Source organism: Aquila chrysaetos, chromosome 18 (genome assembly GCF_900496995.4).
Source record: "Aquila chrysaetos chrysaetos chromosome 18, bAquChr1.4, whole genome shotgun sequence".
Classification (NCBI taxonomy): domain Eukaryota; kingdom Metazoa; phylum Chordata; class Aves; order Accipitriformes; family Accipitridae; genus Aquila; species Aquila chrysaetos.
In genome coordinates, this window is record NC_044021.1 from 162,417 (window position 1) to 221,323 (window position 58,907).

General features: G+C 41.5%; 2 protein-coding genes across 2 annotated transcripts; one reads left to right on the forward strand and one right to left on the reverse strand.

The window, feature by feature from the left end:
• Positions 1-12,402: 12,402 nt before the first annotated feature.
• Positions 12,403-33,160, reverse strand: NSUN2 (NOP2/Sun RNA methyltransferase 2). Its single transcript, XM_030042167.2, has 19 exons — positions 32,920-33,160; positions 32,689-32,846; positions 32,454-32,558; positions 32,228-32,333; positions 31,496-31,567; positions 28,860-28,944; positions 28,019-28,211; positions 27,538-27,612; positions 26,280-26,410; positions 23,664-23,737; positions 20,531-20,661; positions 19,822-19,918; positions 18,516-18,691; positions 17,891-17,983; positions 17,369-17,504; positions 16,002-16,082; positions 15,645-15,783; positions 14,827-14,866; positions 12,403-14,158 (listed from the first exon to the last, which is right to left on the reverse strand). The coding sequence occupies exons 1-19, from the start codon at positions 32,992-32,994 to the stop codon at positions 13,753-13,755; spliced, it is 2,373 nt and encodes a 790-aa protein (XP_029898027.1). The 5' UTR covers positions 32,995-33,160; the 3' UTR covers positions 12,403-13,752.
• A 60-nt stretch (positions 33,161-33,220) lies between these two features.
• SRD5A1 (steroid 5 alpha-reductase 1) lies at positions 33,221-50,677 on the forward strand (the record flags this gene model as incomplete). Its single annotated transcript, XM_030041851.1, has 5 exons — positions 33,221-33,702; positions 35,697-35,863; positions 41,601-41,702; positions 43,830-43,980; positions 46,885-50,677. Coding segments are annotated over 5 exons (969 nt in total), but the record flags the coding sequence as incomplete, so codon positions are not given.
• Positions 50,678-58,907: the final 8,230 nt, after the last annotated feature.

Sequence of the window (58,907 nt, forward strand, 5' to 3'; positions counted from 1 at the left end):
CCCCAGCTCTCTCAGCCTTTCCTCATAGGAGAGGCATTCCAGCCCCCTGATCATCTTCGTGTCCCTTCTCTGGACCCGCTCCAACAGGTCCATGTCTCTCCCGTGCTGAGGACCCCAGAGCTGGACGCAGTACTGCAGGTGGGTCTCACCAGAGCGGAGCAGAGGGGCAGAATCCCCTCCCTCGACCTGCTGCCCACGCGGCTTGGGATACGGCCCAGGGTAGGGTTGGCTTTCTGGGCTGCGAGCCACATTGTTGGGTCACGTCCAGCTTTTCATCCACCAAACCTTCCTAGTTTGCAGTAAGCACTGATTTTGTCTGATCCCACTGGAAACTTCAACATGCTCAAAGCTGATCAAAAAGGAATCTTAGTTTTCATATTGTTACATGTGGGGCAGCTTTGGCTAGTGGGTAACTTTATTGCCACAGCATTTGAAGACTCTGAACATGCTATACAAACATACAGGCTTTTCCTAAAGAATGCCTGACAATATTTGTATATTATATCTCCTAATCTTTCAATATTACTTGCAAATTCCATTCTGTGTTCACGACATGCAGTAAAAACAACTAGTTTACCTTGTGCTAGACAGGATTTGAAACAGGCATCTGGTTTGTATTTTTTATATAATATAGAAAAGTTGAGATCAGTACAAATGAGTTGTCCAGCTGGATGGGACAGTTGTCTAATTCTGTATCTTGATGGCTCAGAGGGGAGCATCAGACTCTTGTCCTGGGGATCAGAATGACTCAGGCTGGAATGGAGATGATCTCATTCAACCCCCTTGCTCCAAAAAAGACTAACTTCAAGGTTAGATCAGGTCGCTTAGGGCATTGTCCGCTTGACCCCCAGACAGCTCACAGGGTGGACATCCCACCACCTCCCTGGGTAGCCTGTGCCAGTGCTTGGGAGAGTCACCTTCTCCCCCTGTCTGACTCATCTCGTGACTGCTGGCTCTTGTCTTCTTTCATAAGCATTTGGGAGAAGCGCATAAAACCATTTCAGAAAGAGAAAAGAATTGTTACATTTTCCCAGTTTGTGTCTCAACGTGGCATCTCGGTGTTTTGTTGGCCTGGAATCCCCCATCGAGCAGAGGTCTCCCCTGAGCTGTGTACAGCATCGCCCAGATCAATCTCACCACCATGTTGGTGTCCTCCATCTAAAATTAAAAAAAGTGTTTGAAGACTTATATCTTTTCCCTCCAGTGCTCTTTCCTTTGTATTCACTGTGGAGGGCTGTTTGTCATGGTATCCTCCATTTACTTGTCTTTCATTGGGTTCTTCTTCATTCAACTTGCCTTTTAATATTCTCAGCTTTTAACTAAAATAAATAGCCATGTGGCCTCTGCAGATTTTGCTAATTCACTGTTCACATCCTCTTTCCAAATTTCCAAGTATTTAATATGTTATGCAGATCAACTGTTGAAGCCTAATGTTTTTAAACATTTTGATGTTCCAAATCTTTTGCCATCCTGAAAATTGATTTCTCAGTCCTACTCTGTTTTCTGTATCATGGCCAGATTTGTAGCCATGAGAAGATTCTGCATTTTTATAGCTGCTAAGAAAGGACTTCCTCAGAGGTTTTTGAATAATTAGTTACATTATGTTGTCCTTTATCTGTTAATTTTTTTTAATTTCAAATGATCAATTGAACCTATTTGCAAGCTATAGGCACAAGGTTTCTTGTGATTCTCTGGATCACCCAGAAAGCTTTTTTTTTTTTAACTGAAAAAAACCCAGAACAAAACAGACACTCAGCATTTTGTGTGTCTTTAACCCTCTAGCACAAAATCAGGTTTCGGTGAGAAATTAATTTTTTAAAATATGTAATATATATTATTTTATACATTATGTAATACATACTTATATAGATAGAATGCATACTGCAATATATGTAAATGTGTCTAGGAAAACTGTTTACATTATATTATATAATATATAAAACATAATAATATTAAATGATATTTTGTTATTATGTAATTTAATAGTATATAATCTATGAATAATTATATTAACATAGGCATATATTATATGCTGCGAGTTATGTAAATATATAACAATATACATATAGAGTATATAGTGCATGTAATATAATTTAAAATATATAATATTTATATTATTATTTATAAAACATATGTAAAATTTAAAAATAATAGATTTAAAGTATAAGTGAAACATAAGCATTTAACATAAATTTAACTTGATAAAATTAATTTTAGTATATCTATTTAATAAACATTGAATATAGAATATGCATTAATATTTATGATATGCTACATACTATAACATAATTTCATTTGCAGCTCTTCAGTGTCAGGCTTATGTCCTTTCCAAGTTCTTGAACACACACCAACTGGGCCTGTTGAAACAGGCTACTCTTTATGTGCCATTTTGGTTTGGTACCTACTATTTTGTTCACCAGTTTGTCTGGTACTGCCTGTCCTCATAAGACTTCATCATTACTCCCAAGCCCAGAACTGTCTTCAACACTGCCTGCAGAGGCAGTTGCCAACAAGAAGTGATGTGCCTTGCTAGCGATGCCCTTCGTTGTTCCCTTTAAGCATGCAAGAGATCAGCTCTTGAGTGGACACATTCCCCTCGGGGCTGGAACCAGTTAAGTGCATCAGTGCTTAAATGTGGTGTTCGCTCCTGGAAAGCCGCTGCTTTAGTGCTGTCCATATACAACACACGATGCCGCAGGTCAGCTTTTCCTTTTAACATTGCATATTTGATCTTCAAAGTCCTTCTCGCATTCCTCTCATCCACAGCCAGCTGCAATTTCTTCATTTGCTTATTATTGCAAATGTTGCAGGATTCCTGTTTCTCCAGCAATCTTCCCCAGCTTCCCAGGTTTCTCCCAGTGCTTACCCTTTGCCCTCCCACTTCCCATCCAGTTCATCACTTCTCCATGAAGCTCTCTCTCCCTTGCAGCCTCCCCAGGGGCTCAAGGCTCATTCCACTTTCCTGCTAGGAAGCACAGAGCGGTTTGTGAATGGACACATCCGCGTGAGGAGAAGCAGGCACAGCATTTAAAAGCATATTCATAGTCCGGCCAAACTCACTTTTCCCCTAAGCCAGGAAAGTGCTGCAGGGGCGGAGGCGGCGGCTTTTTTGGGGTGTTTGCAATGGTTCTGCTCGCCCATCTCTGAGGAAGCATTGCTCACACACACTGCTCTGCTTCTTCAGTGTCCTGGGCTCCTGCAGACCCATCCCACATCCTCCAGGGTGTAGGGAGACAGTGTTTTCGAACAGTTTGTTGGACAAGGTCACTCCCCTCCAAAGAACGTTTATACAATTAGAGTTTGCAGAGCTGTTCTCACGGGCTGCATATGCTTCGGCTTCTTTTGACAGGCTGTTCTGTATGTGCCATATGTGAGAGCAATTTGCTGCTGCTAGCACACGTCTTCCACACCTAAGGGGTTGAGCAGCTCTCGAGCTGGAGCCAATCTTTCTATCTGTGACCTTCAAGCTCAGTCAGGGGTCTGGAGGCAAATACAGTGGATTTCTAGTCATCACGATGCATTTGTAAGACTCCTGTCCCCAGACCTTGCTTGGAAACAAGAGCTGACAGCTTTGCTTGGTGCTGCCAGCCATAAATTCAAGTGTTGTCCTTAGCAGCTGTTTGAGACTTTTAACTTCTTTTTATGATCAGCATCTGCTATTCATTTTTGCACAGTAAGGCCCTTCCATTGGCAGTTTTAGCAGTTAGCCTGACAAAAGGTATCATTCGTATAAATCTCTGTACATTCTCTCTGTAAATCAACAGTAATTTGTTGGTAATCACTCATTTCCTACTGAGACTTCTCTGTTTTCCCATACACTGTCCTTTTCTTTTTTTTTTTTGTGTGTGTGTCTTAAACACGTATATTGTATTTCAGGAAAACACACTATTTCAGTACAGCTGTGTGAAGGGCCAGCTGACTTTTGTTTAGCTATGTTTTGCTGAATGCCTTCCCTGCAGCAGTGGGTAAGCGCTGGAGCAGTTGCCCAGAGAGGCGGTGGACCCTCTGCCCCAGGACATTCCCGAGACCCACCTGGACCCTGAGCAGCCAGCTCCAGCCTTGGCGCTGGCCCTTCGCGGTGCGGGGGCTGCACTGTGCAACCTCCCCAACTCCCTTCCAACTTGTTCTACCATTTCCAGGGTCCTGCATTCTCGGTTTAGTGGACAGTCGATTTGAAACACAGCCTCGTTTGCCTCAGAGCATAGCCTGGAAATCAATCTAGAGAGACAGAAAACTACGTCAGCTTTTCATAGACTGCTGGCATGCTACAAAGAACGTATAAGGGAAAATACCCTGTTTTACGATGTTTACCTTTTCAGATTAAACCTGATTTAATGTGCTTTTCTATGAACCTCAGGAAAGAATTGGGCTGAGTTCGGCTCTCCTTTCAATGTAGTTCACAGAGGTCAACAGCATGACCCTGTTATCGCAGCACTGTACCAAGACAGACTGGAGTACAAAATGTTAATGTTCTGCCCTGTGCTCAGGCTCCTCAGAAAAAAAATATTTTTCACCATTAGTATTACATTATCCCTCCTATTTCTTCTCACAGGGAACAGCACAGTCTCTGTAATAGCATAACAGAAATCAGAGATTTCATATTATTTTAACCCTGCAAACCCTTTTGTATGACATCAGTTCTTAACAAAACACGTCGCTTCCATGACCTGTTGCAATTTGTCACAGGAAACATTAAAGACTTAGCTCTTATTTGAGGGGTTTGAGTGAGGTATTATGTGAGTTTTCCTGAACACAGGATGTGGATTCAAATCCTAACTGGATGTGAAAAGCAAAATAACTGGATTCTCCAGAGGAAGTAAATAAATTGTTTGTCAACTGTGATGACTGCTTTTGTTATTTGACACATTTTTTCTAGGTTTTTCTGTAGCTCACCTTTTTTTTCCAGTGCAAGGCATACCAGTGTTGCTTGAAAAGGCTTTGCTAAAAAAAACCCACCAAACAACTTTTTCTTTCAGAAAGAAAACCCAGATTAACTGAATTGCTTCTGATATTAGCCAGATGCTGAAGTCCCACCCACAGGGAAGTAAGATTCAGTTGCCTTAACATCGCCTTCGACTGTCTTTAAGATATTCTAGAGCATTAGAAACATCTCCACGGGACTGGCTGACATCACATGGACTGCTGGAGGTCCATCAGCACACGCATGTACTACTTCTCTCCACAGACCATTTGTTTTTGAGATGGTCTCATGGGCCAGCTAGAACAAAGCGAACAACTTGCTTGCTATCAACACTTTCCACCAGTGTTTCTTCCCTAGAGAGGAACTTCCCGACCTCCCTGAAACACACTGCAGTCCCGCCAGGATTAGTGCCTCACAGGCTGTCACTCCTTCCGTACTGACACTTCCTTTCTGAAATAACTGAGAAACTGAATCTCCTGTGCCCCCCGGTTTTATCACACACCTACGCGCAATGTGGTACATCCCCTCTGGTCAAGGCCCGGGGCTGGGCACGGTACTGGGGTAACGCTTGTTTGGGTGGATGGCCATCTCTTGGCTAAAGCTGAAGGGAACGTGGGCTTCCCTGTGCTGTCTAGTAACCAGATAATCCTGCCCTCATTTCAGGGTTGGGTTTTTTTGCAGGAAATGAAAATGTTCTAAAATTACTCAGATCTGTCCTTTCTATCTGAAATTCATAGTCGTTATGTGCAACTCATCCTCTGCCTCTAGAGACAACGTAATATTTACAGCTGAACATAAGACTTAATGAAAACGGGAACAATTCAGATCTGGAGATGCCTCACATTACTCATGTACTGCAGCTTCCTTCAGCTGGGAATGCAGCATTTTGAAACACAGGACACAATTCGTCAGCCTTGTACCTTCAGTAGTGTTACTGAAGTAATGGTGTGGCATGGTGATACAAGAAGCCACAGCGGAGGCTGGTTTCTACCATAGTAATCTAACATTCACAATTTCATCAAGTTTCGACTCGGTCCTCTTTTATCCTCTGATTTGTGGTATAGCTGAATTAACAATAAAGTTATTCCTACTGCATTTTGGCAGATTCCACTGAATTAACTTGAATTACAGTAAATGAAAAGCACTAGTAATACTAAACTACTGTACATAGTCAGTAGGGGATCCAGTGACTGTTGATAAACCATTGCACTCTGGTTTAACTTGAGTTAAACATGTGCACGTGCTTCCCCGACTGCCAAATACAATACTTCAATGTCTGAATAGGCAGAGGGTGGCTGAAGGTGTATTGGGCAGAAGAGTCTCGCACGGCTGTGAGTGTCTGTGTATCGCTGAAGGCATTCACCTGGAGAGCGAGCCTAGAACCAGAAAAAGTCTAAGGTTTGAATCAGCCCTGGAGGTCAGCTGGTCCAACCCCCTGCTCAAAGCAGGGCTAGCTCCCTGGCGAGATCAGCTTGCTCAGGGCCTCACTCAGCCAAGTTCTGAAGATCTCCAAGGATGGAGATCCACCACCTCTCTGGGCAACCTGCCCCGGTGCTCAACTCCTCTTGCAGGGAATAATTTTTTCCTCATGTCCAACTGGAGTCTCCCTTGCTGCATCTTGTATGCTGTGCTGTGAGTCCTGTCACTTTGCCCTGAGAAGTGGCTTTGTCTTTTCTACAGCCACCTGTTATTTACTGGAAGACAGCAATTAGATTTCACCTACCATTTCTTCTCCAGGCTGAACAAGGCCATTTCTCCCAGCCTCTCCTCACAGGGCATGGGCTCCAGCCTCCTAACCATGTTGGTGGTCCTTCACTGGTGGACTTTTAAGTAGAAAAAGGACTCATAAAGAGTAGAAACTTCTTCTGTTTGCTAAAGTGAATGTAAAGGAATACACGCGTATAAGGAAGAAATATGTGCAAAATGAGATTCAATTTAGCAACAGAATTACAGGATAACAAGAAATCATCCTCTGCGGTTTGTTCTTACCTTGTTGAATGGCCCAAAGAGAACACTGATAAGTATATTCAAGGGAAAGGAATCAGCAGATGATTTCAAGCTGGATTGCTTATTGCTTCTTTTGAACCTCTTCTCTCTAAATAGTAATTAATGTATCTAAAAAGATGAACTAGCCCTTTAAAAAGATGAGGCTGTTCATACACATAATATCGATGAAAAGGTCTCAAGGACTACAGAAAGAACAAGATAGAGTAATGAAATAAGTTAGACCTAATGAAATAAATTAGACATCTTCAAATTAGACAAGCCTGATAAGCATCATCTAAGGATACCTAGAGAAGTGGCTCTCACTGTCTCAGAAGCCTTAGCAGTTATCTGAAAAACTGAGTTATGGGAGATTAGAAAAGAGCAGATGTCTTTGAAAGGCTGAAAGAGGAGCTGGGATATAATGGAACAATCAGCTTAACTTCAAGGCTGTCAATCTGGCACCTTTCACAAGCTCTAAATCATTTTTACCATAACAATAAAAAAATCAAAATCCAGATAACCTAAGATGATTTTGTAGCAACCAATTTAACATCCCCCCCCCCGCCCCGTGTAAAAGAACACATATTTCTAAGATGCAGACCACCTCAGATCAGCTGAGTGCACTTGTCCCTCTATAATTTAAAAAAAACCCTCAGATTCAAAGTAGGAAATGATAGGATACAGAAACATATATAAAAAATAAGTTCGCTGTAAACACCATAAGGTCTGTGCCTATGCAAATGACAGGTTTAAGAATATAGCGACTGAGACTGCAAAACTTGAGGTGGTGTTAAAATGTCTGTAGGAGCAATTAAAGTTGCACAAGAGAAGTAGCAACGTTCAACCATTTTGGAAAGTAGGGGGATGGTTTCTTTTTGTCCTTGTAAACAGCCATTCAGAAAGACAGTGTCGACTCATCGTTTCTGTGGATTCATGCTGAAGATCCTACAGGCACTAAGAAATTACATTACAGAAGACAGAGGGAAGCTTCTTCAGAAAAGGTGGATATCTGATAATGGGCTACTAAGACCCAGCTCCAGCCGTTATCTGTGGGAGAAGGTGAAAGCTCAAAGAACTAAGGTCTCCTCTTTCTCCACAGTTTGGAGAGTTTTTCGTCAGTGTGGTGGGTAACCTGTTGCAGAGACCTGTTGCAGACAGAGACCCGTTAGCATTTGGCCTTACACCAAATGGTGCACATACTGTGGCCATGCTGGCTATCTAGAGGCCTCTTAGCCACAGACCAAACCAAAGAAAACACATTGTCTTCCTTCCTTCCATCCATCCATCCATCCTTCTATCATAGTTATCCTTTCAGTTAATTTTTTTTTTTTTCTAGGAGGGTGGAGAAGTTGGTTGGATTCAACCCTCCTCGGGATCAGGAACTCTGTTACCTAAAATCCTAACCTGCAGGTTTAAGAGTTTTCAAGCCAAGGTGGAGAGCCTCCCTCAGAAATCCAGACAGGACCTCAGACGAGGGGATGAGAAGCAATTTGCATTGCTCTTTCACTAGTACTTTGGGACTGTCCCCAAGAGCAGATCCCGACCCAGACAGCAAGACTGGAAGCCCTCACACACTCTTTGCCTGCAGGACGTGTGTGCGTAGGCCGTGGATGAAGCTGGGAGCTTCTGGCTGTTCCTTTTTTGACCATGATGTAGTCATGCCCTTGGGCTCCATTCTGTACTGCAGGCAGAGCAGAGAAACATGTTTTCTGCCTCCATAGCGCGTGTTTCTAGAACAAGTTATTGGTCCACTGAGAGGAGATCAGGCATTGAGAGGTATGTATTTTGGGTCAGAAAAGAAGGTATGTACCTTTGCATTAAAGATGATCCACACATTAAATATGATATTTTTAAAAAATCACCATTCAAAATAATTTACATTATCATCATGAGTGTCACCACATAAAAAGCCCTTAAGCAATGATTACTGAAAAATCTTTGCATTTAATTTTATTTTCTTTTTATATTCAAGAGAACTTTGCACAAAGCACAAATATCTTCTTGTTGTTCAGTAAATCAGCACATTTTGCACAGCTGCATAGATTTTTCCTGTCGTCAAGAGAAAAACAATTTGAAAAATTAGAATATGAAAATGAAGTTACGAGGCACGGAAATCCACAGTTTTAGTATTTCAGGCTGTTTCCCCAACTCCCTTTTCACTGCCCTACAGCGTCAGCTGAAGATATGGACAGACAGCTGGCCAGTGTACCAGACGGACAGCTGGCCAGGGAGACATTCAGACCTATGGGGGCAAGAAATCCTCGTAACACAATCTTCAGGGCATCACCTTGTTGCACAACAAGTTAGTCGGTGAATTTGAAGCCTGAGAAGCCATAGGAAATGGGAGCGCAGGGGGTGGTTCTCAAGAGCCTCCCAGATAGACTTCTAGGTTGAGGAGCCCCAGAAAAGATTCAGGGGAGGCTGCCAGAAGTCTGATCGCTGTGTTCCTAAGGACCCTTTTTTCTTCCAGTAAGCTGGTATTTTCCAGACGAAAAGCATTCTATGAGTGTATCTTGTGGACAGATATTTAATTTTCTTTAAATATTAGAAAGAAAATACTATATTCTCTTTGGTGCTTAGCCATCCTGCTCATCAGCATTTTGACATGAAATTCCTCTCCTATGAACTTGTCAACTAGCTGAGGATCCCTTCAGAGCTGCCAAGGGCCTGCAGATTTCCAGAAGACTATTCTGGGTGGGATACAATTCAATCAGTAGCTATTGCTTTAGGTGCAGCTACAAAGAATTGCAGAAGACTGAGCAACTGGGTCATAAAACAGCAAATGAAACTTAATACAGATAAAAGTGGTTTATGTGGGGAAAAATAATGCTAACATCACATGTAAAACAACAGGTTCTCAACTGCCACTCAGAACACGATAATGAGGTTGATTTTTAGTAGCATTAAAAAATGCCAACCAGACAACTGGAGGACAGAACAGAGAGCACACACTTGCACAAATGCCACATCCTAAGCATCATGAGCAGTTCTGGCTCCCCCACCTGGAAAAGCACATAAAAACTGAGAAAAGTTCAGAAACATTTGATAAAGATGATGAAAGGTTTGCTGTAGTCTCCACGCTGGGAACAAACAAGTAAGCTAGGACTCTTCAGCTTGGAAAAAAGATGACCAGTAAGGGATATGACAAGAAGACAATAAAATCACAAGTGTCCTGAAGAAACTAGTCAGCAATCAATTGCTCATTGTCTCTTCCAATGCAAGAAGTGGGGATCATCAAACAAAATATTAAGAGCCAAAATAACCAAAAGGAGGTAATACTTCACACAACAGGCAGGATCTTGGGGCTCCTTGCCCCAGGATGTTATGAGCGCTAAAATATCACATGGTCTCAGGGAGCGATTGCAAATTAATGGAGGAGAAACATACAAAGGACCATTAAACCCAAAGACAAGATCCCTGGTCCAAGAAACCCCGGGAGTCTAGGAGAATATTCTGGGCAAGGATCATTGTACATCTGCCCTGTTCTTACACAAATTGTAAGAATTGTTTTGGTGACTGTTCATATCGGTTTTCCCTCTAGGAACAGACAAAAGTCCATTGCTAACACACCTGAAAGCCTTTAAGCCACACAAAAAGAAAACTGGGGTGGAGTCAATAATTTCAAGGGATGACAAATGGAAAACGGGAGTGGAAGATGCAAAGCATCAGAAATACAAAGAGGCATACAGGTGAGGCAGGAGCGTACACCATGTTCCTGAGGGATGGTTTGGTGCCAGAGCGCCCGGAGTTACCCATCCTGCCAAAGCCACGCATGGGTAACTCGTTTACGGAAAAAAGCAGGATTGTAGGCAAATACTTATGTAGCCGACAGCCTGCTTAAAGTTCACTGAATAGGAATATCAAGTGCAGAAGTAAGAAACTGCAGGCCGCGGGTCCCCCCACGAGGATCGCCGACTGACCTTCCCCAGCGCTGGCTGCAAGGCCGAGCGGCAAAAACAGGCGGTGCTGCCAGCGCACCAGCCGACTTCATCGGGACGTTTGTTGGGAATAACAGAACTGCTGTTGTATCCACGCTGCTTTGCCCGGAGTTGTTGACAAGACTTGTCCCGGAGAGTTAGCAGGGCAGGACGGTGTGCCCGGCTCAGCTGTGGCAGCAACACGGCACAAGCACATGAGCTTGTTTTCCAGGGTGGCTTTCCCACTGGAAGAAACACACCGATTTCCCTTTGCTGCAGCCTCGGATAGGGGTTGTTACAGGAGCTAAACTGCTTTCTTTTACAGCTAAGTCTGAATTTGAAGTTTATAGGTGGGAATTTTTCAAGGGGTCTGTATACTTTGAGAAGTTTCATTGACTTTTAATAGGATTCAGACATTTAAGAAAAAATAAATCAGCCTGGTGGCACTAGATTACAGTATACTAATTTTGCAGTGAACTAAAGTATGAAAATCCTAACAAGCTTCCAAAGCAATGACTAACATTAGGTAAATACTGAAGAAAAAGCTACAAAGGAATATCTCATGTGGCGTTTTCCCTCCTCTTCTTTCTAGGTTTCTTAGTCAACAGATTATTTTCTGAAGGCTCTAGCAGTTTCTCCTGAGAGCATCTCTAAGCAGAACATAAACAGACTATTCATTTAGATGCAGGAAATTCCTTCTTGTTTCCCCTCTATCACATATAAAACTCCCTGCCATCAGTGCAAACACCTACAGCCCTGTGTTTCTAAAACACAGCAACGTTAACTAGAGAATTCTCACATTTAACAGGGACTGCTTACAAGGATGGACTTACTAAGTCATGAACTTCAAACCTAGTGATTTTTAAGACTTTCACATTTTCAAACTTAACACAATTGCATACCAGTTCTCTTTCGTCTTCCTTCTAAATTACTTGCAGAAACCCACGTTCAAAACCACCCAAGCAGAGGTTCAGCCACCTGACCATCAGAGTCGCAGCAGCACATAGCTCAGCAGGGACAGACAAACAAAACACACCCCAATTTCATCGGGCCCCCAGCCTGGGAAGCTAGGACACTGTTTTCAGCCACTACCTAGAGTTTTGGGCATCTTCCCTATTGGCAATCAAGGCAAGAGTAACAGCAGGCATAACTCAAACAAATTCTGGTTTCTTCACCTAAGTTTTAACACTTGACCTTCTGATAATTGATGGAGATGATTAGAGCATAAAAAGATTAGATGGATTAAAATCAGTCATCCTCAGGGTTGAGTCCTGCAGACTGCGATGGTGATGGGGACTTAAAAATGACACTGGTCTTCCACCCTTCTTCCATTTCAAATGCCCAATATGTCAGAATAAATGCAAAGATATGAAAACCAATGTTAAGTTTCATGCTTGAAATTTCAAGTTGCTAGAATTTTTTTCCTCATATACTTTAAGAATTAAAAATTTTACTTTGCATACACCTCCATTCAAAAGACAATTCTGCTATGCTGCTTTTCAGCCCAAGGAGCTGCCAAAAAAGCACCTGTCCAATCGCAGCTCCCAATTCAAAGAACAAACTCAAACCTTAGCAAAATACAAGGGCAAGAACTGACTTTTTATTAACCTATTTTATGGACTCTCAAGAGGAAAATGAGTCCTGTCAATGGTTCTTCACCGCATGAGACTAATATCTCAACAGAGGACATGGCATTATTTCACTTTTACGTCTCTCCCTCAAGAATACTCTCTCTGATGAAGTAGTTCAAGGGCAGGCATCAAAAAGTCTGTTGTAGCAACGTACAGCAAATGGATCCAAGCCACATTAGGACGTCATCAGTAAAATACACATGGTAAAATTCAGTCTGACAAGCAACACAAATATTTGCATCACCGTGGTCCTACAATACCTTGTACCACTGGTCACTTCCCTTTCAGGTCAACTTGATACAAGTACAAAGAGTACTGCTGAAACTAAGCCACAAAGGATGGAACTTACAAGTTTCTGAGGTAGCCAACTAATTTTTTTTTTTTATTAAGTCAGATTAAGTAAGTTACCCTTTTGGACCTAAATAACCTCTTTTAAACATCTACTAAACAACAATATATATACCACCACTTTTTTTTAAACTATTATTTCAGCTAGAAACAAGTATTTTGAAAAATTAGAGATGACTCCCACTTGAAGAAATGACAGAGAAACAGATGACTGCAGTAGATCTGAGGGACAGCCACAGACTCTTACACAGGCACATTTCAAGATATGAGTTTGAGGCATGGTCAGCATACCTGAAGATCTAGTTAATGACATTTACTAGATGTGCCTGTCAGGCAATTCATCACTCTGAAGAAGAATCTCAGACATCGGTCTCTGCCAAAATGCATTCTGCATTTTTTTTCCAAGATGCTGTGCACAGCTTCATTTTGAATAAATGTTAACCAGGTTGTTAGTTAGATAACCCACATATGCACCTGTATGCATACTCACACCGATTCCCTCATCCATTAAAGAACCTGCGTTAAGTAGCAATCAGATTGGGTGGTAGGTGGGGTAAACAATCGTAAGAGAAAAAATGTTTTTCTAGAACTTATGTGCTTTGAATGAAACCCGTTTTTTCTTCTGAAGGAATTCTTGACCAGTTACACAGGCAGTTCATCCATACACACCATTATTCCATTTCAAATACAGGCTTTAGATTTTACTGGTGCATGGTCCATTGCCAGCAACAGACACAGAAACCCACCAGTAATACGGAGCTTAAAATGGTAAAAAGAAGACACACTTGAAGAGAAATCTCTTTATCATTTTCATTTAAAAAGTAAAATAGGTGAAACTTTAAAAGAGGAACATCCCATTCCAACCAAAATTTTAAAATACACTTCCATGCTAAAAGCAAAAGTCTGGATGTGAGACTCATGGAAGCTGCCAAGTAATAGAGAAAGAAACCTAATCTTTCACATTACTCGTATCCGTGTCTTTGCTTTCCTGGCTTACATGACTGTTGGCATTTTTACTAGATTGATCTAAATCCTCAATTTTATTTTCTACTTCCATGGCACTGCTTTCCACAGGACTGTGGGTAGATTCTTCACCTATTTCTGCTTCCATTTTTGTGACTAAATCATGTTCTTTATCTTCCACATCCATTCCTTCCTCTGTTTGTGCCAGCCTATGTTGAACTTCTTCCTCCATTTTACTTTCCGATTCCTCCTCTTTCCTCTTTGCTTTAAACACTTCAACTCCCATCATCCTCAGGTAATGAAGTCTCTCATTCTTGGGCACAAAGGCACGGAGTGATGTCTTTCCTTGCCAACCACACAGCACTATAGGACACTGAAGATCATCAGGCTTTCTACAAACAAGCAAGTTACGTTCGGTCAACTATGAGAAAGTTAATCTTCAACACTTAATTTTATAGTCATACCCTGATAAATGAGTGCACAATCTTTAATAGTGAATGCATTTTATAACTATACGTAGAAGACAAGTACATTGGTCTTAACTTCAATATCTAAACATGTACCTGCTTGTCTATACAAGCAAGCAAGCAAATAAAATAAAGCTCAATGCTATTAGATTTCTGCAACAGGTAAACTAATTTTCTGACTCTGGTTTCACAACTAATATAAGCAACAGCACAATAAAAGGTTACATTCAAAAAGTTCTCAAGAGCTTCTAATACTACTTTGTCAGCAAAAATGAACAATGAAAATGTTTAACTTTTTCTATTCCAAATGCTGGACTTCACAGGGAAACAAACAAATAAAACAAATCACATGCAGTGATACTGTGGAGCTCTGGCAAAACTACTAGTTCTCCTTATAAGGCTAAATCCTACAGTTGTTTTAAGAATACACAGGCAAGAAAGCTTCTTTCCCTGTTACAGTCTTTGTATCCTGTCTGGCTATACTGTTGACCTCACTGCATCTCTATGCCTCCACTTCTGTTTTTGCTGAGTGAAAAATCAATTCTTGTCCAAGTTTTAAAACTGCATAAATGAAAAGCAACCCATCTACTTACTCAGGGTCTGGGTCGTACTTCAGAACAATACTTCCCATTGCTACAGGGAAGGGGGGTGGGGGAAACAAAACCAAAACAGATGTGTTACTTCATACAATGTTAAAATGACTATAATTTGAAAATGGTCAAGAAAACAAGTTTTTAGATAGCCACACAGCATGAGCTGGTTAGCAGTTACCTACATCAGTACAGTAAACTATAGGCAATACCAGTTTTTATTCCTTTTTTTTTTCCCGGACCAAAGTATCTACATAGTTACAAAAACAATTGCCAACCCTGCGCCCTCCCAAACCCCAAACAAACAAATTAAAATACATAAGAGCATGCCAGCCCAAACTTCAGAAAAATTGTTCTTCCCATTTTGTCACATCAAACACTGAAGTACAAGGACCAGCGATGACTTCGAAAAAAACCAACATAAACAAAACACTGAAAACCAGTCTTCATTTCGTCAAGCATCCAGCGTAACTAAAAATTTAATATGAGTAGAGATTGTTCCCCATAAAGATCTGTAGCGTATGTAAAATCTTTGTTCACGAGATATTTTAAATGCTGCCTCACAGCACTGCTTCACAGAAGTCACAAGCCTGGCAACTCTTCTGTTCTCTGGAGTTCATAAACTTTAAACGTTGTCATCAGAAAGGACTACAGTTTCTGGTAGCACACTGGGTTTCAGTAATGCTTACTTACCCACTTAACAAGTATACTTAAGATGAATTTAGTCAAAATTTTTAGCAAACAGTTTATGTGACAGGATTTTCAGTCTTCCATGTACTGTATAATAATAATTTTATCATAGCACAAATTAGAAGGCTTACCCATGTCTTTGACTTTCTTCTGCGTTTCACTGCTAAATTTACTTAAGAATGGATTTTCCTGGGTTAGCAGAATTTTAACATCTTCTATGCAGACATTTATAATCCTTGCATGAATGAATGGGTACAGAGTATAAATTCCCTGTTTAATAAATAAATATAGTTATTTTAAAATGTAATCACTACTTTCTGAAGGAAAAATGTTAAAAACAGTATGTCCTTTAGCTAATATCGGAAAACAATTTTCACATTTTTAAACCATACTGAAAATGCAAATTGTCATCATCTGACAAAGTTAATGCCAGCTGTGCTAGAGGAAACCAAAGTATCACCTTTGAAAATACAATGCTATGTAATTACCTCTTGTGCTAATCTGAAAGCGCATCCAAACTGTTCACCATCACTGTTGCGAGACCAGACTTTTATCCCTGTGTTAATAACCTGCAAACAGCAAAGCCAGTAAGCATCATTAAGGAGTATAAATTCTAAATTACAGCTGTGAACTTTGTTTTTCCTCAACTGCTTGACTAAAAGGGGGAAGAAAGGATAGTTCTGCCACAACATTTGTTTATTTGCACTGGACACTGAATTAAATTCATGTGAAAATTCATTCAAGGGAAAAAGGAATTCCCACTATCAAAATGTAGTGCTCTCAACATAAACGCCTTTTACTCCTTTCCATATTGAAAACTGAACACTGGTAGGAAGTGGCAGACTTAAAATGAGGGCAATGAACTATTAAGGTCTAATTTTAATTCTAGTTTGAGTAAGAATTTTCTGGGTGATTCTGCGAAAGTCAATCAAGGACAGGATTTTAAAAATGCACAAGTGCTTAATATTAGGACACTATATCCTTTGTGGTACACAAAGTCTCACTACCTAATGTAATGCACCAGTTTCTTAAAATTTTGCCAATTATGTAGCCATTTCCTGCTTGTGGGATAGAAGGATAATTATTTATCCATCTCAAAGATCCGTTGCAAAGATGCAATGAATATTGCTGGAAATTTTCAGGATTTGACTGGATGAATCCCCAAAGTATATCTGATCCAGCTTTGAAGTTAGGAAGGAAGCTGGACTAGATGACCTCATTCCAACTTAAATTATTCAATGGCTTTTAAGACAAATCTTTAGCATTTGCAAGGCATTTTCCATGGGGAGTCACAAACAAACAAAATCATCTTTTCCCTCTAATTCACAAAAACTACTTCTTATGCCATTATCATTCAGCTTAACAACTTTTCAAAATATTCAGTTGTTGAAATTACTCTGAAACAATGACCCCATGTAACACAGCCTGCTAATAATTCAGCTGAAGCTGTCCGTTATTTTTAGTAGGCTTTCAAAGATCTAAATACTTGTACAATTAAGGGGCTCATAAATACAACAGTGTCAATGTAAACTTGTGAAGGTAACCGAAGACCGCATAAAAATGCTGGTACACACACAGCAGTTATATATTACCCTTCCCCTTCCTCTACTTTTAAGTTCCCTTCCATCTGCCAAAAAATATACCAATTTTAATCTTGGAGACTGTTATTTACCTCTGAGAGACAACTCTTCATCCCTTTAACAGAGAGGGGATAGAGAGGAAAACACTCATTCAGACTGAAAAAAAAAGGCCTATCAGAGGGCTAATCCTCTATATAAACAATAAGCTCGGCAATAAAGTTCAAGGAGACATCCACTGATGCTTATGATCTCCATGGTGAAGAGATGAACCATACCTTCATCTTCTCACTGTTGTTCAGAAGCACATTCCTTAGCTCCTTAGAAACCATGTACAGCTGTCTCTTCTTTCCTTCTTGAGTTCGAGTTAGCAAATTCATCTTGGGAAAGGATGGGTCCAATGCATAAAACTTCCTGTGGCCATAATACTTGTTTTGATTTATTGAACAATGAAATTACAATCTCAAAATGCATGGGTTGGTCCATTTCCTTGAGCTATCTCTGCAAACACTTAACACTTTGGCTCCAGAACACAAAGATTAGACTTCCTAAGATGCATGACATCAGAAAAACAAGCTGTCATAGACACTAAGATACACTCAGAATTTCCACTGCAAACTATAGTTGGCTATTTTCATTTAAGAGTTTAAATGTTGAGGAGAGGGGCATCTTGTGTAAAGTTAGGGAAAAAGTTTTATGTACGACCAACTAGACCCATCTTTTGTGATGAACTGAACTACTAATATTCCTAAACTACTAGGAATCTTACTGCCAAAACAGAAACATTTTTTTTTTCTTACTGGATAGGAAGGAACAATGGATCATCTTCAGGGAGAAACACAAAAGGGTCTTCTTTGAAGCCAAACAACTTCATTTTTTTAGATGGTGGTGGTCTATAAAGAAAATACCACTGTGTTGTCATTTTTAGTAAAAGTTCTTGGTTTACAAACAGTATATTCAGTTTGTTTTGTCAACACTTGGCTTATGGTAACGATAGCATGCCGAACAGAATACTGACATTTTTCTGTGCTTCACTGAGACAACACTACCCACCATTTAACTTCTTAAAATGAGGAAGTGAAAGCAGTACTTGAAAACAGAAACCACAAAAACAAATAAACAAGAGATTTCTGAGGGAGAAATTGTGAATGCAGTAAAGCTCTTCCGAAGGTTAACTTCTGAAAGTAGTTTTTTTTCCTTGACAGAGAAGAAACTACTAACAGACTTTGCAAATGCTAATAAGAAAAGTGGTTGTTTTCCTAACTTGCTGAAATATGAGACATAAAATGTGGAAACATAGGACAACTGAGCAGATTCATTAATTCTTCTTGATCGACTTCTAAATGAGTCCAATAACAAATAACTATAGAATATTCCGCAATTACGAAGCCGTCACAGGACAAATACTTAGACATGGTCTCTTACCCACATACTCCTTCCTTTTTGCTTTGCTCTGTGTCTGAATTCTGCAATTCTTGCATTTTCTTAGACTCTTCGTTTTCAGCAAGTGTTGGTTCTTCAGTAATACATTCAGAACCATTATCTGAATTAGCTGCTGTCACTTCAGTATCTCCTGTTCTTTGTGGTAATTTCTGATGAACCTATTTCAAATTATAGAATTTTCAACAAAGCAAAAGTAGTATTTAACTTGTAACGGAAGGTACCTATGTTCTCTCTCTGCATGTGCTTAATTATTATCAATTTGTAGGTAAGTGCTTAAACAGATCCATTTAGGCAGTTAATCTGATTACTAAGTCAAGATACCATTATAAGTTGCATTTACCTCTACTACTGATCTGGACAATTTCTTACCAACTGTCCAAGAAAGCTATTTTTGTACCATTTACAAAAATCATGTTCAAGCACTCACAGAGAAGGCTGTTTTAAGTCAGGATCTGCTGCTTTCTTCCTAGCGCTCAAGGTGCCACACACATCCTGCTGCTGCACGCTTTCTGTAAGAGTGCTACAACTTTAAACTTAGAACAACATCAACTATCTGGATGACACTTGCTTCTGAATAAATGCTTTTTCCTTACTCCCACATGCATTTTACTCATAAGGTGTTCTAATAAAGCAAATCAAATAAATAGAAACAGCTAAAAGGGATTCACACAAGAAGTTTCTTTCGAAGACATGAACAATCTAAGAGATCAAATAAATCATGTCAACTTAAAATGCTGTTGACAGGATTTTAAAGGCAATTGACAACAAATGGATTAAAGTCAGATGGCTGAAGCTGCTGCTGCTCCTAACAGTTTTACATCCATTCCCCCCGGCGCTGATCTGCTAGACTAATCTGCTAGTGAATCACTCCTGAGCAACCAGCCACAGAGTAAGATAAACTGAAATCAGAATTAGCTTACAACACAGCAGAAAAAAGCGTTCAGCAGAGGGACCACACACAGCTGATGGAAGTGACAGCTTTAGCTACCCAGTCTAATCCACTTCTGTAATTCTTTCAAAGCCTTAATTTCAGGTTCAAGTTTTATCTTTCTCTTTTACTATGATTTCAAAATACCCCCTCCTTTTTTTTCCTATTTTAAAAGGAGATTTTTTTTTTTTTTAAGTTCTTAAGAGATTTAGGAATTTATTTTTAATTGACACACTGAACTATCACTGAAGGGCAGACACAAAACAGTTATAATATGTTTTCTATTATGTAAGCTTTCAAAAAAAAATATCTAGAAATGTTATTAAAAGTTAACGTTGTAGCTCTTTTAAAAGAAGTTACCTTTGGCTGGCGTTTATTCCACGGCATTGGAGATTTTTTTATTAACACAGCCACGAAGAAACCTCCTGTGTTCTGGTGATGTGGCAATATCCTAAGACTGGAGTCAGGGAGAGAAAAAAAATGTTGCAGTGTATTCATCAGCAGCATTCATGCTCTCACAAAGCGCTAGAAGTGTCATTTTTATATTTACTTTCAAGGTAAACTAAGTATTCCTAGTAGGATTGTGCAGATTTAATTTATCAAGCTAGAAACAGGACCTAAAATAGAGCATTCTAGCAAAATAACTTCCATCAGTGCAACGCATTCATTTTACCATTCACATCTGAGCTTTAATGACTCATTTCTAAACACTATTTTTAGAATAGTTATGGAAAGTCTTTCTTAGCACACAAGTCACACTGTTAAAATGTTAAAGTTTTACATACTTTTCCAGTAATTTTGGCTACGTATCTCTACTGCATGGCAAGAATCTGACCTGTTTGTGTGAATACTTAATTCCTTGTAAGCAACTTTCAATAATTTCTCTCAGTTCACTGGAATTTAAACATTGTGTACTGCCATTACAAATGAAGCAATGAAAATACACTCAGACCTATACAAGCACAGGTCTGTACTCCAACACATTCCTAATCCGACCTAATTGTACTTTGCCCACCACCATACAAAGTAACCATCAAAACCTCATAAAATCTACTCTGGGAAAACTTACCAACGCTCTAGATTCATTGCCTTTAGCTTCTCTTCATCTTTTACTGGAAACATAGTGGGACGTATTTGTGTTTGTCTATTTGAAGGCACATCTTTCCACTCTTCAAACCACTGTCCATCTTTCAGCATTACCTTCAAAGGAGTAAATATAAATACTGTGAAGAATATAAGTCACCATTTCACAAGTTTTAATTAAAATACTTTCAAACCAAGGTTCAGATGCCAAAAACAGAAGTTATCTTCTGGTATAGTAAATTAAGTTCTTTAAAGTGCATTGTTCCTTTGTGCATTGTATGTCTGCACTTAAGAGCAGGAGATTCTTGACAGCTGTACCTCTTTGCTTCACTTTGTATGCTTCAAAAAGTGTGCAGTCAAGTAAAGACTGGTGCAGAATCAACTGCAGTGATCTCTGGTAACCTGTTAGAACATACAGAACACCAAAATCCAAAGGAAGGGCAGTGGTGGAATGTATCAAATTAGTAAGCCATCAGATTTAGGACATGCTACTTCTTTTTCTCCATGAGACTGGCTGTGAAACATTCTGCCACTGGCAGCTTCCAAGCAGTATACAAAGGAAAAGGGCTACTGCAGTCCAATAGAGATTTGAAGCGAGGAATCCCGATTTCATTACATAATAAGGATGCAAGAGCGCAACACAACAGCTTGGCAAGCACAGAGCCCCATGACACAGGGATACATAGGTCACAGAAAGAGATGTTTTCAAGGAAAGTTACTGAAGAACCACATCCCCATGAATTTTCTAGTGTCTGTGTCCAGGACTCAGAACATACCTATAAATCCACTCTAAGATACTGTGTGGACATAACATGACCTCATTCTGTCTAAGGGTCAAAGCTTCTGATGGACTCTTAAGAGACAAGCAGAAGGTTAGAGCCACAACTCCTGTAGCAAGGCATTTTGAATGCTCTTTAAGGAAGAACACCAACATGAAAAGAAAAAACCCCAAGGAAAACTTGCCTTCAGAGCTCTAGATGCCTGGTTCTGTACTGGATGCTGGGGCTGTAAGAAAGGTCGCATCTGGGGATGCATGGGGCAAATGCATAAAATTAATAACTGAAACGAAGGCCCGTTTCTGTTGTTAAGGCAACAAAATAGAGAAGTCACAGCGATGGTGACTTCAGGACTGGCAAGTACGATGAAGTGCTTTCATACACCTCGCTGTGATTGACTTGAAGGTTTAATTAAGTGTTCCACTGGAAACTGAAATGTAAAATTTATCTACATTACAATTTCACTAAGAACGTTAGAACACAGATTTCAGCATCATGAAGTCTGGCATTTCTCAGCCACTGATCTGATCACACCTAAAATATTGTGCCTTTGCATGTTCCTGAAATAGAAATGACTGCATTTCCAGAATTAGCATTTCAAGACCAAATATACTACATGTCACGTTGCTAGATGGAGACAAGATACACCGATTCTGAACTGCTCTTCTTTGGAAGTCATGAGTTCAGCTTGAGAGAAACAAACAATGGGACGGATAAATAACTGGAAGTGCAAACAAGTCTAGAACTATTTTGGATGTACTAGAATAACTGCCTAACAGCCCTGCTCTGTTCAGTTTTGGTTTACCAGCCTAACCACACAACGTAACTGGTAGAATGACAAAGCATCAAAAGACATGCCGAACTCTCCCCTATAGCACATTTCAGTAGCCTCTTGGTAGGGTAGGATGAAGACTATAAGTCTGGAGTTAAAAAGGTCTCTTCCTTAAAGACTCTGAAATAATTCACTGGAGTTGGCTAAGTGGCTTAAGGAGAGAGTACTGAACGCTATTTCCAAGCACCTAAATGTCCCTTGAACAAAACCTTATTTTTATTTTGCTGCTTCCAGAGATTTATAGTCAACTGATGCTCTGGAATATTCAATGTAATCACTGGTGCAGAGTTCCCACTTAACAGACCTTTCACCAGGAAACAAAAGACTACACCAAGTAAAAACAGCACCAAAGCAAGCAAATACATCCAGTTATGAGCTAGCCAATGAGGCTTGAAAAAATACAGTAGCAGCAAATAAGGGCTGAAGAAAGTCTTGCAAACTTTCAACAGATTTTATAAACCTACTTTTTAAAATATCCATTAGGGAGATTTATATTTCAGCTGCAAAGGCAGAAATAAATGTTACAGGGAGTACAATGTCCTCTTAATGATCTTTATATTTTGTAGCTTTATACAGTACCAAAAAAAGTAAAATTACAATCATAAAGCCACAGTTATGCATTTTACATTTATCCTTCAGGTACAAGCATACAATTTAAACTTTTGGAACTGTAAGAAGAAAGAAATCAGCTAGTTTCTAAGCTGGATTTTCAACAGCAGAACATAAGCAGATCTTTATTCCATGCATCTTGTTCATTAGCCTACATACAGGCATAAACCTGCAGCCTGCCATACAGGCATAAATGCAGACTGCCATTGCAAGAGACTAGTGAAATGGTGAGACAGAACAACCAATGGCATTGCAAAAGCACATGCTTGTAATTAAAATTTAATCGGAGCTTCTTTCCATACTACCAGGATGGCCTTCTGCTCTTCTTGATTGTACTCTTAACAGGAAGCTGAAGAAGCTTTAGGGTTTTTTGTTCCACCCCCCCGCCCCGTTTCCAGAATTGAAATCACATCAGGCCTGGAGCAAAATACAGATTCTATTCACATTCTAGGATTACTTACATCACTGCAGGTTTTATAGCTTACTTCCAGAAAGGATTTAACAGCTTTTACTTCCAAATGATTTGAAGAGACCAGCTAAAGAACTGTAGAATCTAATGCTCAGACTGTAAAGCAGAGGAGGAGGGGTAACTTAAAGGGTGGCTGAAACCATGTTGCCATCTACAGGCCACATGCACACAATAGAAAAGGGAATTATATTAAGAAAGTATAGGAGACAGGCAAAGAAAGCTAGAGGAAAAAGAAGAGAGCAGATGAGGAGACTAGAACTTACCACCAGAAAGATTTTTAGCCCTCTCCCCTGCAATGCTATATTGTCTAAAGAGCAAATCACTACCATTACTTCAGCACAACCTGATGTTCTGAAATGTTACACTTAAAAATTTTCCTAATTTAACACTCTACCACAGACCAAGAACTTCACAGAAATATCAGGTTAAGTACCTTCCATTTTGTAATTCCTGGCATCCTCTTCAAACCTGGTAACTCAGAAGAGACATCAGCAAGTTCTAAGGCACCTGAAATCCCAAGAACATAAACATTGTTGAAAACAGAATTTGAGAGTTGTGTTCCTAATTAACTTTTATAAAAATAGTTTTCCTTCAAGACCATTTTAAGACCATTGCTTTTTAAAACTTTCAAGGAACAAAATGTTATACAATTACTACCCTGTAAATTAACAGGACAGTAAGAACTGTCCACAGTAACTACAAAAGTTTGCAGCCTATAAATTAACCGAAATATAATGGTTAGATACCTTTCGTAGCAGCTGCATAGAGTAATACTCTACAACCTGTATCATTAAACATCAGCATTCCAGGCAATGCAGTCATAGAAGTTTTTATTCTCACTTACTTAGTATTCGGATTTACTACACTGATTAAGTATTTTTCAGAGAAGTACTCTTTCGGGATGACTAAGCCTTTTAAAATGCTTGATATATTCCCATTTTATGGACTGACAATCTTAATATATTCCAGTGAGAGAGGAAAAAGAATTTATTATTTTTTAAACAGAAAATTCCAAACTGTTTAACAGTAAGGGAAGTACTATCAACCTAACAGGACAAAAGGCTATGTGCCTAAAATATGTCAGATTACTACAAGAAACATCAACAGATTATAATTTAATCTACTGAGTTAAAACTTTAAGCTGCCCCAAGTCCAGAAAGAATGATATAAAAACTTACTGTTTAAATAGGTGATCTCCCTAGAGAAGGACAACCTTAAAATTTCCTTTTTTGTGATTCTGAATACTTAGTTATTTAACAGTTAGGTAGGCTTTTCCTCATGTTGTACACAATTTATCAACCTGTTCTACATGACTAAGCATTTACTCTTACAGTGACAGTTTAAGCAAATCTTTAAAATAAATGAAGAAGTGATACATGAATTCTTAGACAAATTCCAAAATGACATTTCAAATCTGATTAAACTTGATGTTTGCATCCATCCTTTGAATATTCCTGCCTACCCACAGCATGACTTCAACTGATGCCTCAAGACTACACCAGACCGATCAGGCACTAAACAGTCCGTCAGAAGTACTACACAACTCCCAGTAGAGAAACATGGTACAAAAGTGCCTTTTCCTTACGCCTTCAGCCCTAAGGCAACGCAATCTCTGATCTGCTCCACAAGTAGCAGTGTAGCACAGTGCGAGGAACTAAGTTAACGCTGAAGAACCAGTGAACCTTCTGGACTGACCTGAGCAAATCCTCGAGGTCCAGAGCCCCTTGCAGACCGATGCACTACCTCACCCTTCTTTAGCTACACCTGTGTTCAAGCCCCAAGGATAATGCTTGTTCACTGGGACACGTCATAGCCTCCAAGTCAGCCCCAGAATACCCCCACTGCGCAGAGACAAGATCGAATGCCACAGCCAGTCAAGATCCTGACTTCCAAGTACTGAATTTGCCCCAGATGCTGCAATTGTTGGCCTCCACTAACATCCATACTGCTTCATGCTCCTATCCAAACTAGTCCTTTCTGCTTTCCAATCTTGTCATCGTTAAACTTAACAGCCTTCAATAAGCCAAGCATGCTATAATTTACTGGAAACTCCTCTACGTTGTTCTTTCACTCAGTCTGCCAAAGAAACTACCTCCAAATAAAAATGTCCTTTGAGTGGAAATTAAATAGTCAATTCCTAATTATCTGCAGGCATTTTAGCTAAACTGGTGTTTCTGAGACAATGAAATTTCATGTGTAATTTGGGGCCAGAACAGTGACTGGCACAAAGAAAACATTACACAAAATGGGCTATTCTACTTCCAGAACCAGCTCAGCTCCAAGAGCCATACAGCTGCTTCTGCTCTGTACAAGGCTCAACTTAAAGCCTGTGGAACTTTTCATGCAAAATCCAATCAGATATCTCCAACTTCAGGTTACTGACTCAGAAAAAACAGTGTCCACCAGCTCAAGGCCAGAGATTTGGGCTACTAAGCCCTACTATGACAAACTGATGCAGTACAGCTTTCCAGCTCATCACTTAATAGCAACTTAAGCAAGCCTTCATATGCAAGTCAAAGGTGTAAAAAACCCCCATGAGCTTAAAGACATTAAAATTCCAAGCATGTCAAAATGTGGGTCAAAGGATGCTAAAGGTATCAGTGCCTCTCACCTACTGGTTGCACAACAACATTCCTCTAACTGCTTAAGTACATTCTGGGCTTTTTACTCCTACAGCATACAGCAGTAATGTCCCACACCACATTTTCCAAAGGAAATACGAATGTCCGACATGGACTCCAACCAGTGGAATCGGTTAGCAGAAGCCAGATAACACAGACTGAATTCCACTGATCTGCAGAAGTCTTTTGTGCATCATTAACACAACTTCTTCAAGTTTTATATTTATTTGCACCCCATGTAGGCCTATTTAAGGCGACTGCTCGTATCAACACCAATGAAATCCTACCGGTACCAAAAAATTGCTGCAGTTTTGCATACTAGGAGCATGTTACCTACGCTAAGCTTATTACTAGTACTATCATACACACATCCTTTTCTGGGCTGAGAAAAAAAGATTTCCCCACTCTGCCCAAGCTTGCATTCTCACCTTGACTCTTTTCCAGCAGAGATGCGATCACAGCTTCATTTTCGATAGGATTCAACGAACATGTAGAATATACCATTCTCCCACCTTCTGCCAGCTGTTCAACACCACGGGTTGCAATTCTTAACTGCAATCTAACAGAACACTCTTGGTCTAGCCAGGTATCATTCAGGAACCAGAAAGATTTGCCATCAGATTTCTTACAGGTGAAGCTATATTGCAGACACATTACTCTCCATGGACTAAGCCAGCCCTCACCGAGTTCCACAGCTGTCACCAGTACACAAATTAGTCAGTTTTAAACTAAGTCAGCTTAGTGGAGTCTATACTGCAGACACACTCACAATTACACCTATTAAAACAGCAATCAGGTCAAACTTTCATGATAACTTTCAACATAACATTCTGTATTTTGTTCTTTCTAGTGCCCCATCAAGTTTATTATATAAAGTACTCAACACTAGAAAAATAACACCCCAAAACCTGACTCTTCTCAGAAATCTAAAGTTAAAATGAGGAGCAATCTATTACAAAGATTATGGATGACACAGCTTAGCTAGCACAGGCCTTCTGAGAAAAGTATCACTGAGCTGGATCACCAGCTTATACCCTACCTGCATACTTAAAACTAAAATAAAACCTGGAATTATGAATGAGTTACCAAGCAGTAACAAGTCACCACAGGTCAGCTGAGTCACAGTAACTGACAGCATTGCCAGCTTGTTACAAATGCACAGTAAAATGTTCTAAGCTTTTTCATCTGTGTTTAAATTACTGCTTTTTACCCTGTGCCTGCACTAGGCTAAGTACTCATTCACCATGAGTTAACATAAGTCAGTCTCAGGTAACTGAAACTGTTTATGTATGATCTCTAATATTCTGAAGACTTTAAAACATTACTATTAAATTTTACAAGTTTCTGTATTTTCCAACAGTATTTTACCTGCCTAAACGCTAAGAATCCCAACCAAATCATTTGTTCCCTGTTTTATTAGCTACCTTGTCTAAATTAATTCAATGAACATTAATGTCAGATATTCATAAGAATACAAGCAATTTAGATTCACACAGTCCACTCCTCATATCTGAAACACTATACTTTCTCTGAAAAGCACATAAGCTCTTGATTTGAGAGAAAAGTGACTCTTCTTAGTCTCTGCTCTGTCATATATTAACATGTGAATGCATGCAGATGTTAAAGATATGGGAAAAGGCGGAGAGAGAAATCAAAGAAGTGCAGATGTGTAATAAGCATTTTTACCCATGGAGCTGCAAACTGTTTTGTGTTGTCCACTTCTTCCATACATCAATGTTTTTCCTCATGGTTCCATCTCCACTGTAACAGAGGTTGAACAGATTCGTATTGTTTGTGGGTAAAGCTCATTTCATGTCCACGTCATTTATAGCGGCAAAAAATTAACTGTCCCTCTCCCATGTTAACTAGTTCTCCTATGCTCTGCTGTTCGTTTCTACCATATCTTTGTATTTCAGCATCCTGAGTCTAAGTCCAAAATTTGAAGCCCTTCAGCTGACCAAACTTAAGTACCACTTGAAATGAAAAAAGTTCACCTTCATCTGGTATCCCCTTACCTAAGACAGTTTTAAGGCATTTGCCTGTTTTGGAAGTTACTATAAATCATAACTCGCTGAGCAACTCCAAGAGCATAACTCAGTAACACAAAAATCCTAGCACCGCACTTAGTGCAGTAAAATCTCTGTATTGAAGATTACATGCAAGATACCTGCAGGGGACATCACACAATATCCTGTCATAGAAGAGGACCTCTTTTCTTCCATCAACATCTATTTGTAGATTAGGAATGCTGGAGGCATCATGATTTACCACCATGATGCACGGACTGTTTAGTCTCTTAGCCTGATGAACCAGCAAATAGCAGCGCTTATTGTCGACATCATTAGCAATTACAAAACCCTCTGGAAAGATAAAATAGTGGGAAGATGCTTTACCATTCAACAGTAATTTTACATAGTTTATTGCCTTATCTTCAAAGTTGTGTAAACCTTCCACTAGAGATTTTTACTTAAAAGACCGCTTATGAATAGAGGACCCCTTACTGAACATAAAATAGCATAAAGTACATCGAGGTTTAACTGATGCGTCAAATACGGTCTCAAGAGTTCTAGAGCTTCCGTGCAGCGGCAATAAGACACAACCAAGGGCCCTTCAACTTTTCACTCTCAAAGTAAAACCCTTATAACAGAGAAAACCTCGACTGCCACCAAAGACAATCCCCGCACATGAGCAGATTTTCAGTAGAACGCACAAAGAATCCACTCCCCCCAACTTCACAATTTCTGTGGGCAGTATTTTCTGTAAGCATCTAACTGAAAGTAAAGATTCTGAAGCTTAAAAAGAAGACAAGTTCTCTCCTTCAAGCCAAGGAAGCCCACAAAGTTTCAAGGAAAAGGTGGGGTACTTCCCATCTCGTATCATTCAACCACTCTGGGAATTCAACATGCAGTTAAATGCAGTTACTTATCTGTGATATTAAAAATAATCTTCTACAAGAAAAAGCGGAAATTCAAAGACACAGAATTTTTTGGTAGTTTTTCCAGACTTACTGGGAAAAGGAACATTCATGTCTGCGTGCAACATTTCAATGAGTTGTGCAGTCTTAGATCCCGGTGCAGCACACATATCTAGAATCTACAAACACCAGAAAGTTAAAAAAAACCAGTCCTACCTTGTATTTTTTAAGTACTTGAGAAATTTACTATGTCTTCTATTTTAAATTAAATACTTTTGCATACACTTGCAGAATTATGAATGTTCTGAACACCAATTTGCAAAAACATAAAATACAGTTCTGTTCTTTGTATGCTTTATCTCTGAGGGTCTAAAATATAAAAAGGACTTTAGTTCGTAGGGAACAAATACATCAGCTGAAAAACAATTTGAAAGAGAAATCTGCATATGGATATGAGGATACGGTCCTTTTATCAGCTCACAAGCAATTTTGACTGAAGTTAACTGGAACTTTATATATATACACACATACAAAGGGCAAAGTTACACTCAAGAGCAAGTAGTACTTTAACTGTCAGTAAATTAATCAGAGACTATCTGACACAGTTGAATATATAGATTTTGTAAAAATGAGCTGCTGCCCCTCCCCATACATTTGCATTTTAACGCAAAAAATCAGGGCAGCATAAACTGCTTGTTTCTGTATGCTGGAAGAAGCACTTGGGAAGTATTCGAACCACCCTCAGGCAGCAGAACAGAACACCACACCAACACCTGATTTCTAGCATATTTCTCCCTCCCGGTTCATTACAAACTTGGCTTGTGATCGTGTCATTCATAGAGACACTCTCACAGCAAACCATTTGACAGCTAACACTCTTTTCTTAAGCAAGGAAGCTCATAGTCTTTCCTCTTGCCTAGTTAACAGATTTTCAGAAACATGTGACTATCTCCTGGACCTTTAGGTCCAGTAAAAGTTAGCCGAAATCGTGCAATAGGATAAAAGGATAAAAGATGGGGACGGATCTGCTCAGATCCTCGTGCAAGCCCCTGGCATGAACAAGACTGAACCGGAAGACAGACCCCAGAGAAATACAAAGAGCATTTACTGAGAGCATGTGATAAGAGCTGCCATGCAGCAGTGTTAATGCATCATGAAACACACTCAGTAAGACAGTGTCGTATCTGCCATTTAAAGTAATGCTACTGGTTTCTGCTTACTGAACACAACTTACAGAGAGGTTGGGCAGTCATCAAGCTGATCTTTGTGTGAGACGGGAATCAGCATGTAAGACACGACGTACAGAACATGCTGGTTAAGCATGAAAAGCAACCTGCAATTCTGGTCATAACAAACAGCTCAGAAAATAAGGCACTAAGGACCATAGAAGGTCCTAAACGGCAACAGCCAAGGCATCATTACAGCAGCTATTTGCTGTCTTGTCAAAAGAGAGGATAAAGAACCTATTCTGAGTCTGTTTTACGAGCAAATTTGTGAAATCTTACACGCATTTCTGTAAAGTGCTCGCTGAAATACAGTGACCAAAGTTAAACATTCAACGCAAAAAACATATTGCATATACTAAGCTAGCAGTATACAAGTAAGGTGTGTGCAAAAATATTCTCACAATTTGTGTTTTATATAAAGTTGAACATATTCACTACCTGTTCCAACTCCAAAAAACCCTCAAAATGCACCTGTGACACATTAGGACTGAACATAACACTGAATTTGTTATTCATTTAAGAGAGATGAGAAGACCTTGCCTCACGTAAAATAGCCATCAGCCTTCTGTCATACATTGGGTTGAGGTGAGAGCAGGAGAGAACAAACTGAATAGTTATGGATGCTAAGTAATGTTAACATACAAAACCAAGTAAGTACAAACTAGTCTTTAAAATATGTAGGCCAGAAGTTTGAAAAACTTAAAATTTTAAGATACAGCATGAAAATTTTAAGAAAGAAGTGCACAACATGCCTGCTTGAGGTAGCAAGGCACTTCTAACTAGCTCATTAACTTAACAGGTTAAGAGAGTAAGGCCACCTGACAGATTAATTCTGCAAACAAACATAGAGTATGAAAACATCACTAAGGTTAGAACAGGAAGTCTGCTACCAAGGTAGCCCCATTCCTACAATCTGCCATTAGAAAATATCATGGGCATTCCTCAGATGCCTCAGTTAAAAAAGTTAGCAACCTATACTCTTCAGCCACCACCAACAGCATGCTTCAGCTCACCCAAATTATTTTGCCTAACAGGTTTATAGAGCAGAAGTTTGCAACTCCTTCAAAAGGCATAGAGGGGTGAAAACTGCCTGGTAGAGAACATTATCATTTGTTGTGGATGTGGAAAACTACATCTGTTCACAGTGTGATGGGTAGCAGGAAGTTAAAAACAGTCATCTTACTTTAAAAAGGGGTTGAAACACAAACACATAACTGAGATGCAACTCAATACATTTACACTTTGAAAGTAAGATTATGCAACTACTTAAAACCTAAGTGTTTTTTACAGGGTATTACATATAGCTGGAAAAGCAGATGTTCCTCTGACAGGGTATTTGTGATCTGAACACCAGTTGACTGTTGCTGTTTACATGCAGAAAGCACAAAACATAGCAACACAAACCAGAACTGTGTATCAGCAGTGATACTACTGTTGTAATTTGTAGTTTAATCAAACTATCTTCTAGGAAAAAACTCTAGTACACTGTATTTTCCTGAGTTACCTTATGATGAGGGTCAACATTAAGCAGCAAAGGTGGGATCATGCTAACAGCCTCCTGACGACTGATATTGCCCTTGAAAGAAAAAAAAAACCAACAACAACAAAACCAAACTCCTTTATATTCCAAAAAAGAATGCGTTTCTCTTGCAATAAACTGTTTAAATCTCTCTATATTAAATTAATAAAGCAATCGAAACCACAGTTATAAACTTAGGATTATATTTTATTAGCATTTAACAAAAAAAACCCCAAAACCCCACCACACAGTATTTCACCCAATTGAAATTTCTGGAAATTGTATATTTGCTCCAATTCTATTAAATCTACGGATGCAGTTTCTGCTCAAAAGAGACGAGAAACTGGCTTCAACCAAGTGAGAAACATCCGTCATAAAAGGTAAGTCTTGTTATGCACGCACATGTGCTTTTTACCAGGTTTAAACATCCGTCTTCTAACAGCAACTAACTGTTTTACAGGGGCTCATTTTCACGTTCCCAAATAAAAAGAACCGCAATTAGTTTAGGAGAAATATTTGTAGCTGCAGCTATGTGCCAGAGCTGTGGGCCGAATCGCTGCCAACAGCACCCTAAAACTCAGGTTCTTCTGAGCCGCTCGGCTTCTGAGAGAAAAGGTACGGCCTCAGCGTCTCGCAACACATTTGAATAAAACACCGCCTGGGATATGAAAAGAAAAAAAAATATAAAAACCCCATCAAGATCTATGGAAAACTTACACATTCCGTCTCGCTAACCAGAAACTGATGAAACTTTTCCAGTTGCGGTGACTTGCGCAGGATCTTCCTGCTGAGATTGGTGTGCCAGGCTAACTCTTCTGGGTACCTGGCGGGGGGGAGAGGGGCAGAGGCGAAAGAGGAGCAACAGAGAAGGAAACGGATTCGCCAGGCTGGCTGCGGGGCAGGGGCAAAGGGGAAAAGGGGAAGCCCCCCCCCCGCCCCTTACCAGCTCAGCGGCTGCGGCATCTCCACCTTCTGGCCGTCCACCTCCAGGCCCCGCAGCTCCCCGAAGTACTTCTCCTTCAGGCAGTGCAGAACCTCTCTGGCGTGGCTGCGGGGCAGAGGCACACGCACACCCGCGGGAGGCCGCGCACCCACTCCGGGCGGCGGCCCGCCGGCCCCGCGGCCCCTGCCTCCGCCGCCCGGGGAGGCGGCGGCCCGCCCTGCCCCGCGGCCCTTACCTCCGGTAGCCGGTAATGCGCAGCGTGGCGGGCAGCGGCTCCCTCAGCGCCGCCATGAAGTCGCCCCACTCGCCGGCGGGCACGATGCCCAGCTCCCGGTAGTACCGCTCGAACAGCTCGTTCTCCTTCACGATCTCGGGGTAGCCGCCGGCCCAGCCCTGAAACGCGCCGCCGCCGTCAGCCCCGCGCCGCTCCCCGCCGCTCCCCTCCCCGCCCCGGCCCGGCTCTCACCGCCTGGTCCCCGCCGTCGCCGCCCCGCTCCTGCCGCCGCTCCTGCCGCCTGCGGTCTCGCGCCCGGCGGCCCATAGCGGCCAGGCGGCGGCCGAGCCCCGCCACACGCCCCGCCGTGAGGGAAGGAGGGCGGCCGCTCCCGCTCCCGCTCCCGCCGGCCCGAACGGCGGCCAGGCGCCGCGTGCTCGCGCCGCTACGCGCGCGTGCGCGGGCCCGGCCCGGCCCGCCCCGCCCCTCCTTCCGGGCCGCTCCGCTCCGCCGCTGCCGCCGCCCCGGCGGAACTTCCGTTCCCGAGCTCCTCCCCCGCACCGCGACCGCCTCCACCAACCGGCGGGCGGAGGGGGCGGTGCCAGTCACGCCCTCAGCGCCAATTGGTCCGCGGCGCCGGTGGGCGTGCCGCCGGCTGGCCGATGAATGGAGGCGCCGGGGGGGAGCGTGCTGGCGGCGCGGGATGGGGTCCGGCGTCGTCGGCGATGGCGGCGTGTGCGGGTTCTGGCGGCGGCTGTCGGGGCCGGAGGAGCGGCGGCTGCTGGAGCTGCTCGCCTACGGGCTGGTGGTGCTGGGCGCCGCCTCCGCCCTGCTGCTCCGCTTCGTCCCCATGCCCTACGGCCGGTACTCCTCGCCGCGCTTCGGCTGGCCGCTGCCCGCCCGCCCCGCCTGGGCGCTGCAGGAGCTGCCCTCCCTCCTCGTCCCGCTCGGGCTGGCCGCCTGCGGCGGGGCGGCCGCCGCCGCCTGGCCCAACCGCCTCCTCCTGGGCTGCTTCGTCGTGCACTACGCGCACAGGTGCGGCCCCGGGGACGGACGGGGTCGGGGGGGGTGTCCCGTCGGCGGCCGGAGGGGTGCGGTTCCGCGGCAGGCCGGGGGCCGTCCGGGTAGGGGCGGCCGGCTACCGTTTCCGACGGCGGGGATCGGCGCTCTGCTGTGAGTTAACCTCTGTCGCTTAGCGTAGCAATCGCTAACGTCTTTGCCGCAGCCGCTTTGCGGGCAGGCGCGCCGTGTTTTCACGGAGTGGAGCAGTGCTGGCGGCGCTGCTCGGGTGCTGCGTGGGGCGCGGCGGGGTGCTGCGGCACCTTTCAGAATCGGCACGAAAAGGGAGCGTGTGGCCCTCCCGGCACGCAGTATGGTCTGTACCCTATAGCCGTAGCTCTCGTGGCGACCCCCGCTCAAGCAAGGACTTGACCGGGTGGACTTAAGGATGCCATCTTCCAGCAAGGGAAGTTCACTTCTGGATGCCGATATAACTTTGATATAGTGAAATAGGAGCTGTTTTGCAGTCATGGCTTTCAACACAGGACTCGATGATCCTTGTGGGCCCCTTCCAGCTCACGATATTCAATGACTCATTAAAATCCTGGCAAAGCTAAGGCTGAGCGCCCCACGTTGTCACGTAGTCGATGGTATCCGGGTGTTCTGTAAAACTTCTCAAGAGAAGGCAGCTTAGCTGGAGCTCGGTTAAGAGTTTGCTGTTCTCTTCAAGTCACGGACAATAGTTACTGGTGCTACTCCGCAAGTAACACTGCCACCATGCTAATACAGCAGGATAGACTCGTCAGGCTAATTTTAAGCTGAGTGCGTGGCTGATACGCAGTTGTTCTCTGGTGCTTATTGCAAGAGGCTGTTGCTTTTGACCGAAAGTATTCCATATCCTCAGGTCGAGAGGGATGCAACGTACTGTTGGCCTGGTGGCTGACCAGCTTTGCAAACCTAGGAGTGTGTCTTTACTCCCTCCTTTTCCATTCTTAAGAGTAAAGAGATTAGCTTTGGCATGGGATCTTAACTCATCCTCAGTGTCTGGGAAAAGCAAGAAGTGCAAGGCAAAGCTTTGTACAGAAAGCTGAGCTGTACTGCAGTTTCTTTTCCCCGGTTGCTTATTGCTGTTGCTGGCCTAAGGGACTGTTCTGTAGGTGAACGCAGACTGGAAAAGACCTCTGTTATCCAATTCCGTTTGTTGTAATGTAGTGGGCTTTAAATAATCACATCAATGAATTTGTTATGCTTTCTCAAAAGCTGTTACGGTTTTGCTTCCTCTGGAAAGGCTTCTTTGGAGCTGTGGTCCTTGAGTAGCTGGAAAACATGTGAAGAATGCTCAGGTTTCTGTAATCCTGCTCCTATATCATTATAGATTGTAATTAAATCGATAGGCTATTGGGAGTTGGCTAGTCATGTGGGGCAGAGCACAAAAAACATTCACCTGCTTTTCTTGTTTGGAGCTTGTTTGTTTACTTTCATAATCCCCTGGGAAAAGCAATCAAGATTCCTTTCCCAAATGGGATTGCAGCTGTGGATTTGTCATGTCTTTAACAGGTGTCATGGGGTAGACTGAGATTGTCAAGGCAAAGCAATTAATGCTTTTAAGTGACTTTTAGGGCAAGGAGGAAACTGAGCTCAGTTAGGGTAATTTCAAGGGGATTAACTTCCCCCCCTGGAAGTGCTGATGGGTTTGGTGTAGGGATTGGGAGACCTGGCTCGTTCCAGAAAGCCTGGTGATACCACTGAGGATTTAGGAACAAAGGAGGGCAAAAATACCCCTTGCCTTTACTGCTCTGGACAAAGTAATTGCTTTGGGTACAAAGCTCAAGATTTCCATCATAAGGGGAGAGAGGAGTGATCTCGTAATTCCAATTAGGCAACAAAATTAACATTGAGGTGTTAAAGCGAGTGTAACTATCCTTCTGAACTGGGATCAAAGGCTCCGGACTATGGATTACAGTTTTGGACATCAGAAGTATCTTTTCTGTTTGTTAATGCAACAATTTTACTGTCCTTGTTCGCTATAGGGCGCTCATATTTCCTCTTCTGATCCGGGAAGGAAAACCAACACCGTTTTTCACTTTCGTGCTAGCGCTTCTGTTCTGTGTTTACAACGGGTACTTGCAAGGCCGAAGCTTAAGCAACTATGCAGAATACCCTTCAGGCTGGTTAAAAGATCCACGTTTCATTACAGGTGAGTTAAAACATGTTATGAGAACTTTAGGTGTAGTTTTCCTTCGTCTTCATGGAAAGAAATTATTGTTATTATAATTTTATAGTATCTTTAATCCCATTTTATAACTTTTCTCACAGTTAATTCTCTTGTTTGCTGTAGCTGGAAGCCTTTTAACCTTTTTTATTTTAGAACTGTGAACTGACACCTATCAGGAAGTGAGGTTACATTTATACTTGAAGCCATGTGTATGATTAATAGGCTAAGATGTTTAGTGGCGAAGTATTGTCTTTGCCCTATTTTTTGTTTCCTAGGCATCTACTTTTGCCTACTGTCAAAAACATGGTATCATTTTCCAAGGAAATCTTTACAGAAGGATCTTTTTGATCTGAAGATAAACAAGAATATTTTTGCCTTGTCAGTCAAAGGCAGAATGCTGGGCTGTGTGGATCCTTGATCTGACCCAGTCCAGTTCTTGTTGTTATGCTGAGCCAGAGCAAGTTAGTGTTTCTCCCAGATTTCTCAAGACTTTTACAGCAAGAATAAGAAGCTTTTATCGTTATTGCAGTGTTATTGTGGATGACAATAGAGGGCCACAGTGCTAAATGCTGTCATGACTATAAGACTGAAGAAATTTAAATTGAAATAGATGCTCTTGCCAAGATTAGGAGGCAGTACTGCTTGTGCTCTAAAAATGGAGAAATTGAGGTACAAGGGAATGACTTCAGTGGGCGCTAGGCGCTTGGATATACTTGAAATTCTCTTGGTACTTTTGAAATTCCAGTCTCCTTAAATTGGAACCAACAAAAAAACTGATTAAAAGATCTGTTGATCAAAACTGTTGAAGACTCTGATGCAACACAGGCTTTGTTTCCGGTGTCCTAGTTTAGTACCTTAATCAAAAGATATCTCAATACAATGCTGTAAACAAATCATGAGTCAGGAGCCATAAATCAATTCCTCCTTACTGAAAGATCTTAAGGTAACAAGGCTGTTGCTCAGGTTTCCTTGTTGTTTTTTTTGTTTTGTTTTGAGTGTCAAGGATTTCTGAAAGATGTAAATGTATAAATGATAATAGCTTCATCTGCCTTCAGTTATAAATACTTCTGTGTATGAATTAGTTTGGTTTGGGTTTGTTTGGGGGTTCTTTTTGTTTGTGTTTGTTTTTTGTTTTCAAATAATACTGTTTTGGAATATATGCTTATACATATTTATTTATGCTAATTATAAGCAAAGTGTTGCTTTCATGACTATTGTAAGGCAAAATATTGTTTTAAAAAGTTATCCTGAAAACTAAGAAAGTGAAGGTTCCTGGTATACATAGCAACCATTTTAACAGTGTCACTTGCTGGCTTTTTTGAGACTGTTATTACAATAAATCGTTAGGTAGAGTTTGGCATGGCTATGAAAAGGCCAAACCTAAGACTTCTTGTTTCTTTTATTCCTGTAGCTAGAATATATTTTTTTTTTGTAGTGCACGTCAACATAATCAGAACATAGTGGATATTTATAATTGTGATTTGGTATTCATCCCAAAGGTACCTTCAAATATCTGCAGTTTATACTTGTAGCTTTGGTCAACTCAAATGCAGTAGTGCTGTGTTGTACACTGGATACTCCCTGAACAACTGGACTATTATGTTCTAGTTCTTCAAAAACATCTGGCAGTGTCTTTAAGCCTCTGTCTAAAATGACTAAAAAAAAAAATTGAGTAGAAGGTCAGAAAATTACAATAGCAAGAAAGCGTATTTGCTGAGGGCTAACAAGGTATTTCTTCAGTCTATATTGAGTCACATGTGGAAGAGAAATGGGAGAGTGTGTACAAGTAGCAGCCAAACAAGGTTCAGCAGTTGGAAGCTGAAATGAGATAAACTTGCAGTGAAGACAGAAATCTGGAGAAGTGAGGCTGATTAACTGTCATGGTGGGAGGTTTCAAACAACTGATGTGTTCTCTGTCTGTGGAGCCTTAGTATACAGATTGACTTTTCAGATGTTTTAAGAGTTAACTCTGGGAAAGCAGTAGCTTATATCTACACCAGCAATTGATTTGGAGCAGCAATACAGTTTTGATGTGGTTCCCTCATGATTTCTCTGGAGTGTGTGTTGGTTTAGTTCAGAGCAGTGAACTTGTCTGTTTTCAGAGGAAATGGAAACGTTCTGCTTCAAATGCAGTACAATGCTTGATAAAACCATGAGCTTTCAAACCACTGTGGGAGCAACTTCATAATCTGTCAGCATGTATCTTCCACACGCATGCCAATAAAAAGCTTGTGAACTTACTAAAAGTACCCGTGATACCCTGAAGCGGTGAATGCTACGAAAGGGGGCATATGCACCTGCGTGTTTCACCCTTGTGTTCTTTCCTAATCTGTCTGCACTTCTAGTTGGAAACTCCTTCCTTCCTTTGCTTGCTTTGGCTTCATCAAACCCTTTGCAGTATGCCGTGTGTCTTTTCTTACTCCTTTAAATCCCCATTCAACTACTTCCTTCTAATGTTTTGATGCAGGGCATGGTTAGCCATCAACACTTTTCTTTGCAGCAGCTCTGCAAAGCGGAGCAGTACCTGTAAGTGGGAAGGTGCAGGTGACAGAACATCAGCATGTAGTCTGTTGCGTGAGGCTTTTTATCTGGCAGTCAGGCAACCAAGCCTGCCTGCCACCTCTGCTCTCTACGGAGAAGAGACACGAGGAGAGCATGGGCATTGCCCGTACCTGGACGCGGTCTCGTGATGGAGGGACGGGGGCTAGTCGGTATCTCTCCTCATATCTGTAGGCGTCTGGATGCTCCAAATGATCTCGTGCCTTCTTGGAAAGACTAACCACGCAGCCTGAGCTGAGGCACTGCCCACCTGAAGTGTCTGCCGGGCACTTCCAGCACAGCTGTAGAAACTGGCCGCCTCCTGTGCCTGTACAGCATCTTGCACCGCGTGTTCTTGAAAGCCGGGCTGGGGGGGTGAGCCAGACAGCAGTTACTATCCTGTCGCTCTGAAATAGCCCGCAGAACAAGAGTCGGTCTTTTTGCGTGAGATTCTACATGGGCGAGGGTGAAGAGGGCACTGGCGCAATAAGGCAGACGTGCTCTTCTCTTGCACTAGGTCGTTTGGTAATACAGACCTAGTTACTGTCGTCCTTACGCAAGTGTTCTCCTCCTAGGAACCCAGGCCTTAATCTCCAGGTTTATCCTGATGAAGCGAAAAAGCCTCTTGAGTTTAACAGTCTCGTGCGGTCGTCTATGTTGTGCGGTGCATCCTGCGGTTTGGAGAACCGACCGGAGTACGCTGTGGCTCCCTTCCTGTTCCCATATCCGCGTTTCCCTCTGGGGGAAGCCAAGTCCCGCAGGTCATGGTGGATCACCTGCTCTTGGCTTTGCAGAGCGCAGTCCTAGCCCTTGGCCACGTGAGGATCCGAGGGTGAGGACGGTGAAGTACAGAGGACGGGCACAGGGAACGTGGTTATGCAGTACTTCAGGGGAAGGCGGGTCTTCAAATTGAAGAGGGGTGCTGTGAAAACAGCCTATGTTCACCGGGTTGTTGTCCATGAAGAGGGATTTGATTGTCTCCTCCTGACATGTGGTGGCTCTCAAGTAGGAGGGGTAAAAATGCACAGAATCTAGCTAATCTTCTACAGCAATTGGGCACTCTTAAAGCAAGCTCCAGTCTTTTTGCATTACCTGAAAAGTTCTTAGTAGTTCATATACTAATTTACAAACAGGTACCGATACAGAATACACTGGTAACATTCTCCAAAATTACAGTGGCATTTCAGAGAAATCAAAGGGTCTCTGATTTCCTCTCCTGAGAAATAAATTTAGTATTCTTTCTAGAACTGGTACTAACTTTCAGTACAGATTTTTCCTCATGCTAATAGTGAAATAAATTAGAAGAAATATTGTTTACATTAAGTAGAAGTAATCTGTGTGCTTGTTGAGAAATCTCCTTTCAAATTATTGTATGGATAGAGACAATGACTTGCTTATTTAGTTGTATGAATAACATCCCTTGTTTTCCAAGGTAGTCTCAATCTTCTCTGGCAATTTGCAAATTGATACATGATCACAAATGCTAAGAGAAGCAAACTATTTTTGTTGCTGGATGCCGTGGGGATTCAAGATTCTCTGTTTGGATAGAGATCTGTTTTGAAGGAAAAAGTTAAAATGATCTGTTTTCCTAAAAGTAGAATTCAACAGCATTTGAATTACTCACCCTGTGGTTTTGAACGTTGTCATTACATGAATTGGTCTGCAAATTCCTCATTACATTTATCTAATCTATTTCATGATGATGTAATTACATTGAATATATAGTTGAAAGGATTATGGTAAAATTTTACTACAACAGACACTTTGCATGTGGCATCTACACACCTTGATTTCTAATGGAAACTTATGGCACGGTGCTGTATGAACAAAAGGTTCAGAAACATGCTTTTCACAGGACTAAATTCTGCTACTGGTTCTGTAATGTAAGCAGATTGTAACAAGCTAATCAAACAACATTTTTTTATTTATATAGGTAAATATGGAGAGAGCTTTCACACAGAAATGTCAGTTTCTCTGCAGAGCAGTCATTTTCTCCTAATCCATGTGGAAGCAGACAGCTAGCTAGGTCCTTTAGATAAACGCAGCCCCCGAGGGATTGAGAAAGGAAAGCTGCCTATCTAGCAACTTGTTTGAGAGGCAAGGTCTGCTTACACCTGTAGCTTCACTTTGAAATGTAGCTTAAGTCTCGGTAAAGTATGCTCTGACAACCTACTTGTCTGGCAACATGGCCTCATACATCTGGATATCCACTTAGTGTCTTTGCTCTCGTACTACCGGATTTCTCTGTATTGAAGGAGAACCATCTGAAAGACTCGTTATGGGTGCAAAAAGACAAAGCTTGCTTTAGCTGGTGTGTGAAGCAACTTTGGTCTAGAAGCACATCACTGACATTTTCTTTGGAATTTAAATAAAAATCGGTGACTTTGGAGGTGGATTCAAAACAATACAATGCATCTACCCTCAAAACACTAATCCTGTCTGCTTCTAGTAACAAAGAATGCTGCCTTAAAAGGAAAATAACATGGGTAATGTGTAGCCAAAGTCTCAAAATGGAAGGGTGAAAATACTGAATTTGAATCTAAATTCCTTTTGATTTATCCCATGCAATTACAGCAAGATGTAAGCATGTAGAAAGTGACAATCTCAGTTTTCATGAAAGCCTGGTATAAATGGTAAAACCATTTTGCTGAATGACACAAGTAAATGGTGTGTGAATTCCTTCACAATTTTATTATTCTTTTGATTGCACGGAAGTCTGCTGTGGAAACTCTGGTATGTTGTCAGTTAAAAAAAAAAAAAAGGGGGGGGGAGAGACTGAGGTGTCTCCCTCTGGCAGGAATGAGAATGGCTGTTTCTTTCAGTGTTTAAGACTTTAGTGTATTTGTTTTTCTCTGTGGAAGTTAGGGAAATATACACAGTACATCTGTATATATGCACATGCATACATTTGTTTATATAAGTCTAGCAACATAAGAATAAACTTTATACTTACAGTCCTATTCCTATCTAGAGACCTGTTGATTACTGTGAACTGTGCTGACTGAAGAGCTCAGTGTGGGACTGGGATTGTGCAGTATGTCACCAGAATTGCTTATACTGCTTACATTTCCACTGCTTTGAGATAATATGCCTAATACGCAATATATAACTGTAGTTTTTCTGAACAAGCACTTTGGCTCAGTGTATTATTAAAGATGGTATTTTAAATATTTCTCCTCAGGCTTTATAGGGTGGTTGACTGGCATGGCAATCAATATTCATTCTGATCATATTCTCAGGAATCTGAGAAAACCAGGGGAAAGCGGTTACAAGATACCAAGAGGTAAGTAAAAGGGGTACAGAAATTTTTGTAGCACAAGAAGCACCTCTGATGAGGAGAGGCAGAGAGCTGGGACTGTTCAGCCGTGAGAAGAGGGGGCTCTGGGGGACCTTATCGATGTGTATATATACCTGATGGGGGGGAATGAAGAAGAGAGAGCCGGGCTTTTCTCAGTGGTGCCCAGTGACAGGACCGGAGGCACTGGGAACAAACACATGAAGTTACATCTGAACACGGTTTTTGCTGTGGGGGTGGTCAAACACTGGCACAGGTTGCCCAGAGAGGTTGTGTGGTCTCCATCTGTGGAGATACCCAAAACTGGACTGGACGTGGTCCTGGGCAACTGGCTCTAGCTGCCCCTGCTTTTGATGATCTCAGGAGGTCCCTTCCAACCTAACGTGAGTCTGCCTAGAGATGACCTTCTAACGCTTGGTGTCTTTTAGGGGAGATAGTCCTTTATGATGTAAGAGGAAACTGGAAATGGCAGTTTGTTGTCTACCTCAAGAAGTGATTTCATAGTGTGGGAAACGTTTGGGGTTTTTTTTCCTCTTAAGCCAAGTATTTGAAGGGATCTGTTTCATGATATCGTGTGGCTTGTGAGTCTGAATTTCTTGACCAACTCTGGCTGTATTTTTAGAAAGTGGTAAAAATGTAACATAGCATTCTACAACTTTTATGAGAATCAGCAGGTGGGTGGAGGAAGACAACCTAAATTATCATCCCAGTGCGGGGGCAGGGAAGGGGAGGCAGAGAGTACTGGGCAGCAGTGTGTGGCTGGCCCCTCTTAGGTTGTCCCACGCAGGAAGAGGGAGGGATCATAGGGAACCGGAGGGCAACGACTGCTGCGGTAAGGGAGGCACGGGGAAAAGAGCACAGAAATCCAAAGCAAGTTAGGCATTATAAATTCTGGCCTTCACGGGAAAATGGAGAATATGAAAGGATTTCTTATGGAGCCTATTGAAGTGTTAAGGTTTATTGACACTTTTGGAAACATTAGACTCTTCCAGGTGTATTATACTCAGTGAGAGTAGAAAAATAAGTTACCTCTGAATTCTGCTGTTTCTCTAAGTTTTTCCTGTGGTTGTTGCTCTCTTGGGTTTTAGTGAGATTTTTTTTTTTAATAAAACTGGAAGAAATATGTATATAAGGCAGTAGACTGTTACTTTTCACCAAGAAGGTAACTTTATAATTTTAATAGATGTAAATCCAAATGCCCATGTGAAAAACGAATATGAACATACCGTACTATGTTCAGTGTGCAAAAAAGTTCTGAAGGAAATAAGATGTTATTTGCTGCATGATCAGAAGGAGTTGGTCTTTTTGATATTCCTTATCCAGTTTAAGTGCTAGAATTCTGCTTCTCTTTTGTTACAAAAGCAAAGGAATTAAAGCAAGGTCAAAACATGTCCTTTATTACATTTGGCAAATACTTGTTTGTTTAGTCCCGCTAGTAAAGCACATAATGAGATGTTATCAATTTGTATACTAGCTTTGGAATTGGGGTGCAAGTTCTTATTTTATAAAATTCCCAGCAGGTGAGTACTGATTGTTCGTGCATAATTGGCTGTAAAACACATTTAACACTAACTGCCAATTACTTCTTTCACTGAGTGTCAGGGCTCAAGCGGTAGAGAAACAAAAGGGCAATGCATTTTAAGCTAGAGGATAAGTTTGGAAGTTTAATTCATAATAATAATATTGTTCATAATTGATTTAATTTCTGAAGTACTTAAAGTGTATGCTAACTAACCCTATGAGTATTTTCTGGGACTCTTAAAATAGAAAATGTGCTCCCCTTTTACATATTTTAAAAAAGGTTTAGTTTATGATCAAAGACCCAGTTTGATTTCATCGTTGAATAATTATTTACAGAGGCATGAACTCGCTTCTGATACTGGTAAATCTGCTTCTCTTTCATGATTTAAAGAGGAAAAATGCAGCTGGAGAAGGTCTGTCTTAGAATGAGGTCTGAAGCGATCCTTCATAGTACAGCTTGAACTGAAAAACACTGCCTCGAAAAAATAGAGAGACACACTGGTGATGTAGCTCCTATTTGACTAACAGTAAAAGATAGCATTGGGGATCTCTTTGATTTAAGGTGCTTTTAAAATAACTCTGTTTGGCTTTCAGGGGGAATGTTTGAGTATGTCAGTGGAGCCAACTTTTTTGGAGAGATCCTGGAATGGTTTGGGTTTGCCCTTGCCTGCTGCACCATTGAAAGCCTTGCATTTGCGTTGTGTACGCTTTTCATCTTGGGTTCAAGGGCAAAACAACACCACCAGTAAGTGTTTGTGTCTTATAATTTCTGTTGTCTCTATGCCACACTTCATTTCCCTCTCACATCATCCCACAGGGATGTTGCAGAGCAAGTTTTGTGAAAGACTGCTACTTCAATGGAGCATATAATAGAGAATACTCTGAGTAATATTAAGCACTGCAGAATTTCAACGGGATAGTACTGGGCATAAACACACACAGTGTACAATGAGGTGGTCAAAATAATGTTTAAATGAACATAGTTCATCCTGGATCTGTAAAGATTATAGACAAGTTTTGGAGAATTGTCTTAATTGATCATATACTATACTTTGCTTTGTGGCTCAAACTTGTTTCTATAATATTAAAATTTTGAAAATCACTCTAAAGTCTTCTGTAACAGGCACACTTTATAGTCAAGTCTATATCCTATTGTTTATAATCAAGTGTATAGACAATATGAAAACAGTTCTGGTAGATGATATTTAATAAAGTCCCTGCTCTATAATTAAACAGTCCAACTGCTAATGTACTGTATTCATAATGTGGCTTTCCTGCTAACAAAAGGATCATAGTTTGAGAAGACTTGAAAGGATTCTCTTTAAGGAGTAGCATGTTTAAAAGAATTTGAACACCTTAATCTTATTTTAGTTATTCTCAGCTTCCTGCTTTGGTTCTCATGCTGAAACTTAGTGGCATAAGAGGAAATAAACATGAATTTATCAATAAAGTAGGTTGAAAAAAAATATCATTGCTAACTATCTGTCAGGGCAGCCATGGCTATGTCTAGTGGGGTCTTGAAAACCTCCAGAAATGGAGGTTTTCCTCCATCTTGTTTGTAGGGTGTTCCAGGTCTGTATTACCCTCCCAGTGAACAAGTTTTTCATACTATCCAAGCTGAACCTTCCAAGCCTGTCACCATTTCTCCTTGTTTTACCACCTGCTACTACTGAGCAGAGTCACAGAATATCTTATGTTGGGAGGAGCATCTGAAGGTTGTCCAGTCCAGCCATCTGGTGTGACCTGCTCCAGCCAGGGCTAACCACGATGCTATACCTGGTTGCCCAGGACCTCATCCAGTTGAGTTTCGAGTGTCTCCAAGGGTGGAGGCTTCAGCACAACTCTGACAAAGCCCCGGAACAGGATTTTTCTCATTCTCGTGGGGAAGAGGGTTTTTTCCTTACGTCCAGTTGGAATTTTCCATGTTGCAACTTTTATCCCCTGCCACTTGTCCACTTGTTGTGTGCCTCCAGAAAGGGCATGGCTCTGTCTTCTCTCTAATGTCGCTGTAGGTAGTGGAAGACTGCAGTTAGATCTGCTGCTTAATTTCCTTTCCAGGCTGAACAAGCCTAGTACCCTCAACCTCTCCTCTTGTATGTCCCAGCTATGCAGTCATCTTAATGACCATCTGCTGGATTCTTCTCCAGTTTGTGGACATCTCTATTGCACAGGAACCTGAAAACTGGAGGCAGTAATGCGGATGCAGGCTCTCAACCGCTGAGTAGCGGAGAATAAGCACTTCCCCTGACTTGGTGGCTCTATACTTGTTAAAGCAGGCCAGTATGCAGTTAGCCTTCATCATTGCAGGGATCATTACTGACTCATGTTCAATTTGTCTACCAGGATGTCCACGTCCTTTTGTGCAGAGCTGCTATCTAGCCAGTCAGTCTCTGGCCTGCACTTTTGCATGGGGCCATTGCATTCCAGCTGCAAGAGTTTGCATTTCTTTCATAGTTTTGATCCATTGTCTTAAATAACTCCCCTTCCAGTACCTGTAGGCAGCAGTAACAGAGCCTCTTGGTCTCTTCCCCGCCAGACAAAGCAATGCCAGGTTCCTCAGCCTCTCCTTGTATATTATGTTCTTCAGGCTCAAATTCCATGATTGGTTTCTGTCTGTCTTAAGTCTTGACAGTGCTGTTTCAGAGCTCTTGACTTAGAGTATTATGAAAAGCTAAATGTTGTTAAAGGAAGTAATTTGCACTAAAGGAAAAATGCATAAAAATGGAAGAGGGGTGCAGAAAAAAAACAACTAAAAATAGCAAATCCATGTAAGTGAAGAAATATTTTCATGTAGTCTGTTTATTTTGAAAAACTTAGAATAAATGACTGAAAAGGATAAATAGTGTAATGCTGGTATTCCACAGCTGCAGGTTAATGTGCATTGCATGTTTTGTTCCCTGCTTATTCCAGCTTTGATCTTGCAGTTAGTTATAGATATGAATACCTGCAGCTTTGAAGCTAATTCTTTTTTTTTATTTTAGAGAAGCAGAAGAATAAATATTTGAAAATGGGAGTAAATGTGTTTGTTATATAAGATGGCCAGACAAATAATAACACTTGGTATCGCTATGCATTTATTCTTTTAAAATTGTCTGGATTTTAAAATAGTGATGGACTTTGAGGGTGATTAGCAGTAAGGCTAGTGTAATATTTGTCACATTCAGTTCAATTATCCAAATCCTGACTGGAACTGAAGATGTTTCTATCCAGAACAGGACTGTCAAACATATGTTGAAGTATCCCTTGCTTCCACATGAAGTCATTATACAATTTGACATGTTATCCTCTTGAATGTTTTTGATTTTCTTTTTTCCCTTCTACTTCTAAAATGCAAATACTTGGGATGCGTAACAACATACATTTTGCAACAACAGACTACTCCTTCCCTGGCTGCTCTCACCACATCTGTTGGTTTGATTTCCCATTGCTGGCAGCAGTAACTTTCTTTCACTGTAGTTGGTGATTAGATGTCATTAGGATGAGTGTGGTAAATGGCAGTTTTCTATCCAGAGTAGGTTCTAAAGGCATTTTTGAGGGGTTGTAGCCAGAAAATATATGGATTACATTGAATGCATTGTACCATTACTTAATTTCCTCAACAGCATTTTGAAGACTTGGTACTCATCAGATTTCTGTCTTTGTTTTTCAGATGGTACCTTGAGAAATTTGAAGACTACCCAAAGAACAGAAAAATTGTGATCCCATTTGTGTACTGAGCTGTACTTTTAACACTGTTTTTGAAATGGATGTGTTTTGTAACAGCTAACACTTTACAGGTGTTGGCCGGTTAACAGCATACTCTGATCATCACTGTGACAAAGCCTTTGCATCAGTGCTGCTATTAGTTACTGCTTTTCCTCTTAATGAAAACCAGAATCTGATGGACAGGGTGAATAGGAACAGAAATGCTTTTCCAACAGTGGAGCACCATCATAAATACATTAGGCACTGTGTCTGAATTCACATCGTGGAAAGTATTGTACAGGACTTCTGGTACTTTCTTTTCTGCCTATACAGGCTTCTGCTGTTCCCACTCGATCCAGCCAGACTGTGCTGAGGATTGTGCTGTGAGCCCAGTCACCCTCACTGCAGTCTGCATGGGGTGTTCTGCCTGTTATTAGTCTGCATGCACAAATGGGGTTGACTTTTTTGCCTTGCCTTCCTAATCCTTTCTTCCCCCCACCTGCATTTTTGGGACAACTGATGATGCAGATGAAGGACATGAGATGAGTATAGCTGCTGTTAGGTGAGAGAGAGTGTTCTTCCTCCTCTTTGCACTCTTACACAGCAATGGACAGTGGGTAGGTAATACTTAATGCCATTTACATTAACAGTTGTAGTGCTACCTTTCCCAAATAATAGATTAAGATTGTCATCTACCTCTCAAATTTGATGACTATCTCAATATTCAATACGTGTTTTCTCACTCAACCCTATCTGTGGAAGGCGTTCTTTATTTGCAATACTTAGGCCAGTCTATCACTGTTAACAATTGTGTAATGTTTTCTAACTTACTTTATAAAAAAAACTTAATATTTTTACAAAATTCTCTTACTATGCTGTTTAAAAAAAAATTAAGTGTCTTCCTTTTCCTGTTGAGAACATTCTAGATTACTTTATATTCCAAAAATCTCGAATCTTTTAGTGCTGTTTGCTTTATTAATGTCAGTTCTCATACACCCATGTTTTTCTCCCAAAGGACTCCAGAGGGATTTCAGAAACATGATGGCATCCCAAGTGTACTGACTTTTGAGTTTCAAGCACATCTATGTCCTTTGCATGCTTGTGGTATTAAAGAATTTTTTCGATTAGCTGGAAAAAAAATCTTGCATTCTACAGAAAACTTAAAAAAACCCCAAACACAACATGAACAAAAAAAACCCCAAAACAACAACCAAATAATAATGAAAAAACAAAACCCCAAACAAATAAACAAAAATCCCCAAACCTTCCCACAAAACCCAAAACCTCTGCTGCTAATATACTTTAGAAATCAATGAAAATCAAACTTTTGCCAAGTGTCTTCTGATCTGTTTACGCTGTATATGTTGGGTTATGTTCTTCAAAACAAATTGGTAATATAATTTTGCCAGATGCTGAGTTTTCCAGTATGGTATTGCAGTAAGCTTTGTCTAGAGCTCAAAATTCTGTCTTTGCTGTTGAGTTACACTGCTGTAGTAATCGAAGTCACGTATCTGATGAACTTTACCTTTAAAATCTTAGATATTACTTTAAAGATAGTACATTCAGGAAATGGGCAGTGAAAAAGGACTTTGTGACCCAAGCTTCTGCTTAACAGTTGTTTCTTCCTCTTCTCCTTCCTGCCATGTTTATACAGTCCTTACTGCACTGAAGTCTTAGCTATCAGTAAGGATTTATTCAGTGGTGTAAAGTGTAACAAAAAATTTTATCATTATTGACTGAAATAGTCAAAGGAAGGAGGGGAGACGAACTGGCAGTCCTACAGTGATAACTTACCTATGGCTAAGCCCTTGAACTGTCAGTTCCTCCTCATAGTGTTGGCTGGGATGACTGATCCTGCTTTCAGCTGATATCCCAGAAGTCCAGCTTTGGCAGAACATAGGAATACCTGTTCCTTTGATGCCAGTGTCATTACTTGATTCTCAAATTGTTTAATCACTTCTTTAGTGTTGACATCTTTTCTTAGTGTTTTACAGGATGTTTGAGGCTTCCCCTGTTGTTTTTGTTATCACACTATAATTTGACATTTGATCCTAGCTGTTTTGATGAACACTAAGTCATGGAGTTCCCTGGGGAGAGGATGGTGGGGAGGATGATTTACTCCTCAGTGCTAAAGTGGGGTTAGTAGACAATAAAAGTTCAATAGGATCACTTAAAGCATATTCTGAAGAGATGTTTGGAAACCTGGTCTTATATATTGAGATATTTCTAAACCCTATATCAAATTCCTGTGGCAGTTTTTAAAATCTTGGTATCTAAATCATCCAGCTACCAAAATCTGTTTTAGGGGAAAAAAATACAGGATTCAAAAAGCACTATCTACTTGAGATGTTTAAATACTTGCACAGTTTATGGTGAATTAATATCTTATATCTTTAGGAATATTTGTTAAAAAATGACTAATGGGACAACCAACCAATAAAAAAAGATCTGGCTGTGGCACTTTAGTCTCTAATCCATCACCACTTTTTTTTTTTCCTTTCATGAAAAGGCAAAGATTCTCTTAATAGTAAACAGCGAGAGAAACTGCTTAGTGTTCAGTTTGTCTCCTTAAGTTCAAGAGCTGTAGCTCTCTAGTCAGTAGTAGTTATCATAGTTTACAGAAAAATTGTACTGATGCCTCAGTTTTGCTCTGGTGCTATGCTGCTAAATATTTGTCTTGACTAAAGGTTCAGCTGGTTTGCTCACATAATGTTCATTTATGGTCTACCTATAGCAGGATGGGGATCTGAAACGTGATGCTCTGACAGCTTATCCATGTTCTTTCTCTTGTTACAGAAAAGGAAAAGCTAAGGTCTATGGGATGTCAATGTCAGTGTGTTTAGCAATTGTAGTTAATTGGGTTATAAAGAAAGAAGAAAAAAGAACAGAGAAGAAGGTTTTGTTCTTTGTGTGTTTATATTTTGTATTCTCATTATACTGCTGGAACCTTCCTTAAGTAAAGTACAGAATTTATTTGAGGCAGTTCATTAGAGTGCAAGTCTTACAAGGAGCAGCTGAGGGACCTGGGGTTGTTCAGCCTGGAGAAAAGGAGGCTGAGGGGAGACCTGATCGCTCTCTACAACCGCCTGAAAGGAGGGTGTAACAAGGTGGGTACTGGTCTCTTCTATCAAGTAAGAAGTGACAGGACAAGAGGAAATGGCCTCAAGTTGCTCCAGGGCAGGTTTAGATTGGATATTAGGAAAAAAATTCTTCACCAAAAGGGTTGTCAAGCACTGGAACAGGCACTGCTTAGGGAAGTGGTTGAGTCACCATCCCTGGAGGATTTAAAAGGCGTGTAGATGTGGTGCTTAGGGACATGGTTTAGCGGTGGGCTTGGCAGTGCTGGGTTCATGGTTGCACTTGATGATCTTAAGGGTCTTTTCCAACCTAAACAATTCTATGATTCTTGCATTTCAAGACCAAGGTACACTGGTGAAAAGCATATGATCAACTTGGTCAAATGCTAGAACTGCCTTTTGTTTAAACAATATCCCATTTATTTGTCATACTTCACTTGTGCACTCTTCCCCTTTCAGCAGCTTTGACAGAATTTTTCTGTTTGAAAATATGATACTGAAAAATTTTTCTTGCAGATACATAGTGTGAAAATAAACTCTGTTCTGCCCATTCCAGGAGAAAACATGTATGCTTGTTATTGGGTATAATATCTGTAACAACTTTTAACAGAGATACTTCTCTTCAGACTGCCTATATCTTTCCCCTAAATCCCCTACTAATAAAATATGGTTTGCAGTGTCTGTCTTGAATACTTTTTTTTTCTGTTAGTAACCCTTGCTATAACTTGTGGAGGTTGACCAAGGCTTTTGTACCAGCGACTTCATTATCCTAAATGAGGTCTTGAGGACTGTAATAGTAAGGTTGTATTAGAATAACCTAGGTGCATAGGTGAACATGAGGAGATGCACTCAAAAAAAATTATTAAAAGTGACAAGATAAATTTGTCTAGTGATACAGTCTTAATTATGTAAAACAAAGTACGTAGCTGAGATGCTCTACACTTGCAGTTAGAGCAAAGACTGATAGAAGCAGAGGCTACTCCTTTGGCTTCTGCTGCTGTTAGGTCATGGTGAACTTTTCATTTGGAGCAACTGTAGCACCTGCCATTTCAACTATTTGAATTCTGGTTCAGCAGCATATTGTTTTTTTGAGCAATGAAGATAGTGTACAAATGACTTGTTGTACAAACTCGTATTCTTTCAGCAGGTAAGAAATCCTGAGTGCCTACCACAGTTTTTATGCCATGTTTGGGAAAAACACCTCTAACAAACACCTATTTGTTAATTTAAATGAGTTAATCATTTTAGTATGAGAATGTCCCAGCCTGTTCTGTGCTACTAAGTTTTACCAGTAGCAGTTGCATTTGTTAGGGCAGCCTTTCACACGTACATCAGTCAGTTTTGTGAGGAAAACAGACCTCTGAGTAAAATTGCATCACTTCTCACAGTGATGCAATGTATCTATCAGCGTGTATGTGCCCCCCGCCAAAACACACGTGAGGAAGCAATTGTGGAAATTCCTGTTGCAAGACAACTGAAGGGATAAGCCTAAAACAAGGTTTGCATCTGAGAGAGTTGCACAACTGCAACTTGCTGTTGGGCTTCTTGGGGAAAAAACAAAAGTGTTTTGTACATCCCTTGCTTGATTTCCCATGTTTGCTTTGAAAGCAAAACCAATACATTCTGTTTTGTTGTGTACAAGTGGATGGTGGAAGCAACAGGTTATTTGTTCACAGAGATGAAAGAATACCTATATGATGATTGGTGCCACATCTGGTATAATGCTTCTCCAGAGATGATGCATTACCAGTGTGCTAGCGAGAGCCTTGCAGTGATGTTGTTTGTCCGTGCTCCCTAATACTTGCAGCCTCTCCTTTTGGAAATGCCTGTTGACCTGTCCGGTTCCTGAGAGGGTGCTGGTGGCTGGATCTGAAGAGGGAGCACTCGCGGAGTCACGTGTTCCAGCTGCTCTGGGAGGGAGCACTCCAGTTCTCCTGGGCTGTTGAAAGGGAAAACCAGTACAAACTTAAACTTCTACCGGAAAAGAAAGCTGTGTGATCGTATCCGTGAACCGGGGTTCAGATGTTGAGCAGCACTGTCAAGACTAAATAAAGGCCTGTCTGTCGTGAGCTAGCAGAAACTGGCCCAGGTACCTGCTATTACTGCGTCTCGCTGGCTGCCGTACTGGGTTGGGATCCAAATTTTTCAATCCGTATTGGTGAACAGTTCGAGAGGCTTCCAGCTATGCCCCCCCCCCCAAGCATTGTGTTTGCTGCAGGAGACCAAGAGCCAGATGCGATGTGAAGCCAGGATTTTGCTAATATGCAAGTGGCCATGGGAGGAAACCCTGTGAGAAAGAAACCTGTGGCACTAATGCAGATTTGGAGGATTTTAATGTTTTGCAAGGGCAAATATGTTTCCTCTTTCATTCTCTGCCTGCCTCTTTGAAAAATGGTGGCTGTTACTGGAACAGGAGAACTGCCTTGAAAGCCCCCAACCGTATTTTGAAAGTGTTCAAGCGTTAAAGCAGAGTCATTAACAAATACCAACATCAGTAACCAAAGATAAAAACACTCTTTAGGATGCTTCAAATAATCCTTGAAAATTTTACTAGGCCTTAGAACCAAAGACTAACACATTAAACTTAATATTTAGCATAAAACAATACAGTATGTAATCATTACTGATAGAATAAAGTAATACTAGGAAAAGTAGTTTAGAAAAATATAAATAGCTATGCAGACAGCATACAGCAGCATAGTCTTATGAATAGAAAGCTAAATGACCAAGAAAAAATGAGCTGGGATATTTTCATGAGCAAAAAGAGAACTAGTTTGTTGATGAATAGGATATAATTTTTATTAATTTTAAATTGAGATAAGGTAATATATTTGATTACTTAGACTGTGATAATTTCATATTAGTCATTAAAATAGTAAAGGAAAAATCTGGTGCTATGCATTGAACCTGTGGTCATCCAGAGGGTCCCATCTGAAGACACTTAAAACCCTCCTTGAAACACGATCTCTAGGTGCGGATCAGTTAGGTAAGGTTTTTCTGCCTCAGTAGTTTAATTCCCAGTAAGTGTTCCCTAAGAAGTATTCCTGTAGCATTATTCCTGGACATAATTTTTAGATCCATGGCTTAGAGTGGTAAGGAGGAGGGTGTCATGGAGCATGTGGCAGCAGCCCTTCTTATCTGAGGCATGCTTGTCAAATTGAGCACAGCTTTCTTGTTGCTTCCTAATGTGTTCTCAGCAATGTCTCCAAGAAGATACACTTAAATCTCTCAGAGCTGTTTCTGAGAAGGGAGGCCATTTGGCCTGATGAGATAGAAGACCTCTAACACAGCTCTGAAGAGGTACTGTTGGAGTGATCAGGATGGAAGCACCTGGGACACAGCATGCCTTCTCAGCCCCCAAATCTCACCAGTCAAAAATAATAACATGCTTGTGAAACTTGAGTTTCTCTCTCTAACTAGGAAAGTCCACTGAGGTAGATTTGTATGTATATTATTTTGTTTTTAACTCACTCATTTTATAAGTTCACCTTTTTTTGTTTTGGTTTGTTTTTTTTTTAAATGATCAGTCCACTTTCTAATAAAACTAGATGTAAAAAAAATCAGGTTCCATTCAAAATTTCCGTACTGATGATATAAGATTCTCTCAGTTCTCAACTTGTTACTTCCTTTGCTCACTGAGGTCTGGTGTCCTCATTAGATAGCGTGTGGCTATTGCTGGTGGAAGAGTTTCTTCCTCTGATTTCTCTTCCCTTTGTAAATTAGTCCCTGCAACTCTCTGCTTTGTTGATTTGCTGTCCTTTAAAATCTTGATTAAAAGTATCTATTTTTTCCTTTGTGCTGTTCAGTCTCTTTGCTATTATGCTGTAACTTCCTCTAATATATATGCTTTTTATAAAACACATTGTTCCTGTTGCTATCAAATTTTCTTATGAATCATTATTTGCTCCTGATAAGTCAAATGTTTATGCACGTTTGTGGTGGGTTGACCCTGGCTGGATGCCAGGTGCCCCCCCAGCTGCTCTGTAACTCCCCTCCTCAGCTGGACAGGGGGGAGAAAAAATAAAATGAAAGGCTCATGGGTTGAGATAAGGACAGGGAGATGACTCGCCAATTACTGTCACAGGCAAAACAGACTCCACTTGGGGAAATTAATTTAATTTATTGCCAATCAAAAGTCAGAGTCGGGTAATGAGAAATCAAACCAAATCCTAAAACACCTTCCTCCCACCCCTCCCTCCTTCCCAGGCACAGCTTCACTCCCGGTTTTCTCCACCTCCTCCCCCGACAGCAGCGCAGGGGGACGGGGAATGGAGGTTGGGCTCAGTTCATCACACGTTGTCTCTGCTGCTCCTTCCTCCTCAGGGGGAGGACTCCTCGCTATTCCCCTGCTCCAGCGTGGGGTTGTGAGATGGTCCTTTACGAACTTCTCCAACGTGGGTCCTTCCCACGGGCTGCAGTTCTTCACGAACTGCTCCAGCATGGGTCCCTTCCCCGGGCTGCAGTCCTTCAGGCACAGCCTGCTCCAGCGTGGGTCCCCTGCGGGGTCACAAGTCCTGCCAGAAAACCTGCTCCAGCGTGGGCTCCTCTCTCCACAGAGCCACAGGTCCTGCCAGGAGCCTGCTCCAGCGCGGGCTTCCCACGGGGTCCCAGCCTCCTTCAGGCAGTGAGGTCCTCCCTGGGCTGCAGGTGGAGATCTGCTCCACCGTGGACCTCCCTGGGCTGCAGGGGGACAGCCTGCCTCACCATGGTCTTCACCACGGGCTGCAGGGGAATCTCTGCTCTGGCACCTGGAGCATCTCCTCATCCTCCTTCTGCACTGCCCTGGGGTCTGCAGGGCTGGGGCTCTCACATATGCTCACTCCTTTCTTCCAGCTGCTGTCGCACAGCAACTTTTTTTCCCCTTCTTAAATACATTATTCCAGAGGTGCTACCACCGTCGCTGATGGGCTCAGCCTTGGCCAGTGGCAGGTCTGTCTTGGAGCCGGCTGGCATCGGCTCTGTCGGACATGGGGGAAACTTCTAGCAGCTTCTCACAGAAGCCACCCCTGTAGCCCCCCCCCCCCCCCCGAAACCTTGCCATGCAAACCCAATACAAAGTTTTCTTTCATAAAATTGCAAAATAAAACAATTACATGGCACTTGTAGGCAAAACTCTTTTGTCAATTGCTTTGAGCAGTTTTCTTAAACTAAAACTGTCATGCAATGTTTTGGAAGGTAGACATTTCAAACCTCAATGGATAATATGCTATAATTATTACTTTTAAAAGGGTTACTAGCAAAAGTCCATAGAAGTGAAGTAATTGTGCTTTGTTTCCTAATTCTTCACACTAGATGAATTGCCATCACAACAGCTTTTAATTTTAATTCAAAGTAGACAAAACAGGCAACTCCTTTGCAAACATAACCCTGTCTGCTACTGTGGCTAAATCTCAGAGATTTTCTTGAATATTCCCATTTCTGATACAGATCAAAAAAGATAAATTACAAGTAACACTGCAGATAACAAACCATGCCTTGTTTTTCATCAAGTAATAATGTCATCTTCTAGCACTCGGTGTCCGCATTAACACTAGGCTAACTAAAACCATGAACTGATTATCTAACTTATTTTGTTACATGTAAAATCCAGTCAAACACTGTTCTCAATTGTCTTATTGTGGCACTGCACAGATGTGGGCTTACTGGGTACCTATTGCATCATAGCTTCCAGTCCCCAGTAAGCACTGCCTTGAGCAGAAATCGCTAGTCGCAGCAGCAATTTCGAGGACAGTCCCCTCCTCTAGTTCGGGGTCCTGCTTCTCCCAGATGTGGACCACAGCAGCAGACAAGAACACACCCCCAAACAAGCACCCAAACGTCATCAGCAGAGGTCTTCACTGGTCATCTGTGTCTACATTGCACAACGTGTAGAACAACCAGGGATGCTAACCTTCCTGCTCATGATCCTCTTCCTCCCCCAGCCCCCAGTACGGCAGCCCTCAGTAAGGTGCACCAGCCTCTACAAACTTACTGGTAACTAGAGCAGTTCCTTGCCAGCACTTAGGGCATAGACCCTCACCTGGTATCACAGTGGTCAGCCAAGCAGGCCAGGAAAGATGGAAACCCACATGGAGAATTTTTTAATTCAGCCTTTCAGAGGCTTACAGTTTTTGTTTGGGTTTGGAGGTTTTTTGGTGGTTGTTTTGGTTTTGTTGTTTTTTTTCTGGGGGGGGGGGGCGGGCAGAGGGAAAGAGCTGCCCTACCCAAAGCGGAGTTCATTTTGTGCTGTACTGTGCATGGGTCAGAGGTGCTGGGAGCAGAACACGTGTTTGGCGTTAGAGAGACATGCAGGCGAACAGGCAGGAAGGCCCCCGAGACAAGTAGGAAACCAGGGATCTCTCCAGCTGTTGCATGGTGTACACGCAGTTGGAGCTCTCTAAAAGCTCTTAGTTTTGAGGCAACGGGGTTTGACGTGGCTTGCTGATCAGGGATTGCTTTTCAGTGTTGAAGACTTAGCAGAGTAGAGGAAGACTGAGTTTTCCTGGTCAGGATTTGAAGGGAGAGAGACTTTCGTCTTCTGCAGCAGATGAAAATAACAACAGCATATCAGATGGAGCAAAGAACAAGAAACTAACAAGAATAAAGCATGTGCAACCTTATTTCACCCAATAGTTGGTAATGCTAGCAACTACCCTGAGGGTTAAGCGTCAGACATGCTGCTGTAGCTGTTGCAATATAAATGTTACAAATATAAGGGATTCAGTTTCCTCCTAAAAGTCCACAGATCTATGAAGAAGTATAAGCACGACAGAGTTGTAACTTCTAGGTGTTAGGGGTTGCCAAATCCAGCAGCCTGAGGGAGGCGAGGCTCCTGCAGCTCCGCCGGCCCGGGTCCAACTAGCAGTGAGGCTGAGCCTGTATTCCCAGCGGGCACACATGCAAACGCCCATCGGCGACACGTATGTACATATATGCATGGCTGGCCACACAAGTCAGCACGGACAGACACACTCAGCACACAACGCCGACACAAACAGCACCAACAGCCTCATCCTGTTCCCCTCTCTGGCTGGTCGGGATGAAGGTCTGTTGGTGGGAAACACGTCAATACACACGCACCATGTGGGTCCCTCCAGCAGCTGGGCTCAGGCGCCCAGCCTGCCCAGTAGCTGCCCCTGGATCCCAGTCTCTCCAGTCACTGGCACCCGGACGTACGAGCCCCTGAGGCTGCAGCCCCGCTGCAGCTGCTGGTACGGACCCCCCCCGCCCACAGCCGTGCACACACACGCGCGCATGAAGGCACAGTATGGATCCACCAGTAACTGCCCTCAGGCGTGGAGGGCATCAGCAAGTGGCCCTGGGTCCTCACTCTGCACAGCTAGCAGCACCTGGGCATGCAAAACACTGAGGCCCGCAGCTCCACCCCAGCTGCTGGTATATTTAGTCTATTCTCTGCTCAGATTTTTCTCTAAACAACTTCAATTTAAAAAAAAACAAAACACAAAACTATCATATGTTTTATTCATGTAACTTTGTTTTCCACATAGTGAATTTATGGACTACCTTGTGAACTCATCATAAGAGGGGTTACTGGATGAAAGATACTTGAAAATCATTCGTCGTGCTTGGTCATCTCTAATGCTCCTTCTGTTTCTTGACTAATGAGATCTAACTTTTATAACACATTTTTTGCCCTGAATTAATTTCCTGTTAGGAAAATACATTTCCCTTAGCGATCTGAAATGGTGACATAAATACAAAATCTACTCTACAACCATTTGCACAAAGAGAATTACTGTCTGATGTTCACACAAGGAATTTAACTTCTTTATCCGCTTCCCAGAAGTACTCATACGTGAAAATCACTATAACACGGCCTGGCCCATATGTGCAGGCTGAGCAGAGGGGCCTTCCAAACATCAATAGAAAGCAAAGCAAGTGAGACTGCAGCCAGCTAGGGAAGCAAGCTTCTATAAGTCACTCCCATGACTTTGTATTAGTATGTCATTACTATTCTCATTAGTATGACAGTATTAGTCTCTGTCTGGAAAATAACTATGGAGAAAAGATTGCTTACTGAAGCAAAGTTTTACTTTGTTGTTTTTTACTTTGTTGTGTTTTTTTTCAAATAATATCAAGGCTCTTTAGCATAGAATTGTTAGTGTTTGTGCTGATGAATTCCAGGCAAAGCACTGTTTACAGGAGGAGCAGAAAGGGAAATGCTGGTACTGACCAGAAACAGTGTTTGGTCCTACATTTATCAGTGATTTGCAACTTAAATATGTTCTAAAGTACACGATTGTAGCATAAGATGTAGGGGAAAAATACAAAATACAAAGCACAGCCCTATTGTTTATAGAGGCTGTTTTCCATAACACCGTATGTTTCAGCCTAGGGAAGTATGCCTCCATGGGCATTTAGAACGGCAGCCTTTGAATGGGCTTTCATTTTAAGTAAATCTGTTTTCTTAAAGGCTCTCCAGCAAGCATTTGGCATAGATATTAGTGAAGTCTCCAGGTAATTTTGGTCTGTGGGAACAAGGTCTCTTACCTCTGGTAACCTCTGTATAGATTCCTCCAGAGAAACGTACTTCCTTTTTCTGCTTCCTGCTCCAACAGCAAGGCCAGCTGTTTGGCAGCCAGGCTGGGCGCTCAGCCAGAGCTCTACTTGATCTAGAAAAGGTTTTATCTTTCCTAATGTACACTGTAAATATTTTGTTCTGGCAGATCTGATTTGAAACTTTCCTGGGTGATTGATGAGATCTGCCCTGAGACATCACAGACCGCTTCTTCAGTGTGGGTAACTGCAGATGTAACTTCTGTGAGACCAAACCATTTTGTCCCTAATTCTTGCTGCGTTCCACGTGGCCCAAATGAGGGAGTTCAAAACGAACGAGAGAGTTCGAATCAGGCTCAGCAAAGTATTACGCCATGCAGTAGAAATGGCAAGAAATTGTTCTTAGCAGCTGCAC

Excerpts from the sequence above, each read along its gene's own strand:
- NSUN2 (XM_030042167.2), bottom strand. The coding sequence starts at position 32,994 with ATGGGCCGCCGGGCGCGAGACCGCAGGCGGCAGGAGCGGCGGCAGGAG. Across the intron at positions 32,559-32,688 it reads CGCATTACCGGCTACCGGAG|CCACGCCAGAGAGGTTCTGC; the intron begins GTAAGGGCCGCG and ends TCTGCCCCGCAG. Across the intron at positions 19,919-20,530 it reads GCAATGAATCTAGAGCGTTG|TCTTAGGATATTGCCACATC; the intron begins GTAAGTTTTCCC and ends CCCTGACTCCAG.